Below are 72,089 nucleotides of genomic sequence, written 5' to 3' on the forward strand. Positions count from 1 at the left end.
TAGCACACAAAAGTGCATTATTTTAAGCAAAGTAACTCTGCCAAAATGTGTCAAAATTGCATACAAGCTTGTTTTAGGATAAATTCAAACTAAAATGTTGGTGAATTTTCATGAGGACGTTTTCTTTTTTTAAAAAAAAAATGCAATTTGATGTGAAAGTGTGGTGAACTGAACTTAAGATTAGAAAGAATGAGAAGCCAAAATTGATAGATCCACCCATCCCTCCTTAATGGGCAAGGCATGTGTAAATGCATCATAAATCAGAACCCAAAAGTATTATTGGTATTACATTTCTTTCCCAAACTTGACAATGGAGCCTCAGTTAAGTCTTCTCAGAACAAGGCAAGTGTGGATATAATAATAAATAATAATAATAATAATAATAATAATAATAATAATAATAATAATAATAAATACTCCGCCCATCTGGTTTCCCCCAGGCACTCTCGGCGGCTCCCAACAGAATATTAAAAACACAATAAAACATGAAACATTAAAAACTTCCCTAGACAGGGCTGCCTTCAGATGTCTTTTAAAAGTCAGATAGTTGCTTATTTGCTTGACATTTGATGGGAGGGCGTTCCACAGGGCGGGCGCCACTACCGAAAAGACCCTCTGCCTGGTTCCCTGTAACCTCACTTTTTGAAGTGAGGGAACTTCCAGAAGGCCCTCAGAGCTGGACCTCAGTGTCCGGACTGAATGATGGGGCTGAGGCCGTTTAGGGAGAACAGATAAGAGCTGTAGTTCATTGGCATCTGGAGGCTGGAGGGTCAAAGATTCCCCAACTCTGACAGGTGGGATTTAGTCACTGCTACATGTTCACTGGTGGGACACGGGTGACCACAGAGCATAGGACTTGCCGATCAGAAGGTCGGCGGTTTGAATCCTCGCGATGGGGTGAGCTCCCGTTGCTCGGTCCCAGCTCCTGCCAACCTTGCAGTTCGAAAGCACGTCAAAGTGCAAGTAGATAAATAGGTACCGCTCTGGCGGGAAGGTAAACGGTGTTTCCATGCACTGCTCTGGTTCGCCAGAAGCGGCTTAGTCATGCTGGCCACATGACCAGGAAGCTGTATGCCAGCTCCCTCGGCCAATAAAGCGAGATGAGCGCCGCAACCCCAGAGTCGGCCACGACTGGACCTAATGGTCAGGGGTCCCTTTACCTTTACCTTTTACATGTTCACAGACTTTTAGCTAGGATATTGACGTGAGCAATGGAATGGGAGGGACAGTATAAGAAGGAAGATCAGGGTGGATGCTGCCTATGACACACACCTACCCCTTAAATATAGCTCTGTTGTCCCAGCTGATGAATGAATGACTTCAGGCATTTTCGAACACATCTGTTCTCATGAGCACAGTGACTTCAACTGTGCAGCCATTCATGCCCCAGCACACACCATCCCAAATTCCTTCAGCTGTATGTGTTTCAAAATGAGCATAGCAATAGCACAAAACTTCTCCCAGACTCATGCTAAGTGTTGTAACAGTGCTGGGATACCAGCTCCTTAGCCCTACTGCAATTGAGAAGTGTGCTGTTGATGCTGAACTGATTTTATCAGTAGCAATGGGGAAAGGCAAGTGATTATGTTAGCTATGGGGAAATATTTAGCAGAGCCACAGTTACCTGAGGGTAAGGTTGCTCTCTGGAGGGGAGTTTTATCCAGCACCAGAACTGTACTTTTGAATTTATTTTTAAGTTTCTTTTGATGTAAACTATTATGGGAGCTCTAATAGAAGAACGAAGGGATGCGGGTGGTGCTGTGGGTAAAACCTCAGCGCCTAGGACTTGCCGATCGTCAGGTCAGCGGTTCGAATCCCCGCGGCGGGGTGAGCTCCCGTTGCTCGGTCCCAGCACCTGCCAACCTAGCAGTTCGAAAGCACCCCCGGGTGCAAGTAGATAAATAGGGACCGCTTACTAGCGGGAAGGTAAACGGCGTTTCCATGTGCTGCGCTGGCTCGCTAGATGCAGCTTGTCACACTGGCCACATGACCCAGAAGTGTCTTCGGACAGCGCTGGCCCCCGGCCTCTTAAGCGAGATGGGTGCACAACCCTAGAGTCGGACACGACTGGCCCATACGGGCAGGGGTACCTTTACCTTTTAATAGAAGAACAGCTAATACAATATCTGAGGAAACAGGGCACAGAACGCATGCAAACAGGGCTGGAAGCTGGGAGTGCTGGGATGGTGTAATGCAAAGTCGTTTCCCGTGTGAAAAGTTCCCTCCTCCTCTGTATCTCCACCACTTCCCTGAAAGTAATCTAAGAGTTCTGCACTCCCACAGTTCCCCTAAGCTACTGACCCAGCACCTGACTTCAGGCAAAGAGTAAGGAATGTTCTCTCTTACTGGCAAAGCCCACTCCTCTCCAGCAGGAGTGTGGAGCCTTTTGTGAACTACAGCATCCATCATCCCTATCAAGCATGGCCAATGTGGTTCATCAAGATCTGGAGAACCAACGGTTCCTCACATCTGCTTTCCAAACTTTCCTGCAGCACATCACCAACTCTGGCATTGCGTACTAAAAGTGAGTGGATAAAGACTAACATTCCAGTGTAAATACCTAGTATAGAAGTACCCTAGAAAAACGTGGATCTATATCACACACCAAGTCAGGCCACAGGTCCATCAAGTTCAGTATTGTCTTATGTGGTTGGTAGTGGATCTTCAGGGTTTCAGACAGGAGACATTCCCAGCCCTCTTAGGAGATGTGAGGATTTGAATCTGCGACCACTGAGCTAGGTTCTTTCTCATGATAAGACACAGGAAAGTTGTGATTTGGGAGTAATTGGGTCGTGGAACATCGTTCTAGAGTTCTTGAGCAATCTTCAGCTAACATACCACTAGCATTGTCCCATGCTGATTTTACACATCAGGCTGGGGGCGGGGGGGATCTATTGATTTCTTGTCCATGTCATTTTCTGAAGTAAAACAAATATGTCACTGAGCTTGGTTTTTATTTCTTTTTAATGAAGAACCACATGTGTGAAACTCCTTTTTTTAAGTCAATACATATTTTCATAATAAATAAAATGGACATGATCAACTTTGACAGGGCATCATTATGACATAAAAGCTGCCATTAAGCTTAACTCATAAACATTTCCTAGAATGGTACAGAATATTAAATCATATAAATAAATCTCCACTCATATAAATTATGTGATACAATTTTAAATAAATTATAATTAAATAGTACTATCTGCTAAAATGCTTTTTAAATAAGGCAATACACTTTGTCCTCTGGAGAGAAGTAAACAGAAAAGGGACAGATTCTTCAGATACCTGTTAACTCAATGTAATTAAGCAAGTTTGCTATCAGAAGATCCAATTTTATGTGTTAAAAAGGAACTTAACTTTCAGTCAGAGAGCTTGGCATGTTTTCCCTAGATTTCAATTGACTTGAAAATGAATTCCATTGAAACAATTGGCCTTTTTCAAGAAAAGATCCCAAAGCAAGCATATCAATGGATGCAGGACCACCAGGCTCATAAAGAGGTCCAGATTAAAGAGATGCTTCCATGTGGCTTATCTGTATCAGACTTCCCTAACCTGGTACCTGCTGGATGTTTTGAAATACAACTCCCACCAGATCCAGCCAGTATGGTCAATGTCTGCTATGACACGAGTTGTAGACCAAAGCATCTGAAGGGTTCTGGGTTGTGGGAAGGCTGATCTAAACATTAACATCCTAATTCCCATGATGGTGGTGGCTCAAGAAGTTCTTCTGCTGGCACCAAAACTGGAGTCTTTGTTACAGAGGCACCAAGTAACAAAATAGATGCTCCATCTGAGCCCAGCAGAGTCATAAGTTGAGTAGTGGCCTCATTTTTAAAGGCCTTCTTAATCTCCCATTCTTCCCTCAATACCCCCCCCCCTTAATCAAGACTAAATCGCTCCGTTTCACAATACTTCTAAACTCTGACAGGCGTGAGTTGTATTTTATGGACAGGTCCAGAGGAGTTTCCAATCACATGTCTGAGCTGGCCCTTCCTTTCAAGTAAATTTGTTTTGCATTAGGCTAACTTGCCGGCCCTCGATTCACTCTGTAGAGATGTTCTGTCAAAGTTTGCCACTAATCCAGATAAAGCAGTTTGAGAACTGCTGGATCGATACTTTAAAATGGGTCTCATGAAAGCATACATCCGTTGAGTTTTGTATGGGTAAAAACATTTGTGTCTACTGCCTTTAAAAGCGAACCATTGCATTTGTCTTTGATCCACAGAGGCCACCACCGAAGGAAGCTACAATGATCCTGATTGCCCACTCAGTTGTTCTTCTTCTTGCCGTTGTGGCTCTTGTTGGGGGCTTTGAGCGCTACAGTGCAGGCATCCTCCAGGTAGTCAAACAGCAAATCAAGCTCACCGACTGCTTTGTTTTTCCCATTTTCTCCCAACTGTAAAATCAAAGCAAAAACAAATTCTTCATCAGAATGGACAATATAGATTATAAAAGATGTTGTGTCAATTTTTTGGGAGGGGGACACACAGGGGGAAATGGGGCTACTCTAAGAATTAGAGCACAACTCCTCAAGAGGTTTTTCTACATAAGCCTCACTCAATTTACCAAGATCTGCAGAAGGATACAGCAGTGTGAGAAACAGAGTAGAACAGGATCTGTGCAATAGGCAACAGAGTTCTTACATAAGAGTTAAACAGGAAATATTCACAATGGAGGGTTCCCTCCCTACGTTCGTTTTGTGCAGGATTCAGTGAATGGAGGAACACAAAGACATGAGATCAGCTTCTGCTCAGGTGTGCCTTTCCTAGAGTTGCCTTCTGTGAGTCACAGTGGCCAAATGGGAATTAATATGACAATTCACCTTAGCGGAATGAGACTAAGACCCAGGGGCCCACTGCAAGAATGTTCATTGAACAGCCTGAACATTTTCTCTCTATAGTACTATTGATCCAATTTGGGTCATTTTGGATCTTCCATTGAATTCTGTTAGATTCTGATAAGAATGAATTACTTCATTTATATTTTGCATAATTATTTATTTAAAGGGATTGGGTGAAGGGGATAGTAGGCAATACCTCAATTTAGCACACATTTAAAGGCAAATCTGCCTAAAAGCAAATCTACCTAATTTGCACCATATTTGCAAACAATATGTGAACCAAAACACAGCCATCCTTTACCAAGATAAAGCATGGATATAAATGCATATATTGGTGAAAATAGCATACAAAAATACATTATATTAGGGAAAATATGAATATAAGGGGAATATGCTTTACAAAAGTGCACATATGAGACAGAATTGCATGCAATTGTATGTATTTTTGATGAAATCAGCACTAAACTGCTGGTTAATTTTCAGGAGCACTTTTTGAAAGTGGAAATGTCACTCATGTGGAACCTGAACTTAAGTTTGTTTAAAAAAATTAGAAACTGAGAGAAACCAAAACTGACAGATTTCTCCTTATCAAACCTCAATGGATTCACTACTGGACTAAACATACAACAACAACAACAACAACAACAACAACAACAACAACAACAACAACAACAACAATTCCACCGCTGAATGAAATGCAAAAGGCTTGCATTTTTTTTTTATTCCACCTTCAGGCGGCAAAACATTTTGTACTGGATAAAAGTTCAAAGGGAACAGATATGAATGTGAGCTAAGCAAATGCAGCTACAATGCAAGGCTGGCTGACATGGAGGGGTTTCTAACCATTGGCCTTGCTGGCTAGAGCTGATGAGATTTGCCATCCACAGATAGACCATCCCTCCGCTTTATGCTACAGCTCTCCCTACAATGCAGCTTTCATTTAACATGGATCATATTCAAACCTTATTCCCCTGCGTGTATTCTGAGGGACTACAGTCTGTGAAGGCTGTATAAAACATGCCTTTTCTAACCATTTGAATTAGCACTCAGCTATGAACAAAAAAGGGAGATTAATATTTTTATTTTTAAAAAAATCTTTTTCATAAACTGGTTTAAGGGTTGCTGGTTTTTTTTTCATTCAAGTGGTACATAAATAAAATAGAACAAATTTTAAAAAGCAACATACCTGTTGTAATTTGTCTTTCATTTGCTGCAGGTTCCTTTCAATGTGTTCTTTATCTCCCAGTGGTTTCTGAAAAGGAAGGAATGCAGCTAAGTCACAATGTGGTTTTTCATTTCACACCTTTCCCTTGTCTTGCACTTGACTGCAGAAAGATTGGATGTTTTGATTTGAGGTTTCCTCCTTTACCTTCGGCGCTGGTGATTTGCTACCTTGCCTTGTCTAGAAATATATTGCCAACTACCAGCCACAGACGCAAGTTGAATACCCTGCTCCCCCACCTCCCTAGAGGAAAAGCATCCAAGCAGGTGAAATATCAAGGAAGAAGAGGATCAGGGGTGGGAAACAGAGACAGACTACAGCTATAGGTGACACTTACACAGCCATTCAGTTTCCTATTCAAATCGGCCAAGAAACTTGCAACTTCCTGGGCGCTGGGATATTTGTCCCCAGAGAGGGTCATGAGGACGTCTGTCACCACAATATCTGTTAATCTCTTCATTAGGTAGCAGCGATCATTCACCTGCAAAGACAAGATAATGAAATTATGTACCTCGAACAACAAGAGAATAGGAAGGTACAAAGAGAGAATAGAAACATTGTTTAATGCACATGGGAATCTCACCTTGATGTTGGTGTACAGATGCTGCCCAACAAATCTGTTATCTGTGTCCTTATCAAAGTGTCTTCCCTATTTAAAAAAGAGAGAGAGACAGAATGAGAGTGTGGCAGAAAGATGAGGCTCTACTTTTTTAAAAGCTCAGCACTGTGGCACACCAGCTCCCTGAGTCTATATAGCTCTCCAGTTCCACAACTGAGTTGGAGGAGATTGCTGCTCATGACATGGAACTATAGAAAAGGATGCCAAGGTATTATAATGTTAGTGTTGACCTGGTGAGTGTGAAAGCTGCAGAAGGTAAGCAGGCCCAATGAGCTACCTAACAGATCGGAAGCGAAAAGCAGAACTAACTGAGAGCATCAACAAAACGTTAAAAGCCCCACACTTGCCAGTCCCACAGGTAGAAGATAACCATGAGTGGGTTGTGTAGCTAATTGTTTATAAAACGAGCTCTAGAAGGTTACACTTCATAGGCAGCTGAATATAATCTTGTGGGTTGTGGTTTCCCAAAGCGGCATACATACTTAAAGTATGCACATACCTGAAGGCAGGTTAGCATCCTTTCAGGATGGAAGGATGTCAAGGAGCAAAAGTGGGGAAATCACAAGACAGTACAAAGCATGTGAGAGCTGTGCAGATAAAACTGCAGCAGGCAGACCAATTGCTTTACCTGGCTGGCTAAAGTATATGTACGATTCCTGAAGTAGGTTTTCTGGAAGTTGTTTCTCGTGAGTTCGCAGGAGTGGTTAGTATGAATAACTGCGTCCTTCAAGGGCACGGGGCTTGCCAAGAAGATGAGAGGGAGGCAAGCGCAGCAGAACACCCAGACCAGGAAGCATCTGGTCCCATTCTCAAGTGGATTCATGGCTCTCCAAGAAAGGTGGCAAGTTCAGCCAAGTCACAGCTGCAGTCTTTGAACCTTCTAGAGACACACAGAAGGAGAATTTCCCAATGAAGACAGACAAAGATCTATTAACGTTATGGTGAAAAATAACAATTTTGCTTTATAAATTATGCATCTAACTTACATTTCAACATGCAGCAATATTACTTATATAAGCACTTGGAATTATTACTTACTTGTGATGTTTTTGCTGTGCTGTGAAGGAGTTGAGGGTTCCCCTATATATACCCATTGCCACCTTGTTCGAGAGATAGGTAGCGATGAGTTAAAATGACATCATCGAGTCTCTTACTTTCCACCATCGCTTCTGAGAATTTACTAACCACGACACCCAAAAAAAAAAAGCCACAAGACACAACCTCACTGGTTTTTTACTGTGTAATTTTTATGAGGTGCCCCTGTTGATGAGGCTGGGGGCAGAAAGATAGGTTTGTTCCCGACACAGCTGCAACTTAGGGTCAAACTAAATGTGACAGCATTCACACAATTGGCCAATGTGTGACTGGTGTGTAAAAAGTAGGCATTGGTGGTGTGTGTCTGTGTGTTGATATGGGTCATCATGACAATGGCAAGAATAAAGTCCTTCCTCCTCCTCCACCAGGGTCCCAATCCATACAGCTATCCCCACACCAGCTATTTACCATTAAGTATCCTGTGATGGCCTGGGACTCAGGCTCGGACTCTGTACCAGAGGAGTCTCCGTCTGCACCGGATCCTTTGCCTCAGGCATCATCTGAACCAAGTCTGGGCCTTGATCCTGAAGTATCCCAGTCTGCACAGGTTCCCCTGCAACAAACACCAGCTGGGCCAAGTCAGGGGCCTGAGCCTGCCCGGGCTCCAGATGTGGGGATTACCTCGTTGCCTTCAGCTGGGTCATCACTTACAGCTGCTCCACTACTGGTTTGGAGGCTGAGGCAGTCCCTGGGTCTAGTAACCCACCGACGTCTCCCGAGCTGCAGAGACTAAGGTCTGAGAGAAGGAGAGACCTGAGTACTCGTAGGAGGAGTGCTCACCTTCGGGCGAAACAGGGAGGTGAGTCGCCAGGGGGTGAGGACCGGCCGCTACCCCGACAAAGATAAAAGGCTGTTGGATCCCGCCCCAGGTTGCGGGAGCAACATTGCTGTATGCTAGATCCTGCCTGAGACCTTGTACCTGTCCTTGCCTGTTTTCCTGCCTCATGTCCTGCCTTGGCCCTGTCGGACTGACTCCTAGCGGAACCTTTGGATTCTGGACTGATCCTGGACCACGTTTCACGGGTTACCCTCGGGCCCAGCACAAATCCATTCACTGAGTTTGATACATCAACAAAACTTTAAAAATATGAAATGTAACACTGCAACAACTAAATGTTGTGATTGACATGGGGCATGGGGTGTGGGAACTTAAGATCAGAGAATTGGAGGGGACTGACCTGGCGGAAGACCCAGCAGGCTGTAGGATGAGAATGCAGGATGGCAGGAGGAGACTAGCCTAAGGGGGACCCTAGGAGCTTGGGAGAAGGAGATCTGGAACCTAGCAAAGGCCTGAGCAGGTAGTGTGGAGAATGTACCACCTCTGTGTTATTGGATACCACTGGTGTAACTGTCATGGCCCATTAAGGAGGTTCATGCACCTTCCTCTGTCAGTGAAGAGTCTTTCTCTTTTGAGGAGGCACCTGGGGATAAGTTCAATGGTGAACCGGCTCTGTCAACTCCATCTCTGTTTCCAAGGGCATGGATGTGGCAGTGTTACATGAACGATCCTTACGTGCCCAGTCTCTACAGAGGAGCACCCATTTGCTTGTCCAGGTTCAAGCCTTAGGATATCAACCGTGTGAATAGCTTGCCCCACTCTTCCTAAGGAGAGTGTGAGGGACATGTAAATGATTGGAACAACATCTTAAGTGATGCCGAGCTGTGTACCATGCATTTGTAACCTGTAGACCCATGTTGGGGTGGTGTACTGACTTCCTAAACAAAACCTTTGAAAAATTGCGGTGACATTTAACTGTCAGTAGTCTTGCTAAGATGTATAAGACTGAATCAGATAAGTGCTGGAGATGCAAAGAGGTTGAGGAAAAGTTCTTTCATATGTGGTGGACTTGTAAAGGGGTAAAAGAGTATTGGGAAATGATCCATAATGAATTGAAAAAAATGTTTTATAAGTACTTTCCCCAAAGAACCAAAGTCCTTTCTGTTGGGGATAATTCAGACTGAAATTCCCAGGTGTCAAAAAAAGGTTATTTATGTATGCCACTACTGTGGCCCATGTTTTGTTAGCCCAAAAATGGAAAACAAGCCAGGTTCCAACTAAAGAAGAATGGCAACTTAAACCGATGGAATGTGCACAGCTTGCGGACCTAACATATAGAATAAGAGAACAAGAAGAACACACATTTAAAGAAGATTGGGAATCGTTTATTGAATATATGGGAAATAACTGTGTATAGCTGAAAATGCTGGCAGCATTAAGATAAATTCAACAGTGTAAATAAGTTTTGATGGATGTAATAATGGACTACTGAATGGTATAGTTTTTGTGAAATATGCAGGGATTTTTGATATGTAAAATGAACCATAGAAAGAGAAGGAGGGAAGTCACTGATATCTTAAGAGTGTAAAAATGAGTACTTAAATAAAACAGAAAATTATATATATGTGACAATTGTGGTGACAGTTCAAGAGTCAGATGATAACAGCCAGGGCTCTTACTTGTCTGGGGAAATGTTGCACACCATCATGGCCTGGTCATGACCCACAAGAGTACAAAGGTGGCCTGTTGCTCTGGAAGTCAATATTCTGCAGTTTCAATCCATTTCAACTTCAAAGTTCTTGACTGTGCCCTGAGGGCCATAGAGATCATGGTGCATGGAGCATGTTTTATTTAAATTATTCACTTTGTTAAAAGCTCAAATGTTCTTGGTACAGCTCTTGATAGACTTACCCTGCATGAATTTGCCTAACCCTCTTTCAAAGCCACCCAAGATGGTGTCAATCGCTGCCTTTTGTGGGGGCAAATTCTATAGTTCAACTATGCCACATGTGACAAAGTACTTTCTTTCGTCTCTGCTGAATCTACCAACATTCTGCTTCATTGCATGTCTACCAGTTACAGGTTTATGAGGGTGGGGGGACTTTTCTCTATCCACTTTTTCTATTCTGTGACCGTTTAAGTGGTATAATGCTGCTTTAAGTGTAAGGGGCAGATGTGGTCCTAGATGAAGATGAGTGAAATCATCTATTAGCCCCTTGTAGACCAATTTTCTATTATGATTATATTTTCATTTCTATACCACTTCATATTTTAAAAAGGGGGGACTCAGAGTGGTTTATAACACATTAAAATATCAAATAAAACAATCCAGAATAAAACTAATGCAAGCTTCAAGGAAAATATTTCAGAACCTTCTCTAAGTGACATTTTGCTTTCCCCATATTTATTTACCTACTTAATTTATAGAGCTGCCCCACAGTAGGACTATAGGAAGCCCTGGTGGTGTAGTGGTTAGGGTGTCGGACTGGGACCTGGGAGATCAGGGTTCAAATCCCCACACAGTCATGAAGCTCACTTGGTGACCTTGGAGTCAGTCACAGCCCCTTTACCTACCTCACAGGGTTGATGTAGGGATTAACTTATTCCATGTGCTGCTGATATAGTAGAACCAAATTCAGTTGATTCTGACAAGATGCTCTGAGAAGACAATTCAGCGATGTCTACTCCAGATTAGGATCCGGTCCTCAGCATTTACCCGTACAAGTACAGTACTACCTCAGGTTACATACGCTTCAGGTTACATATGCTTCAGGTTACAGACTCTGCTAACCCAGAAATATTACCTCGGGTTAAGAACTTTGCTTCAGGATGAGAACAGAAATCATGCAGCAGCGGCGCAGTGGCAGCGGGAGGCCCCATTAGCTAAAGTGGTGCTTCAGGTTAAGAACAGTTTCAGGTTAAGTACGGACATCCGGAACGAATTAAGTACTTAACCTGAGGTACCACTGTACTGTATATTATCCATTTGATTTCAGTGAATTTATAGATCAATGTGTTTGTGACTGAGCTCTATGTCTATGGCAGGTTCACTAGAACCTCCGAGTGCTAACCAAAGAAGAGGCTTTCTGTTAAATCTGATATTTTTTAGCTTAATCCCGTATTTTAAAAAACTCTACAATAAAACGTAGAGTTCATCAGTGAAGAAATAATATTGATTTCTCCTTGTTTCAATTTTATTTTATTTTATTTTACAGAGAGAGAAAGCACAGCACAGTAGTAAAAATCACGTAAGCAGTAAAGTGGTACTCAACCTCATTTTGGGTTTTCCTTTCCCCTTTTTTCTTTCCAGTAATGTCTCAGAAATCACCCTTTTCCCACTCACAGGCTCTGGGGTAATACTTCGAACCACAATTACACACTGAGTTTCCCTAGGTGACTAGTAAGTCAGAGTGGTTTGATATTCTCAACAACTGACCCATATAAAACACAGAGGATTCGAAGCAGAGGAATAGCATGTGCACCAGAAGCCACAAACATTTCCTCCTTGATTTCAACCTTCTGTCATCATGTAGACTAATCTTTGATTTCATCCTCCTAGGACTTGCAGAGACTTGTCTGTGCTTAACAACTTGCAGTGCTCCCTTTTTTCTAAAAAATATATTTAGGGGTACTCTCATTTTGACTCAAGAAAATCACCGTTTTATAGTTCAAATAAATACAGTGAATGGACAAAAGTACAAAGATTCACAAAATGTTTAGGGGTATGTGTATTCCTGCATCCCCCAGGAAAAAAAAGGCACTGACAACTTGATTTGTGTTTTTAGTTGTTACCTGGTAATAGTAGCATGAATTTGACACATTTTAAATTCTTGGATGTGATTTCCCAACAGTAAGCCTGCAATGTACGCAGCGGTTACTTTCCAGAAATCACACCTGAAGGCAAAATCACGTACTGTATAAACACACTGGATGTCAGAGTCCAATCCTAAGCCTGGCCACCACCCAGCGGGGCTTAAAAGAGAACCACCAATACACCCATAGAGCTGTAGCCCAGGGCAGAAGGTGAGGAGCTGGCATAATTATAAGGCCCACATTGAGCCATATGGCACCACGCTGGGCTCTGTCACTCTTATTCTGCACCCACAGAGCTTGCCACTGGCTGCCTCTGCAAATGGAGGGAACAGGGCTCAGTAGTGGGACACCTCTGCCCAGTATATCTGAAGGAGCGTCTCCACCCCCATCGTTCAGCCTGGACACTGAGGTCCAGCGCCGAGGGCCTTCTGGCTGTTCCCGCACTATGAGAAGCAAAGTTACAGGGAACCAGGCAGAGGGCCTTTTCGGTAGTGGCACCCGCCCTGTGGAATGCCCTCCCATCAGATGTCAAAGAAATAAACAACTACCTGACTTTTAGAAGACATCTGAAGGCAGCCCTGTTTAGGGAAGTTTTTAATGTGTGATGTTTTATCGTGTTTTTAATATTCTGTTGGGAGCTGCCCAGAGTGGCTGGGGAAACCCAGTTAGATTGGGGGGGGGGATAAATAATAAATTATTATTATTATTATTATTATTAATAAATTTTATTTATATCCCGCCCTCCCCAGCTGAGGCTGGGCTCAGGGCGGCTAACAACAATCAAAATAATCCAACGTTCTAAAAACATTTCATTATAAAACTTAATTAAAATCAAATTGATGGCAACCATTAAGCAAAATTCTGTGCAGGTTGCCAGAGGAGGGGGTCAGGCTGCGCCCTGACCAAAGGCCTGGTGGAACAGCTCTGTCTTACAGGCCCTGCGGAAAGATGTCAGGTCCCGCAGGACTACTACTACTACTACCCAACCCACCACCCCATCCAGTGCAAAGGGGTTTTGGGTTGCTCTGTAAGATGGTATATAAAATATCCTGTCATTTATTCACAGAGAGGTAGACACTCCCATTCACCCACCTGGGAGCTTACTTCTTCTCCCAGTCTCTCACCCTGGGAGACCCTTTCTACCCTGCCTTTCATGCAGTGACTGCCCCCCCCTCCAACTGTCTCCTTCCTGTTTGTGTCCTCCTCAGCCCAAGGCTAAGGACTTCTCTCACCCACCCCAAGTTTTTATAAATGTTTCCAATACAAAATAGTAAACATACACAGAGAAAACAAGAGAAAGAGAAAATAGAGAAAGAAAACAAACAGAACACTGGTTAAGAAGATAAAAGGAGGAGGAAAAACAAATAACACAAAGAGATAACACTGTTTTCTTTGAAATGTTCATTTACTCACACACAAATATGTGATCAATTTGATCATTTGTCAGTAAAAACTAAAATTTGTTTAATCAGATGACAGTCATAGGACTAAGATACTTTGATGCTGGTATTTTGATTTCTTCTTCTGCACAATATTTCATTTTTTATTTATTTATTTATTTATTTATTTATTTATTATTATTATTATTATTATTATTATTATTATTATTATTATTATTATTTGCCATCAGTCCTGGGCACCAAAATGCCATGCATTCACCCTGCTTGCATAATCAGCCAGGAACAAAGACGTGCCAAATGCGGAAGCTCAATACAGCAGGATATTGACTTCGCTTTGCCACAGAGCACATGCCCAAAATATGCTCCTAGCTAAGGCCAAGTTGAGGAGTCAGGTCAATATGAACGTATAATAAATCAAGTATAATGGCTGCTGGGCTCTGGGAAGGGACTTCTTCTTCGCCCAGGGCAGCAGATCAAACCTAGGCAGCAGCTTCTTCCATAGTTCTGAGTACAAGGGAAGTGGCACTGGCTTCCCTTAGCCCTGCACAAAACAGGCACTCCTTTGCAAACCACAGCAGCACTCCTAGGCAGCAGGCTTTTTCAGTTTCAGCCACAAGGGAGGCATTGCTGCTCAGCTGCTCTCACTCAGTATGAGACAAAAAAAATCATAACTTATAGGGATATACAGGGTGGATTTGTATGCAAGACCACATTCACACCGTGCATTTAAAGCACTACAACAACAATTTAAACAGTGATGTCTTTCTCCAAAGAATTCTGGGAGCTGTTGTTTGTCGAAGGTGCTGAGAGTTGTTGGTAGACACACACACACCCCAATTCTGTGAAGGAAGATGGACTGTGGGTTGCCGTATTTTGAAGCGAGAGAGAAAGAGGATGCCATGACAGCCATTCAAAGCAAATAAATGTGATTTGTCTCAAATTTTCTACCTGAAGAAGAGGCCATGTCCTGGAAAAAGAGGCAAACCAGTTAAACCACTTGGAGAACTGCATCTCTGACAGGCACACTGCCAGCATGGTGGTGTCCTCAAAGTATAACGTAAGTGGAAGCAAACAGTAGTACCCTCATACAGGCAGAAGAAACCTAGTACCCACAAAGGACCTCTAACCATCTACTAACTCACAACCCTCCCCCCTCCACTTCTTCCATCTGTTCCCAATTGCTCCTTTTGCATCTACACACACACATACACACACCACACCACCCTCTCCTTATCTGAGTGCAGGCACAAGTTGTAAGCTTTTGCAAGCTCTGTGGGCTTCTCCACAATCCATTCAATACCAATAAACTGCCAGCTATCTTCCTACCAGAAACTGCTGGGGCTGGTTGGAACCTAGCTCTGCATGGTGAGCTATCGGAACTGCGGGCTACAGCATCGTCCTGGCAGTAAAACGGTCTCATTCCCCACCCAGACTGGAAATTACAAAAGCCCTTTCCTGCCTTGGAAGGCCCAGTGGTCACACTGCCCGATTCCGCCTCTGCTTAGTGTCATTCTAGAGCCCATGATTTTGCTCAGCTAGGGTTCTCTTGCTCTCCTTCCTTGGAAAGGAACCGCCCGCTACTCCTGCCTCCCTCCTTTATTCCCTCCTCCCAGTACACAGGGAGAAGCTTCCCCATGGGAACAAAGAATCAGAATGTAATAGGATTTTATGCGTATTTGATATCATTCCACTTTGTTGTGGGAATGAGCCATAGTTCAAAGTAAAGGAAGTTCTAGGTATTGCTACAAAAAAAACACCTCCCGTCTGAAACCCTGGGAAGTCACTGCCTCAGTATAGAGCAGATGATAGACATGGTGACTCTAAAAGTTGGTTTCAAACCTCCTAGCACTCTGACCCGTAATGGCCAATGGTCATGGATGATGGGAGTTGTAGCCCAACATGTGGAGAATATTACATCAGCTGTCCCAGTTCAGACAATATCAAGGTAGATGACCAATGGATAATCTGTGAAACATTTAGAAACCTGTAAAAATCCATTTTCACGTACAGTGGTACCTCAGTCAAAACAAAACAAAATTTTCCTTCCAGTAGCACCTTAAAGACCAACTAAGTTAGTTCTTGGTATGAGCTTTCGTGTGCATGCACACTTCTTCAGATACACTTGAAACAGAAGTTGCCAGATCCCTCTATATAGTGAGAAGGTGGGGAGGGGTATTACTCAGAAGGGTGGTGGGAATGGGTGATTGGCAGATAGCTGTGATGAGCCTGTTGATGACTCTTAACGACTGCAATAGGTCTTACAGGAAAAAGCAAGGGGTGAGAAGGTGAAAAATGGCTTTGTCATGTATAATGAGATAAGAATCCAATGTCTTTGTTCAGACCAGGTCTCTCCATGGTTTTAAGTTTGGTAATGAGTTGCAATTCAGCAGCTTCTCTTTCCAGTCTATTTCTGAAATTCCTTTGTAGTAAAACAGCTACTTTGAGATCTTGTATAGAATGTCCTGGGAGATTGAAGTGTTCTCCTACTGGTTTCTCTGTCTTGTGATTCTTGATGTCCGATTTATGTCCGTTTATTCTTTGGCGTAAGGTTTGGCCTGTTTGTCCAATATAGAGAGCTGAAGGACACTGTTGGCATTTGATGGCATATACAATGTTAGACGATGAGCAATTAAATAGTCCCGAGATGGTATGTGTGATGTTGTTGGGGCCAGTAATGGTGTTGTCCGGGTGTATGTGGCAGCAAAGTTGGCATCTGGGTTTATTGCAGGCTCTGGTGCCAGTGTCCGTGTTACGTCTGGTTGTAGTATTATTGTGGGTTAGGAGTTGTTTAAGATTGGGTGGCTGTCTGTACGCAATGAAAGGTCTTCCTCCCAGAGCTTGAGAAAGAGAACTATCATTGTCCAGGAGAGGTTGTAGATCTCTGATGATGCGTTGTACTGTTTTAACTTGGGTACCTCAGGTTACATACGTTTCAGGATACATACGCTTCAGGTGACAGACTCCACTAACCCAGAAATAGTGCTTCAGGTTAAGAACTTTGCTTCAGGATGAGAACAGAAATTGTGCTCCGGCAGCACAGCGGCAGTAGGAGGCCCCCGTTAGCTAAAGTGGGGCTTCAGGTTAAGAACAGTTTCAGGTTAAGAACGGACCTCCGGAACGAATTAAGTACTTAACCTGAGGTACCACTGTAGAAGCAAGTACGAACAGGAAGAAAAAAGTAAATGCTAATATGTGAAGTGTTCTCATTTTTACCGGGGTGATTCATGGACCACATTGCTCCAGTGGTCATATCAAAGTCTATTCTATACCTCATGCAATGCATTTCGCTTATGACAATCAAGCAGATTTCATGCTGTTGTACCATGCCATTTAATGACCTACTTATTCAACTATTGAGAAAAGCCGCTTCAGTTGTAGTGACATTTCTGTACTTACTTCCTGCTTTATTTTGGCATCTTATTCACTGAACTTGGTCCACATAATGAAGCTGAACACACAGTAGCACACAACAAAACAAAGCCAGTTAAAATTCAGAGATCTTGTCCTCTTGGGTGGTATAAATCTGTGAAGAAAGAGGCTTCGTTGTTTGGAGGCAGTGAAGCCAAGTCCCCAAAAGACAAAGGTGTTGTGTGTTATTTATTCAAATGTATTTAATCACCCAAAAATTGGAAAAAGTCACTTAAATGAACCAAGACCCTATACACACACACCATCTGTTAGGAAGAAACACTCTATATAGCCTGTTTTATGAGAGTCTTTTAATTTCAAATGCTTCTATATACAGGTGGGCAATCTCTAGGGCACTACAGTAGCCTCCATGGATACTCCTTTCAAGAAAGAGAAATAGTTCTTCCATAATGGAATCTCTGCAAAGATAAAGTGAAACATTTGGATGGATTCCTATTTTCTTATTTTCCCAAGGAAGTGGTTTCATGTGCATAGTGTCAGGGCTGGAGTCCTGCAACAAAGGAAGCAGATCTCCGTTGTCAGCGAAGTTAACTCTTTATTCAAGAAAACAAGCCTACAACTCAGCCCAGTGGTGTCAGCAGCTCTTCCTGGTAGGTCCTGCCCAGTTGCAAGGTGAAAGATCCCAGCCTAAGGCTCCTCCTCTCCCCGATGTTTCCCAGTCTCAAATTGCTTTTTCTGTGCAGTAATGTGCTAACTCAGAGGCCCCAGTACTAAGTTTTCACTCTAGTAAAATTTGAAACCTATTCTCAATCATAGCTGCAGCAACCCTTATGGCAACCCCATAGCTCCACACCCAGTGTAACCAAACCAGTCACACTCCCCTAAATCTGCCTCTACTGTTGGCAGCCTTCTTTATGGTCCAGCTCTCACTTCCATACATCACTACTGGGAAAACCATGGCTTTAACTATACGGACCTTTGTTGGCAACACGAATAGGTACAGTCAATTAAAAGTTGGTTTTATTCCAGAAAAAAACATGCCACTTGTCCAGAGCTCTCTGCCCCCGTCACTTATGGCTACCCTGATGATGACTCAACTAAATCCTCAGCGTTGTTCCTTTACCTCCGGAAACAACGTGTGAAAATGCATCTCTTCCATGACTTCTGTGATGTCCATTTCCGCTTTTCTTGTACCCCTCCTCTCCTGCGTTCCTGCATGCTGAGAGGCTTGGAAACTGTCGCAGACAAGCTATTGTCTGATAACTCCTGTGTTTCTCTGGGCTGTGAACTCCCCCCCGTACTTCCCTCTGGTCATCCTAACAATTCTCCCTTCATGCCCTGGGCTGCTGTCCAAGTCTGGCAGCTGCTGTTGCTCATTTGCTGGCTCCAGCCTGACAATGTAGCTCTTTTTAGAGAAAATACTAATTTAAATATTATGGCATGGATTTTGAGAGGTACCTTTCACAATTAGTGTGGAAATAAAACAGAATTATGGGTAAAAGCATGCAAAAGTGAAATCTCCAGTTATAACAGGGTTATTTCTAATTAAGGACCTGACGTACACAAATATACAACTTGATTTTTATTTTAAAACACATAAAAAGCAATTTTTTTAATCATAAAAATCTAACATTAAAAATAATAATGAAAGTTCTATCACTTCTTTATAAACAGTGCTGTTGAATGTTAAAATGCTGTGGGCTAATCTGTGAAAGAATAAACCCATTTTAGCTTTAAAAATCTTTCTACGATGCCAATAATTCTGAAACAGCACAGCAAGACAACATTGCATTGTCATCAAGTTCAGTTCTTTCCAATCCCTGAGTCTTGAGAAGAATCCACTGTGGTGATCGAAATACAACATTTAAAACTCAATATGGCTAACAGTGATCACGTGTACAAACCTGAAAATTATCTTGACAGAGAAACACAACTGTGATTTAAATACAACTAGGGCCAAACTAGGCATTATTCTATTCACACAATTAGCAATGATATGAATCATTTTAAAAAGTAAGTTGCAGGTGTGGGAGCCCTGATCCGGACTGGGACATTGGTGTGGGGCAGCACAGCTTTAACTCTTTGTCCCCAATGACAATCCCAATCCAATTGAGAGGCCTGTTTAAAATTTACTTTTAAACAACTACTCAAACAACCACTAGTTGAATGGGCGGCAACAAGTCTTTGTCTGGCTCATAGACTGCCAATAACATTTCCTTCTGTGAAATGTTGAAGAACGCTTCGGTTCAGATACTGCTCATGGGCTTCATTACCTGGAGTATTATGGACTGAGATTTAGCTTTGTCTTTATGATAAAAATGCTAACAGGTGAAGGGGAGTGACACTGAAATGTATATTGAGGACAGAACCAAAGTAACAGGATGCTGTGGTGTTGGGTCATGAGAGTAACTTTTGTGGTTGTCTCTTACTTGGTACTCTCATAATGAAAACTGACTCAGGTTGGCATTGCCAAGGCAGCCACAGAAGCTACATTGATTCCTGCTGGAACCTGCACAGACATGACCAAATCAAAAATCATGTTGGGTCCATAATAGCTTTGGGTAAATGCCAAGACTGCATTGGAGCATAAAAATCAGTGCTGATGAATCTGACACGAGGAATCTGATTTATTTATATGAATATGCTGGGTGGGATTAAAGGATTTTGGGGCTCAGTGAGTGCCAGAAGAGATGAAGAAAAGCTGAGATCAGGAATCAATGCTGGCAACCTACACCTGGGTTCATCCTTCATGTTATTTACTCTTACTTCACTGGGAATACTTGACAATCTCCTCTTTGTGATGGATGATGAAGATGAACACATTGTAGCATGACAACACTTCTCTGCTATAATGCCATTTGAACAAAACTGACACTGCTCTAGCTAAAAACATTTGTGACCAAATGAGGTAGAGCTCAAATCTAAGACAGGTTGTGCATTCCCAGAACCCATGCCAGCAGGAACCTTGCCTGTGACCTCTAGATGTTGCTAGACTCTAAGCTCTCATCAGTCCCAGTCAGGGCGGCCAATGACCAGAGTGGAGCTGTCACGCAAAAACTCCCAAAGGATCACAGGTCATCTATCCCTGTCCCATCCAAGATAAAGGGATGTGAATATCCAGCATTTCCTATATGGGACCCTTTTACCAAAGTGGTAAGTGCAAACAACCAGAATTCAGCCTCAAATAATTTCCACAAATTGGTGTTAAAATACCAAAACTATTCAGGAGTATAGCTGAAGGCAATCACATTTTGCCCCAGAAGTTCTCCTTTCTCCTCTGCGCTCGTTCTAGAACCTGAGATGCCAGTGAACTAGAAGCAGCAGATCGAGCAGATAGCTGGGACAATCGGTCATCATCATCTGTAAACATAACAAAGGGGGGGGGGAACCAATCAGAGCCATGGTAACAAGCAAAATATGCTTAGGGGCTTGCTAAAATGGACATTGTCCTCTTTAGCAGCTGTAAGGTTAACACAAACTTACCAACAAACATATAATTATTTGGGAGTTAGGAGTATATATGGATAGTGAAGCCAGATTTAGATTGGTTTTTAAAATTATGACGCAAGGCATACCTTCAAAGCTTCCTGAACTGTATGGTACTTTAAAAATCAACAACACAATTATACTTTTTAAGAGCAACCTATTAATATTGAAACTAGAGGTGCTGTGTTTTATTTCTGAAAGGACCAAAAGCATAAATGAACACATGTGATTCCAATGTATGCTTTCTTGTACTGGTGCAAACTCAGTCCAGTGGAAATACCATTTTACTTTCATTGACAGTTAACATGGGCCACACTTTTGACCGTACTGCGTGGGGTGAACTTAGCTGTAAGAAGATACAGATGTAGCAACAGCACACACAAGGGGATTGAAGCTACGGAAAACTCTACGGTGGAAAATATTGCTTGCACCCCAGTTCCAGGAAATCAAAGCATGAGCCAAGAGGCATGCCACAGCATCTTCTGCAACACTGCAAAGAATTCTGAGGTACACTCTTGATTCATGCATCGCTTCCAATGTGCACTCTGAGTAGCCTCTGGCTACCATGTAACTTATGCGCTGCACATAAGGAGAGCAAAGCAATCCTGCTGCATGGAGCATGAACTGATAGATGGACATACTTACCCATGAACCATACGTTGCTCAAATCCACACAAAATTAAGAGTTTCTACCAAGTCACTATTTTTGTAATACAACATCGTCAAGAGTCTTGCCTGCCATAATCGCAAGAGACCAAACCGGAAAGCTCTTGAAAGAGCAGCTGCCTGGTTTGTCTTTATATGCTAGTTTTGTGGTACTAAGTTGCACTGTTTCTGAAAGAGCTTGCCTGAGAAATGTTCAAAAACACTGTATGCAAGAAAAATTACAGACTACCTCCATCACTAGAGTTCCTTTCCTGAAACTACCATTAAAGAGGTGCCAAGACTCAGCACCTAAGCATTGCACGGTAAATGTGTGCATTTAAAATTAGATAAAATTTCAGATACTAGTTTTTCTGCTGCTAATCGTTTGTTTTCAGTTGCAGAGCGACTGTTTGGCAACGATCTGTCATCTCAAGAAGTGTGATGAGACTGCAGGGCATTGCTGAAGACCTGGTTGACTTTAGAGGCTTTCTGTAAACATTTATAGTTGCTTTGCTGAGCAATCTGCACAGCCCACACACTTTTCAGTCTTAGCTATTACTGAAAGCTGCTAAAAGGGCCAAGTATCAGGTGGACCTTACTCAGAAGGTGCAGCATTTTCTATGATATTTGCATATGCAGCCCTTAATTCTGAGCAAGTACTTCCAAGCATCTCCCGTCTCAATCTGTGCAATGGGGCATTGCAAGCTAAACAATTCCTCTTTAATGGCAAGTGTTAGAGATGATTCACACATTAATTCAGAGGTGCAAAAACCAATGAACACAGATTTTTCCGCCTCGGGGTTGTTGTTTTTGTGTGTGTGCAAGTCATGACCCTACACCAAAAGCTGCCACGCTACAGAGATGGAAAGAAAACTGTGAGTATTTCTTTTTATGTGGTTGTGAGGGCCGTTTGTCACCAACAGTTCCCCATTTGAAACCTATGTAGCATCGTTATTTTGTACAGGTTTCACTGTCTCAGAAATAATTGTGTGATTTAGCCTGTGGTCTCCTCTTTTTATCCACTTTTTGTTTGCCTGCAATTGATATACAGTGGTACCTCGGGTTACATACACTTCAGGTTACATACGCTTCAGGTTACACACTCCACTAACCTAGAAATAGTACCTCGGGTTAAGAACTTTGCTTCAGGATGAGAACAGAAATTGTGCAGCGGTGGCACGGCGGCAGCAGGAGGCCCCATTAGCTAATGTGGTGCTTCAGGTTAAGAACAGTTTCAGGTTAAGTACGGACCTCTGGAACGAATTAAGTTCTTAACCTGAGGTACCACTGTATATCAATTGCAGGCAAAAGAGCCTTAAGAATTTCAGTGGAGACCTGAATGACCCTACTCTCTCCTTGTCCTAGGCCCTTGATGGTAGTTAGCATCATAATTCCAGTCAAACACTCCCTTGATCTTATTTGCAGTTCAAATCTAAAAGGTGCATTTAGGGAGGTCGTAGAGTTTGAAAATATTTGATCAAATATGTGCTTTGTCGTCCCAAGAGAACAATGCAATGAAGAAGAATGGTTAGAGGCAAAACAGAAACCAAATCTAAGATGCTATGCACAGACAAGGGATGGTAAGGCTGCTACAGGTAGCAGACATGGTGCTAAGTTTTGTAGTCTTCAAGTTCCAATGGAGTTAATAAATCAGGGCATACTAAAATTCTTTCCCCACGTACTTATGATCTTGGAATGGTATAGCTACAGAGGTCTACACAACAGCTTTATTCAGATGTAACACTTAACTGTGGTGAATACTGAATACTGTGCATTGAAACAAGCCAACTTCAAACCATACTTAATGAAGCTGGCTTGTTTCTACTGATTAAGGTTAACCTCAGTTTAGGGTCTGTATGGCATGTTTCTGACCTCCTCCACCATGAGGAGAGTTCACAAAGCTAAGGCTCACTCAGGACTGCTCTTGTAGCTCTCAACCACAGCTAACACTACATCCAAACATAGTGGGAAGACATACAGTGGAACCTTGATTGTCGAACACTTTGGAAGTTGAATGTTTCAGCTTTAGAACGCCAACAACCCGGAAGTGAATGCTTCTGTTTTCAAACACACCTCAGAAGTCAAACAGCTTCTGAGGCGCGTTTCTCCATTTTTTCAATGGATTTTGCCTACCAGTAATTGCACCTCAGTTGCTGAACATTTCAGAAGTCGAACGCTCTTCCGGAACAGATTATGTTCGACAACCAAGGTTCCACTGAACTAAGCCATGGGATTCTATAATCGTCACAAACAGAACAGTTCACTGCATAACACATGCATATACATTCTCATATTCATACACGTGTGTGTGTGTGTGTGTGTGTGTGAGAGAGAGAGAGAGAGAGAGAGAGAGAGAGAGAGAGAGAGAGACTGGTTATATATTTATACACACTTTTTAAGTTTCCATTAGCATGAATTAGTATGAAATATCTATTTTTACAACAGCTTTAATAGTTCCTACTGAGGAAAAAAAAAGGAGGGGAAACTGAAATACTGTACAGAATTATGTGTTGTTATTATTAATGACTACATTAATAATAAATGCCTAAAAAATATTAACGGCTCTAGTTATATTTAACATGGATAAAAGAGGGGAAATACCTTCATCATTATAGTTTCTCTCCTGAAGTGGTAATTGCATCCAGCTCCTTTTAGGGCTTGCAACACCGCCTAAAAAGAAACAGCACACAACATTGCATTTCTCCAGTCCACAAATACTTTACCTCCTCATGGGAAAGCCAATATACTATATTTTTCTGTGTATAAGACGACGCTTTAAAAAATGCTAAAAAAAAAAGGCACAAATTGGGTGTCATCTTATACATGGATCGTGAATGCAGAGGGGGAATGTGTGATTAGTGGCAGCAGCAGGCAAGAGATTGGCAGCAGCGATTGGGCGGATGATTGGTGGCTGCGGCAAGGCCTGCTGGCGATTGGCTGTGGCTGCGGCAACTGGGCAGGCAACTGGTGGCTGTGGAGAGGCGGGCAAGCGATGGCGGCTGCGGCAAGTGGGTGGGTGGGCTGTTGGTGGCGGCGAGCGGGCAGACAGTTGGCGGCTGTGGAGAGGTATGCTGTGGCAAGTGATTGGCACTGGCAGGCAGGCGGGTGAGCAATTGGCAGAAGTGAACTCCCCCCCCCCCAAAAAAAAAGCTAAACAACTTAATTTCATAATTTTGGGTTTAAAAAAATAGGGGTCGTCTTATACATGGGGGCGTCTTATACACAGAAAAATACGGCACTAATGTACAGTCAACGTTCTTCAACAATGTTGGTCCACAAAGCATTCCCCCAACATATTAACTCCTTCAGATTAGTGTTGAGATGTAAAGAAAAATATCCATATTGTACATAAAATCATAGAATCATAGACATATGGAGTTGGTAGGGGTCATGTAGTCCAACTGTATTCTCTCAGTGTGAACTGTTTGAAAAGAAAGCTGCTACAGCAGTCTACTGAATCTCATAATCTATATTCATCCACGATTTGTCACTGCCTCCATTTCAATCCTATTTGTTTTAGTTAGCAAGTATCCCTGTAGCTACCCTTCCAACATCTCTTTTTTACGACAACAGGCCTATTTGGTTGTTTCAAAAGTTTTTTAAGATGATCCAGTCATTTTTATGATTATTTTGCATTGTTTTATTGTATTTGTATAGGTCGAGGTGGTGCAAATTGAGTGGTGAGTGTGCATAACAGCCAGCCATCATCTGCATTCATCAGGCTTCAAGAATCAACTGTACACATTTCCAAGTAAATATACATAATCTCCAACAGGCCTTGGGGAATACGGGTCTCTCAACCAAATCTTTTCTACTTCCTGCTCAATATGCACATTCTCCACTCAGTATGCATAGTCTTCAAGAAACATGCTGTCAGAGGCTCAGGAGCAGAAGCACAGGGGAGAGAGCAAATAGAGAGCGGAGGAGAGGAATCCGAGGGGAGCGTAGGGGAATATGACAGTGACCCGAGAGATTCCATGAGCTTCTCCAGCGAATCAGAAGATTCCCAGAAGGAGGCGCCTGTGGTAAGGGCAAGGGGGGTCCCAGGGGGGACGCTCCAGAAACAGGGGGCCAGTGGGGACTCCCAAGGGAGCAGCGGAGGATCAGGACCAGTTCCCCCACCAGAGCACAGTGGGGGGGAAGAGTCACATGAGTCAGGACCAGCCTCTCCTCCAGCGGGGAGAGAAGATGAGTCAGGGATAACCACGCCCCCATCGGAAAGTGGGGAAACGGAGGGAAGGCCAGGTCCAGCTAGCCTCCCCGAAGGAGGGAGCAGTGACACAAGTGTAACGGTCAGAAGGAAAGTGGGAGGCTGCGCGCGCGCGCCAAGTTCAAATGTGCAGGAGCGCGGGACAGCAGAAGACCCGGATTGGGAGCCAGGTCCAAAAGCCCGAAGGAGGGAGGGGGAAGAGTCAGGGGACTCAGCGTCAGAGGAGTCTAGGAAGGGTGAGACTCCGACTAGCAGGCGGACCCAGAGAAGGAAGGAACAGAGGAAGAGGTGGAGTAAGGCTAGAATCTTAAACTGGTGTCGGGGGGAGGAGATTCAGATGGAGCTTCGGCGGTCTAAGGTACAGACGTAGCGTTGCACGCTGCGCGTGTGGAAGTAAAACTGAACTTCAATAAAGACTTTTATACTAAAGAAAGAAGCAGCGTTGGTCTTGTGTGAGCTGGGACCTTGGGCAGCGCTGACACATGCCTTTTTCTTTCTTTCTCTAGTTCAGAAGTGTGAAATCTGCACCCCTCGGACTGCTTCTGGCCCACTGCCTAATCCTTTGTGGCCCCCAACATACCCTCCTACTGATCAGTCAAGCAGAAGAGGAAGGGATAGGCCTCCAGGTAAAGATCAATTATTTTTCTGCAGCTCAGCCTCCTTTCACCTCTCAGCTGTTCCCTAGTCACATGAGCAGCAAAAGCGAGGATCGCAGGAAGAGGAAAGCTGTGAGCCACCCCTGTTCTTCCCACAATCCTGAATATAATAGCAACCATGGGGTCAATCATCATCAGAACTGTAGACGAGGGAAGAGTTAACCAGCTGAGGGTTACCCAGCAGGGAAAAGAGGGCTGGAACAGAAAGAGCGTGAACTATCTGTGGTCCCACCCCACTGCTGGCAGATCATCTCCAAGAGAATTCAGGTCCTGCTGGGGAAAAGGCTGCATGCTCCTGCTTCTATTCATATAGTCTTTTCAAGGCTCTAGGAACAGATGCTGGCAAGTCAGAAACACAGGCTACATGCGTAGTCCAAACCCTGGCCAGGGGGCATCACAGCCTAACAGCATAGTAGGGCCAGGGATGCATTTGCAGCCCTGCTGCTCAAACCAGATGGGGCAAAAGCTGGGAGGGGCCAGGCAAATCCCTGTGCCAGGCTTGAGCCCAAATTGGGCCCAATGCCATCAAGTGGTGTGTTGAGCATGCATGACAGCCAGTTGTTATGCACATTAGCCGTTCAGCTTGCATTACTCTCAACATATACACTGCTTTAATATTTTATATCAGTGGATGGTATATAAATAAGTTGAGAAACATATTTAATAGAAAGTTTCTGCATGCTTAAGGGAGCTGTCTACTTTTGGCTGTTTCAGTTTTTCAGTGTGGGGTCACATTGCAGAGTAATAGGAGATACTTGGGTATTTTTCAATGTACAGATTCACAGAAATGAAGAGTTTCTATTGCTGCTCCTGCCAAGACCCAGAAGCTCTTATTTAAAGCCATTCTACCTATCTAAAAAAGGTGCAAAATTGTGTAGAAAGTAAGCCAACCGTTATGCTGAAACTCAGGATCCCTAAGCATTCCTTGAATGCGGCACGATGGACTCCAATAGGGCAGAGAAGCATCCTTGGCTGATTTCAAGCCAGGAACTTTTGTTGTCTGCCCTGAATATGCTGAAGCTGGAGAGCTTCTTGCACCAGACGAATCTCGGCTGCACCATTGATCTTTCCTCAGAGGCAAAGGATCCACAGTTTTCAGCCCAGCAGCTGGGGAAGGACTCAGTGGCCTATCCTCTTCATCCTGAAAATACAGAGTTGAAAAAAGACCCTGTCACATTGTGAAAAACTGTGCCAATGCTGTTCACAGGAAATGAACAAGAATGTCCTTTTCCACTTAGTTAGCTATGTCTGGCTGAAGACATTGAAGTTACTTTAAATGAATGTCACATTTAACTGATCACTTCTGCACACACTAGTCCCTCAAACTAGTTTCATGAGTGCATAAATGCAGGTTAATAGCTGTGTACGGAGGAGTTTTGGGCCAGTGAAAATAGAGGGGGGAAAGAGCTGAAGGGACTGCTTTTGAGATCATCTAGTTAGTCATTTTTAGAGGGACGCGGGTGGCGCTGTGGGTTAAACCACAGTGCCTAGGACTTGCCGATCAGAAGGTCGGCGGTTCGAATCCCCACGACGGGGTGAGCTCCTGTTGCTCGGTCCCTGCTCCTGCCAACCTAGCAGTTCAAAAGCACGTCAAAGTGCAAGTAGATAAATACCGTATTTTTCGCTCTATAACACGCACCTGACCATAACACGCACGTAGTTTTTAGAGGAGGAAAATCCGTAGGCATGCCACCCGTAGGCATTTCCTCCATAACACGCACAGACATTTCCCCTTACTTTTTAGGAGGAAAAAAGTGAGTGTTATGGTGCAAAAAATACGGTAGGTACCACTCCGGTGGGAAGGTAAACGGCGTTTTCATGCGCTGCTCTGGCCACATGGCTTAGTCATGCTGGCCACATGACCCGGAAGCTGTACGCTGGCTCCCTCGGCCAATAAAGCGAGATGAGCGCCGCATCCCCAGAGTCAGTCACAACTGGACCTAATGGTCAGGGGTCCCTTTACCTTTACCTTTACTTAGTCATTTTAGAAATGATCAAAGATTGAATCGCATAAGTGGAGGTAGGAGCCTCATTCCAAGCATCCATCTCCAACCATCAAGTGATAGGGGTGGTTTACTATGACTTAATTTCACCAGAGGGAGGTACCAGTGGTGAATTAGTTTCAGATAGGCTTGCTTCACTGAGGCTGAGCTTGCCCTGTTTAGCACATAAACTTTGGAAACTGCATTCAATAGCATCTAATACAAATCTCAGACTGGCCCATTCCTGCAGATAATGTATCACTGGCACTCATTTTCAAAGGCTGTCAATTAATGGTCTAGGGAATGCCATTTGCCTTGCATAGCTACAGGCCTGTAGAACTGTTAGTCAATGGTTTTTTAGGATCAGGAACAGCGTCATAAGCTGATTTGGGGGATTTGGGGGCCTCGGGGGCTCCCTCTCAAATAGATCCCCCTCTTTTGAGTTACCAGCCTCCTCCAACATATGAAATTGGTTATAATGTCCCAGGCAGGTAGACCCTGGGTGATCTAGGAAAGGGTGTAGTAGAGATGGCTGGGAAGCCAAGGACCCCTGACTCCTCTTCCACACCTCAAGCATAGTGGAAAGAAAAGGGTTCTCCAAATCTCAGCGCGTCTGATAGGAAGTGCTTTCAGTCTAAAGCCTGCAGTAAAACACTCCATCAGGGGTTAGTGCATGTCTGTGCAATGTTTAGCAACTGGAATACATAGTCTGTTATTTCCCCCATTACTTCCATGACATTTGTTTGATAAAACTGTAACTGCTTCACGGTCTTCAACAGATAACACTAATTTGTCATTTTTATTCAGTAAACGTGAAAACAAAGAAAATGAAAGCAAATGGTAATTCTAAGCAAATTTTAAGCAAAACGTACCACCCTGTTAGATTTTCTTTTCAAGTCTTCCCTTGAGATTTGACTTGCCAAGGCATGCTTTTCTGAAGACCCCTGCCTCACATGCAGCGAGGATGAAGACTTCACTTTTGGAGGAGATACTAAAACAGCACCTCGTACAGGAATAAAAGAACACACTATTGTTAATGATGAATTTCTAGAAATAAATTGCTTTGCATTCTTTTTATATTTAAGGTGTGTGTGTGTGTGTCTATATATCTATATGTCTCTGTCTCTATACTGTATCTATATCTATGAATCATTAAATTGTTACCAGCAGTTGGTGTTGTAAGGTCATGATGGGTTCTTTGGGCTCCACCAAGTGCCCTTAGCTGTGGAGTAGGAAGCCGGCCACCCTCTTGTGAGGATACCAAAGAAGACTCTGCCATATCACCTGGAGAATTCATGTTTTCTTCTCTGAAAAATATGACAAAACATACAAATATACACATGGTAAAAAATGTATCCTCTAATTTGTTGGTGGCCATAATTAATAAATTGAAAAGTCTTATTTTGTTCTATGTCTTATATAGGCCATGAACAAGAGAGAATGGAAACCACAAGAGATCCTTCAAAATATACAGTTATATCTTCATTTATTCTAGGTAGACTGCTTACAAATTTTACACGTTCAGTCCAATAGACAGAATCATTCTTTTTATCCAATCTAAATTATTAATGGCTGTCTTACACCCATTATTCACTGGCCTCACAGATATCTAAATTACCGCCCAGTCAGTCTGACATCAATACCAGGGAAGATTCTGGAGTAGATCATTAAGCAAACAGTCTGTGAGCACCTAGAAAGGAATGCTGTGATCACCAATAGTCAGCATGGATTTCTGAAAAATAAGTCATGTCAGACTAACCTGATCTCATTTTTTGACAGAATTACAAGCCTGGTAGATGAAGGGAACGCAGTGGATGTAGCCTACCTTGATTTCAGCAAAGCATTTGACAAGGTGCCCCATGATATTCTTGTAAAAGAGCTGGTAAAATGCGGTCTTGACTATGCTACCACTCAGTGGATTTGTAACTGGCTGACTGACCGAACCCAAAGGGTGCTCATCAATGGTTCCTCTTCATCCTGGAGAAGAGTGACTAGTGGGGTGCCACAGGGTTCTGTCTTGGGCCCGGTCTTATTCAACATCTTTATCAACGACTTGGATGATGGACTCAAGGGCATCCTGATCAAATTTGCAGATGACACCAAACTGGGAGGGGTGGCTAACACCCCAGAAGACAGGATCACACTTCAAAACGACCTTGACAGATTAGAGAACTGGGCCAAAACAAACAAGATGAATTTTAACAGGGAGAAATGTAAAGTATTGCACTTGGGCAAAAAAAAATGAGAGGCACAAATACAAGATGGGTGACACCTGGCTTGAGAGCACTACATGTGAAAAGGATCTAGGAGTCTTGGTTGACCACAAACTTGACATGAGCCAACAGTGTGACGCAGCAGCTAAGAAAGCCAATACAATTCGGGGCTGCATCAATAGGAGTATAGCATCTAGATCAAGGGAAGTAATAGTGCCACTGTATTCTGCTCTGGTCAGACCTCACCTGGAGTACTGTGTCCAGTTCTGGGCACCACAGTTCAAGAAGGACACTGACAAACTGGAACGTGTCCAGAGGAGGGCAACCAAAATGGTCAAAGGCCTGGAAATGATGCCTTATGAGGAACGGCTAAGGGAGCTGGGCATGTTTAGCCTGGAGAAGAGGAGGTTAAGGGGTGATATGATAGCCATGTTCAAATATATAAAAGGATGTCACATAGAGGAGGGAGAAAGGTTGTTTTCTGCTGCTCCAGAGAAGCGGACACGGAGCAATGGATCCAAACTACAAGAAAGAAGATTCCACCTAAACATTAGGAAGAACTTCCTGACAGTAAGAGCTGTTCGACAGTGGAATTTGCTGCCAAGGAGTGTGGTGGAGTCTCCTTCTTTGGAGGTCTTTAAGCAGAGGCTTGACAACCATATGTCAGGAGTGCTCTGATGGTGTTTCCTGCTTGGCAGGGGGTTGGACTCGATGGCCCTTGTGGTCTCTTCCAACTCTATGATTCTATGATTCTATGATATCCAAAAAGCCTCCTCCCTTTCACCATTATGGCCCCCATAGTGTTATCTTTAGTGCAACTTCAACCCCCAGTAATACTGGTTTTCTACCTAGTTTTCCTGTTCTTCTCTATCTTAAGAAAGTGTCCTGTCTTAGTATCACCACAAAACAGTCATTATGCTCCGAGTTATATTTGTATACCAAAACTGGTCTGGGACCATAATAAATTTCATTTCATTTCGTATTTGTACACCAGCAAATGAAGTTGGATCTACCTTGTCAACTTTTCCCATTTGTGATCTTTATCAATATCAAAGAGTGAACACATACTTTTTTAAAAAAAAAAATGATGTTTTCATATTTAATATGCTTTGAAGAATGTCACCAGCTGTATCTCTAAGCCATTATCTCATGATTCTCATGTTACCAAGTCATGCGTTGTCAGCCATTTTCCAGCTGCTTCCCATAAGGAGGGAAAAAAACTAATATGAAAGTAATTTTCAGCATGGTTTTTAGAGCAATTCCCAATTCGCAATATGAGTAAAATAATCCATGTGTGTATGGCAGCAGGGGGTTAATCATTCTTTCTTGATACAACTTCAAAACATGGTATGGCATTACATGAACAAGCCTTGTACTCATGTGCTCCCACCACAATGTCCCCTGGCGTACTATGCTTAATTAGCTCATCACTGCATCCAAACAGGAAAACCATGGTTTATTGCAAGTCGTGCAATTCAGGATTAGCAACAAGTGGCAACCAACAGTTTCTGAATGAATAGTGATGCTTGAAATGTCTCCTGTGGCTAATTAGTAAGACCAAAAAAAAACCTAGTTCAAACTGAAATAGTAATTTCTAACCTCATTCATGTACATCGATTTGATTTCTCCATTACATAGTGAAACTGTCACTGCCCTACTTAACAGACATTGCGTGTAATTGTCATAACTGAATGACGTTGGTTTGAAACATAATTTTAGATACTTACACTTGCTGGGCGTCTGTATTGGCATCCTTATCGTTTTCTTCCAGTTCTTCGATCTCTTCCGGTTCCGGCTTATGTTTCGCCCCCTCTTCTTCTTCTAATGCTGGTGACTGATTTTCCAGTTGCTCATCATTGCCTGGTTTGTCCCAAACCAAACGCTGTTTGACTGGAACAGTGGCAGCGTCTGACATGCCTAATTTCCCAGTGTTGTTCAGCTGGAACTGTTTTGGCAATTCAGGATGTGGCAAGAGCTTTCTCTCACGGACGCTGTATAAAGAGGAAGCAAGCAGTGCAGTGAATTCAGGATGTTCCCTTAGGTATTCAGAAATATACTGATCGGACTCAAACATATGATTAAAAGCAAAACTATCATATAAACTCTGATAAGTTTTATACTTCATACCAACATACACGTAGTTCAGCTTGTAAGGAATCCGCTAGGGTTTTAAACTTGTAAACTAAAGCCTTTGCAGCCAGTATTCAAAAAATTGCATAACCAGTTCTGTAAGATCAAAGGTGCTCTGGGTGGCTTCAGGTCACACGAAAAACGCTTGAAACTGAGATAACTTTCAAGGCAAGTTTGAAAAATGGCACTGAGGATTATTGGTTAAATAAAAAAGCCAAAAGCTCATTGGACATGCCTGAGCCTAAAGTAAGTCTTTGAATTCCAACTCCTGTGTATGTACTGTAATGCAGAATTTTAAACTTAGACATAGAAGAGTTGGATATGACTGCGGCTTCCTACTGAACCTCCTAATGAATAGGGCCAGAAGGGAAGTCTTCCCCAACCTGGTGCCTTTTCAGATGTTTTCAGCTAGAATTCCCATAATGTTGTTGTTGCTGTTTAGTCGTTTAGTCGTGTCCGACTCTTTGTGACCCCATGGACCAGAGCACGCCAGGCACTCCTGTCTTCCACTGCCTCCCGCAGTTTGGTCAAACTCATGCTGGTAGCTTCAAGAACACTGTCCAACCAGCAAAGACACTCATCATGTCTTTGCTGGCTGAAAGACTGGGTCAAGTTAGTGAACAATGAATTGCTAGATCTGGAGGGTTTCGACAACAGGTTCGGTTGGCACACCTACTTGTGGCACGGAAAAAGGAAAGTACATAAGGGATTCGAAAACCACATCTTTCGAGGCCCACTAATTGAAATATGGGAAAGGTACAAAAACCTGTTGGAGCCTAAAGTTCCACACTGGTTATCACCTCTTGAAGTGTTAAGTGTGAAAAAGATTAATATGAGAAGTAACTGGGTAACATACAGCCAATTATTAATTAAAGAAGGTGGGAAATGGAGATTGAAACCTTATGGGCAGGTTAAAGAACTAGTATTTGATTGGCTACAGTATTTCCAAATAAATGCAATGTTTAAAAAAGACAACAAAGAAAGAGGATATGTGGATAAAGACTCTAAATTTCAGACGGAAATTATAGACAATGATGTGAAAACTTTATCTAAAATGTATAAGATGTTGTTAGATTGGAATTTAGTAGATGAGGAAGTCAAGTCCGTTATGATTCACTGGGCTAGAGATGTGGGCCATAGTATACAATTTGAAGATTGGGAAAAACTGTGGAAAGATGGATTAAACTTTACAGCATGTACGACAATAAAAGAAAATGTCATGAAGATGTTTTATAGGTGGTATATAACACCTATAAAATTATCGAAAATGTACAAGGTTTGTAATAAGTGCTGGAAATGCAAAGACAAGGAAGGCTCCTTTTACCACATGTGGTGGGAGTGTAGAAAAGTGAAAGAATTCTGGGAAAAAATATATATTGAACTCAAGAAGATCCTAAAATATACGTTTTTAAAGAAACCAGAAATCTTCCTATTGGGGATACTAGGGAACGAGATACAAAAGAAGGATTGTAAATTTGTGTACTACGCGGTTACAGCAGCAAGGGTAACGCTAGCCCAGAAGTGGAAACAGCAGGAAATACCAACGGTGGATGAGTGGAGAGCAAAATTATTAGACTACGCGGAGTTGGATAAATTGACAGGAAAGATTAGATATTTAAGAGACCAAAAGTTCATTAAGGATTGGGGAAAATATGTAGATTACCTGGAATATATAAGTGAGGGACAAACAACGTTAAGGGGATTTAAAGAAGCATTGTGAAAGACGAAGAGTTATTGACTAAAGGGAATAGAAGAGAGAGATATATATATTGTCAATATAAGCTAGGAAATGCGTAATCTTAATTATTACCACGAATGATTTACGGACAAGCTGAAGGAAGTCTTATAAGAGATGGAAATGTGAAATATCTGATGTGAAACATGTAACGTGTACTATTTTTTTTTCTTCTTTTCTTTTTATTTTCTTCTTATTTTTTGTTTATCTTTTATTTGTAAATCAATAAAAATTAAATATATATAAGAACACTGTCCAACCATCTCGTCCTCTGTCGTCCCCTTCTCCTTGTGCCCTCCATCTTTCCCAACATCAGGGTCTTTTCCAGGGAGTCTTCTCTTCTCATGAGGTGGCCAAAGTACTGGAGCCTCAGCTTCAGGACCTGTCCTTCCAGTGAGCACTCAGGGCTGATTTCCTTCAGAATGGATATGTTTGATCTTCTTGCAGTCCATGGGACTCTCAAGAGTCTCCTCCAGCACCATAATTCAAAAGCATCAATTCTTCGGTGATCAGCCTTCTTTATGGTCCAGCTCTCACTTCCATAATACTTCCCATAATACCTGAATATTAACCATGCTGGATTGGGTTAATAGGAGCTGACACCCAACAACAACTGGAGGGCACTATAGGATCACTCAGTTACTGGATTCATTTCCCCTCTTACCCCCATGTAGCATGTTCTTGGAAGCACAGATGTACAGCCTGCAAAAACCGGTCTTCACACACATACTTCCAACATGATCTAGAGATGCTGAGCACTTGAAATCAATTTTACATAGGCTACAGTCACGTAACAAATTTTCATGGAAGTATTTGTCATTAAAATCAAAGGGTTCTACTTCTGAATAAATGTTTAGGGTTGTGCTGCTAATAAAATAGCTATGCAATAAAGCCCACTGAACTTGATTTCACTTCTTGATTTAAAAAGTTTTCTGCCACAAAAAAATATTAATACACACACACACACACACAAACATTCATATGTTTCATAACTAACATTGTGGAAATGAAAAAAGGGAGAATTTCATGCCAAGAATGGCCATTTTAGCACGTTTTTTCTAGAGCAGTCCTAAATGAATTCAAGATCACTGCACAAAGCGATATAATTGGAATATTAGAGGCTGTAACCACAAATTGCACTCATTTAGTGAAATGAATATTCCATTTCTTAAACTATCATATTCCGGGTCGGCTTATTCCACACAGAATCCCTTACCCTGCAAGATCTAGAGCTCTGACATTGTTGCTAATGATTTCTTCAGCACTGGAATTCGAGGACAAATCCCAAAGCCTGTTGTTATCTGACAGAATCTGATTTAAATGATCTCTGGAAAAGTGGGTTCCCTGGACCCTTCGCCTGTAGGCCTCTGCTTTCTCCCGAAGTTCTTTCACCTGGGTATGAAGATTTCACAAAGTTGGATTTTTTTATTGTGGTCTGTAACATTTGTTTAAAACTATTAATTCATTTAATAGTCACAACTGACAGCACAGAGCAGCGTGTCACAGAATACATGTACATGACCAGCGGCAGCACCAACAAGGAGCAGCATATATAAGAGTGCAGATACAGTTTTTAAAGTAAGCAAGTGTTACAAGCGGCCAAGCCCAAGCACAGCTGTTAAATAAATTATGCAGCAAGCACAAAAAGCCTACCAGCTATACATTTGCTTAATGCCACATTGTATTTCATTTTGAATGTTCAGAAATGTTATAATTGCTCCAAGCAGGAAGAACTTAGATGCAACCAACCTCCATATACCACATGGTATTTAGGGTGTTTTGAGAACCCTAAAGAAAGTAACACAGAAATAAAATAGCATTTATTTACTTATTTGATTATGTTACAGTAAATGAGATTCAATCTCACATGAAAAACGATCCCTTTCCATCTGTTGGGATTGTGGTGTTATCCTGCCTCCTACAGTTCACTTTACAAAGAATGTGATCTACTCTCCTTATGACTTGTTTTGAATGGCATTCTTAATAAACATCCCTATTTAAAACTATGCGTTATCAGTAACCAATCTGACACTTGCAGGATTAAATATTTGCATGTGTATTTCATGTAGTTAATGTTAGCCATGAATATACAGAATTATACAGAGCCCTAATTTTTACTTGTGTATCATAATTTCTGCAACAACACCTCTACAATATCAAAGCATTCAAATTGTTAGCATTATGTTAATAGTTAGAAACAGTAAAAACATAGGGTTTTATGTTTTATGAGAGAAAACCCACTGATATTAACGCCTAACTTAGGTCTATTAATTATTATGGGTCTACTCCAAGTAGGATTTAGTTGGCTACAACCCATAGCTTTTACTTACAGCCACTGTACAGTCATGTTTATTATTATAAACCACTTCACAAAATCCAAGGAACGGAAAATCTTAGTATATTAACATATTCACCAAGCTAAGCAAGCTTCAAAATGCTTTTAAAATTACCTTTATATATTTCAGGGAATAGGATTGCTGGTATTTGCAGCACAATCTGACTAGATAGCAAAGATCAATGAGAAACTCACTCTGTGCTTAATTTAACACACACTGAGATCTCCAAATATCAAGAAATTTGAGAGCTTTCTGACATCTGTCTGTAAAGTTTCAGTACTCTTTTACTAAACACATTTTAAAGATCCATTTTTCTGCATGCAAAAATTGATTGAAAAGCAAAAAACTGTAGCAGAAGAGATGCATGCATGGTCAGAGCAACTGGGCACCTTGGGAGGAGATGGGAATGGATATTGAGAATGCCTGTGGTGAATTATGAAGAAACACAAAGAACACCTAAGTTTCACTATCCCAGCAGGTCATAGGCTCCAGAAATCCCTACTGTGATTATGAATTGCCCTGTATTAATATTTCAGAAGTCTAATTTGAGGTGAATTTATACCAAAAGTAAACATACACTTTTCAAAACACATTAGCAATTGCCTTCAGGCAACAGCTCCCTTGGAAAGGCTTTATAACTATATTTTCACGCTGTCACTCAGTAATTTGCAAAGAGTCTCTTTGGGGCCTGAAGCCCAGTGTTAGAGGGTGGAGAAAATTAAACAATGAAGCCCCACCTGAACTATTCATTTAAAGCAATACTGTACCACTTTAAACAAAAGGACACTATACCTGGCAGTGCAAAATGATAGTCAGGAACCTATGGGTTGTATCCAAGCAAGTCACTGTGCAAGCAAAACAACTTCCATGAGTGCAACAGGATTCCCCTTTCTCTCCTCCCCCACCCACCCCAAATATGCTGTGGGGTCCCTCCCAAGCCTCTCGAGCAGTTTTGGGAGTAGGGCAGGGGATACATGGGGAGAGGAGAGGGAGGGGAAGTTCCACTGAACTTGTGGAAGCAGCTTCCCTTGCAAAATGATTTAGTTGGATTCAGCCCTAAACCATTGCCATAGGTAATGAGAAACCCCATCTCACTGATGCTGTTGCACAAGTTCTCCTCCTGGAGAAATTCAGTGAAATGGTTCCCACCACCACCAATTTCTCTGCTCACAAGTAAGATGGAAATACTCAAAGTGACAACTCACCTGATCAGGTTTGTTTCCCCTGATACGTAGCCAGGCTCCATCTTTGTACATATACTGTGCTGGAGACAAGAAATTTGATCTGTATTCTGTGTTCATTTTCCTGGGAAAAGCAAGTTCACAGGGTGGGGAGAGAGATTTATTATTTTACAGTTATCTGATAAACTTTGTCATTGCTCCCTCCCCTTTAAATCTTTCATCCTAATACTAAAGAGAGAGAAAATGTTGTATGATATAGCTCCAGGCAAAACACTGGGAAATAAACATTACCTGTAGGAGAAGCGAGCTATTAGCAGCAGTTCATTTGTAAAAAGAGGCACACTCTGTCTCAAGTCCACCTTGAAGATATGGGGGGATTGGCTTCGCTCAGCATAACAAAAACCACTCAGCACATTCTAAGATGCACTGCTCTTTTATTATATTGTTTCATGTATTGAATTTGGTTCCTAAGATGAGCTGTTGTTACCTCTGGCTTAGTTCAGCCATGACCAAGATGGTTCAGGGCATAGTCAGCCACTAATGTCCTCTGTGTATCTGCAAATCTCTCACTTAGTTTAGTTTAGAGCTATTGAACTGCATCCTATTAAAATTATGATATCCTATTTAGCCACAATTTGGAGATAAATCTTTAGCTTCCTCCTACAAGATGCTAGATTAAATTAATTGGGCAAAAGATTCCTGCACTGCAGGGGTTTTGACTAGATGACCCTCATGATCCCTTCCAACTCTACAATTCTGATTTTAAAAGGTGCCACAAGACACTGTTGGTTTGCTGCACCAGACTAATGTGACTCCCCCTCTAAAACTGTCATATAATACTTACTTAATATTTCTATGTAATCCAAGTAACCTATGTTCTTGTTTATGTTGTTTCAGCTTTGTTTCCGATTTGCTTTGCTTTGATTGATCTTCTGCAGTCTTCAAAAATGTTTCCTTTTCCTTTTTCTGAAGCAAAAATTTCAGAAGCACATTATTAATTTTTCCAGAGGCCTCTACAAACTACATTTCTATCAGACATTATCTTAAGTCTGGACACTTCTCAATGTACCAGCAGTTTCAGGAAAATTTGAAATGTGAAAATGTTCAGATATCTTTAATTGAGGAAGAATGTTTAGTTGACATATTTTATAAACGGTAGTATCTCTCCAGGGTTTCAGACAGGGATATTTCCCAGCGTGACTTGAAGGCGCCAGAGATTGGACCTGGAACCATCAACACGCAAAGCCGTTGCTTTTACTCCTGAACTTTGGCCCATTACCATATGAGAAGCATCAAAATGAAATGAAATAAGAAGTAATATCAACCCCAGTGTTTTGTTTTGTTTTGTTTTAATAAAGTTCAGTTTTAGAGACTTACTTTTTTAAAAAAATATTTTTTTACTATGGAATTAAATTTAAAAATACAAGCAGCAAAAAGGAAGAACACACATAACAATACATGATAACTAATTAGGAAGAAAGTGAAATTCACTTTAGGATATCATGGGTAAACCTCTGGAATAATTAGGAGAATACAGCCTAAGGGGGAGCTTATTAAGAGACTTTGCATGTGTAAGTTATGCAGCCAAAACACAGGGGGCGAAACAGTATGTATCTGTACTTTACTGGAGCGTGATTAGAAGCTTGAACAGCTTCCACACAGTAGATAAATGAAAATCATAGTGCCATTACATCCTCCTTAACATTCGGGTTCCATGCTTCTTGTACTCGCTCAGTAACTTTGCACAGAAACATGGCATCCCAAATATTATCAATCCACTGCTAAAGGTTCAATAAAAAGATAAAATGCAACACTTTATAATTAAAAATTCCTTATCATTATTTTCTTTAAATACTTCTTTCCCCATATAATCAGAGTCACAAGCTGAGAATCTAATGTGAGCCTGATAATCTTCATATATACAACGTATTAACTTCAAAAGTTATTTGAAATCGTTTAAAATTACTTAAATATGAATCTGTAATACCTTTTCTCCAGATGAAATTTCTACAGGTTCAGATACAGGGCATTCTTTCTCCTCCAAACAGCATCTCTGTTTCAGTTCTTTCACAAGGGGTGAAGCTTTGAAACTCCTTTCATATTCAGTTTCAGGAATAATGACAGGAGACTTATATGGAGGGATGGATTTACTTGAACTGTGAATAAACTTTGGTTCAGAAAATATGTTAATTTGTTGATTTCTAAAGCTAAATTAACAGTGCAATCCTAACCACCGTTACTCAGAAGCAACTCCACTGAGTTAAAGAGGGCTTATATCCAGGTAAGGGGGCTAGGACTGCAGCCTAGATCTTGCACTGAAACCAGCGAGATTTAATAGTGCTTAAGTCTCCTAGATCACTCAACAAGGTTATAATGAATTGAGAGGTCTAAACTTCTCAGTTGTTATGGCCCTGATCCAGCTAAGTAAACACAACTCATGCTCTCCAATGATAACTGCTTACCTGTGGGATTCTACCTAGTAAAATACTGTACATAAGAGTGGTGCAACAATAAAACTGCTAGCACATTTGCAAAGAGAAGAAGGGTCTAGTATGGTTTCAAACTTGATGGGGGTGGTTTGTTGAGATTCCTGCATTGCAGGGGGTGGACTAAATGACTCTTGGGGTTCCTTCCAACTCTACAATTCTATGATTCTATGAAACAGATTCCTCATATACTATTCATGTAACATTTTATGCACCATGGTTTGGTGTATCAAGGCAACAATCCTATGCACGTTTAACTGGGAGCAAGCTCAACTGAATACAGTGGAACTTATTTCCAAATAAACCTGAATATAATAGCAATGAAAGTACATCAATATTATTTTATGAAAACCTAACTCCTATACAAACCTAAGTTTGGAGAAATCCCCAGTGAATTCAGTGAGGCTTACATTTAAGAAAACTTCCAGGTACAGGATGATACTTTACAATAAGAACCCTACTTTTTATATGCTTGAAAGTTACCTGGTCTGCTGCAAGCACTGGAGACAACTTTTGAGGAGTTTTCCAAATAAATTGCCGTTGATACTCAGAGCTTCTAGGGAAGCTGCTTGACCATGGAATATTCAGGCCTGCTTTCCTCTGCAAAACTCTGTTAAACTGTCAACAAGTTTTGGCAATGAACTCAGGGAAAATATACGGTAACTTCCTTTCCTCTAACAGTGTTTGAACCTTAAATGAACTGTTTAAAATTAGTGTAAATATTTTCTTGGATAAAGATGAAGGCAATGTCATACCATCATATTGTATAAACATCTCTGAAACATATACATTTCAAAGACAAATCTTGCTTCCATTCATATCAATGACAAAATGTGCTTCAACAGTACCATAACCAAACCCCTTAATGTGTTATAATTATGACAGACCTACAATTTTTAAAAGAGCAATTTTTAAACATTTCGCACAGAAATTCACTTCAACTGCTGCTCTTATGTCTTACCTTCTAACATCAAAGCAAAAAGAAATTTCAGTAGTCTCACCTCACCATCTTTTTCTCCCAATTCCTTTTTGGTGGATAGTGGTTTTTTGTTTATATGTCCTATTGTTTTGGGTGGTGACATCTTGCTTTCTGCAAGAGCTATAGTTGATTCAGATCTAGAACTTGCGGGGCTGGAATGCACCTTTTCAGGAAGCCTGGGTGCATCAGGTGTTTTAATATTTTCCTGATTTACATCATCTTTGCTGTCTTTTGTGCGCAACTCCAATGGCCGGTGGATTTCATATTCTGATGACGTATCTTTCTCCGAATTATTGTCCCCAATCCATTCAAAGGACTTTGAAATCTGTGTGTTGTGATAAGGCACTCTTCTCTTAGAAATAAAACTGGGTTCTCTTGCAATTCCTGCAAAACAGGAAACGTCAAATCTGTGCATTTTGAAAATCCTACACAGGTATCCACTTCTCAAAGCATTATGTTATTTCTAAGCAGCAGTTAGAAAAAGGAGAGAAAGGGAAATGCAAATGGACGTCATAAATAAGTACCAGTTTTATTTAGAAGATCCTGCAAAAACACCTACGTGATTTTTTTGTAGTGGTTGAAACCATCTGGCACACAACTGGTGGTGACAGGATCAAAGCCAAAAGTGAGCAGGGCATCCGTATCTCTCCCTCTGCTACCCACTTCCGACCCCCCCCTTGCTACCCACATAAAACTGGGCTCAAGGCAACAGGTTGCCCAGCCTTGCAATACATAAATAGGTGCATCCAACCATGTCTCCCTGCTACAGAAGGCATCATCATTTATGTCCATTCTCCCATAGTCACTGAATTTAAACATGCAACTTTGTGCCTCCATATTTTCTGGGGAAAGGTTTTGTTTTGTTTTTTGTTCTCTTCTTAGAAAATAATACTGCTGTCATGCAGGATGTCAGGGGGGGTTATCTCTATACTATGGTAAACTTTATAAAATCAACACACACAAAGCAGTAATTATACAGCCATAGAAGGACAGAAGGCCTAATTTGGCTTACCGAGCTCATCCGATCGAAGTCCAGCCCATCGGCATTTTTGCTCAGGTGCAGAGCTACAAAGCCTAGACTGAGGCGATTTCCTCCATTTGAAGTTCCTCTTGTACTCACTCAATCCCTACAGCAAGACAAAAATGTGGAAACCACTGATTTGATGCCATACTATTTCAACAGCTTCCATCGAACCTAACTCTACTGCAAAGATTCCTGTGAGTACACTTGCACTCTCTTTATGAGATCTTTTTTCTTGAGGGACAGGACATATTGGGGGTCATCTGCATGGGAGTTTAATACATATCCGAACCTATTTGTGTCTCATGTTGTTGTTGTTGTTGTTTTCGCAAGCTCTGCAACCTTTAAGTTTTAAGCATTGCATCACCGGCATGAAACCCCCAGGTAAAAGTTTCCCTATCAATGAACCCACCTCCACGCCAGGCAGAAATGAATTTCCACCGGGCACACAACCACGGAAGATGCCAGAGCCGTGAATGCGAGATGAGCGGCGGCCCTAAAGGTTTTCCATGCCAACCCAGCCCAGCTGGTGCCCACATACTAACCCATTCAGAGCTCCAGTGGGAGCGGACTCACTCCCACCCCTGTGCTCACTCGGGGGCACCCCTCCTGCATGCTCCAACCCCAGGCTGGGGTTAGGGCAGGTATAAGGCTTTGAGTAACAGCCGGGAGCAGCAGGAGGAGAAGGAGGAGCCTGGTTGCCCGCCTGCAGGATGGAACCCCACGGGGGCCACAAACGGCCCTTAAAACTGACGGGAGGGCACAATAGGGGCAGAAGCCCTTGGGGGCAAATGGATAAAAGCCCCCGATAGACGAAAAGGTGGCGGCCCCAGAAACAGCCGCGTCTCACCTTCCAGCGCACAGGCATGGCTTTAAAACGGAGCAGAGGACGGAGCTGGGCGGCTGAGGCGCTCCGGGACGGTTACGGGGCGGGGTGACAACGGGGGCAGAGGGAGGACGCGGCCGCTTGTAAACACGGCCGTCGCCTTGACGAAGCGCCGCGGCCTGGCCCACCAGGCCCGCTCGGCGCCTGCGCGAGGAGCCGACCAATCACAGCGCCCGGCTTGGCTGGCCTACATCATCTCCCCGCTTGAAGATGCTCTCGGAGGGATGGTCTCTGCTGCGCCTGGTCCTGCAGCTGCTGCTGCCTCCGCGCACGAAGAAGGACCAAAGTTGCCCCGAGAGAGGAAGCGGGCGCTGGTGTCTCCGCGCGCAGTTGCCCGTGCATCTTGGCAAGAGAGGGGAGGAGTAGTTGTTGCTCTTCTTCGTCGCTCGCGCTGCGGGGTTGCTTGAAAACCCCTCTGCGCTTCTTGCCGGAGTGGGGGGTGTTGTGTAACTATCGTATCTAGAGAGGATGCATTTTGTAACTAGATCGGTTTTGGGGTCTGGACATTTGTCTCCTTCCTTTCCACCTTTTCCTGTGATGGAAGTCGAGCTGAAAAGAACTTGCGGGTGAAAGACAGCAGAATTAAAGACAAAATCCTAGCAATAAAACGGGTCCTTGCGAGGTAGGTTAGGGTTAGGATGTATTTTGAATTTTACACACACACACACACACACACACACACCCTAAATGAAGGGTGCTAAAAAGTTGAAACATGACTTGGGCAGTCAAAAGATATTTTGGTTAAGTTAGGTTTGCTCTGGTAAGTGAAATGTGTGTAAAATTGCATAGAAATAATAAAAAAAGATTGCCAAGTACTTGTAGTTATATTTGTTGTTGGCATCCATCTGTCTCAGAAGCAATGGAGTTCGCCTTTGTGGCTGAAGTGAAACTGCTGCATAGCACCGAAGTGACGTCCCGGGCGCAAGTCTGGGCAGTGTTTTTGGAGGTCCTGGGCTGCTCAGATGACAAAATACCCCACCCCCAGGCCTTGCTGATGTGGTCCAAAGGAAAACAGAGCTATACGTTTGGCAGCAGCTTGGCTGCATGAGTTACTGAAAGGAGGCGTACAAGGTGCCATCTTAGGGACTCCAGGATTTGTGTAGGGTCTACTCCTTAGCCTTTCCTTCTCCCAAATATATCCTGGAAGGCAGTGGAGGTTTAGGAGCAGAGTTTTCCTTCTCCTTGATGGGCTACCTTTCCAGGTTGACAAGCCCCATGTGCCCCTCACTTCCCTCTGCAGCATGTGCAAAAACTGCCTTCTTGACCTTTGGACCCACTATTGGTATCATCTGCTCAATCTGCCTGAGCCAGTCTTCACATGCAGGGGAAGCAGTTATATATTAATTTTATTTATTTATTTTAGTATTATTAGTATTAGTTTTATTTAGTTACCTGTCATTTTCAGAAGATAAAATTAAGGACCCATTTTATTGCTAGGATTCTGTGGAAGCTGTTTATGTGCTTCTTCATCAAACATGGACTTACCAAGCTAAATGTTGTCCAATCACAAAAATAATAGCCAATTTGAATTCCTCATGCCCCAAAACATTTTTTAATACCTCACACTGAATAAATTTGCAAATATTAACCCCCTAAAATGACACACACTGCTGTGATATGGTAACTGACCTAAAGTGACCTAGGCTGCATACACAAACCTGGGACTGTAGTTGGTGCTGGGAACTGCAGCTATGTTAGGGGTAAACTACAGTTCCCAAGATTCAGGGGGCTGATTTAAATGCACAAGGTGTACACAGTTCGAGTGAACATGGATTTAAACCTAGCTCTCCCCAGCTACACAACATTGGCTTTATCAATGGTGCTTACTCCTATGTAAGTCTGTATAGTATTGCAGCCTTCATCTGCAGTTCTAAGAATATTTATGGCACAATATTCTGCATCTTTACTCAGAAGTTAGACTTATGTAAGAGTAAATAAGCTTAGTCTGTAACCCAACCCCAAAACAGGCTGTTTGTTAAAAGGAGTAAATCACATATGTCATATTTGTTGGTATTCTTTGTAAATACTATATTGGCTGTTCATTCTTCTCTCTGCATTCTGTAACCTCTGCTACCACTTCCTAGAAATAGCAAAAATTAAATTATATCTATTGATCATCTGTTTAGGCATCAACTCAAAAAGAACACAGCTTTAGATATACAGCAAACTGAAAATATGAAAGACACCTATATATTTTGCTGTTTTACTTTGCCACTTCTTTTTAAGAATTATGATCTCTTGCTGTTATTCAGTAATGCATCAGTAAAATTTACCGTACGGTACATCTCAATGGAAAAGAGGCAGAGGGTGACTGCATTGCAAATTACTCAAGAGGAGAAGGAAAATTGAGCAGAACATAAATGATGTGCCATTTATTGTACTAATGTTTAGTTTTGGCTGCAGCAAAACAGCAGCTGCTTGCCCTTCATTAAATAAGTATATGTTCAATTTGTAGTGGTAAATATGCAATCATTCTTCGGTCAGGGGCCGGGTTATTAAATTGTGCTATTCACACAGCCCTGCATGCTCTCCCAGTACCTATTCACAGGATGCCTCATAATGTAATTACAATTTTTTTATACAAGTAAGTGGAATTTACCCATAACAATGGTAAAATTACACAGGGTAGCTACAAATAACAGGTTACAATAAGCTTCTGGAGCGTAAGTGATGTTGGCAATGTGCATAGTCTTTTGCTTTATTCAAATCAGCTTCCATTATTTTTAAAGCATTAAAGGGAAACCAGGCAGAATGACATGATTAAGCCCTACACTCTTGTGAAAAATGAAAAAAATATTCTCAAAGGACTCAGCACTATGACCTCTCTCCTCTCCCCTGGTTCACCAAGATGGTAAACCTGGGCTTGGGCTGTATCAATTTTTAAAACATAGGTGGGAGCTCACTATCACTATAGTTAAATATTTCTTTTTCACTCACATATCAGTAAATAGCCTGGGTAGCTTAAAAGGGGGGGACTATATATTAATAATGATTGTCTCTCCTTACAAAACAAAAACAACCCTTCATGTAGCTGGCATTTCAGTGAGCAGGTTATAGCCTTCATTGTTTACTCTGCTAGCAAGGATTAATCTAACCATTTCTAGTGCAATCCTGTGCATGCCTTCACAGAAGTAAACCCCATTTAGTTCAGAAGGATTTACCGTATTTTTTGCTCTATAAGACTCACTTTTTCCCTCCTAAAAGTAAGGGGAAATGTGTGTGCGTCTTATGGAGCGAATGCAGGCTGCACAGCTATCCCAGAAGCCAGAACAGCAAGAGGGATTGCTGCTTTCACTGCTCAGCAATCCCTCTTGCTGTCCTAGCTTCTGAGATTCAGAATATTTTTTTTCCTGTTTTCCTCCACAAAAAACTAGGTGCGTCTTGTGGTCTGGTGCGTCTTATAGAGCGAAAAATACGGTACTTCCATGCAACTGTGTATAGAATTACAGCCTGAATTTTGCAACTTAGACCTTGAACAGCACTAAGTAATCAAAAGGAATTATCCACTTCTGATAAATGGTGACAATCAAAAGTGGTAAAATTTTGAATTTTAAACTAGATTTACTACCTATATTGTTGTTGCTGTGAAAGTTTTAAGTATGGTAAATACAATGGCTGTAGTCCACAAAGTGCTTGTCTCTGTGGAATATGGAATATTATGGAACACAAATTAAAAACAGGGCTGCAATGTTTAATACACTAATTGGTTGTAATCATAGATTTAGAACTTTTGTTCAACTATATATGGCCCCTCTTTCTTCAAAAGCTCAACTGAGCAACAGGCAATTAGCCAATTTAAATCAGCGAGATGAACAAAATATGAACTATTGCCAGTAGGTGGCAGGCCATTAATGCAATACAATTCTATTCTTAAACCTTTAATGGCATATAGACAAGATTCTGGTAAGGTTCAGTACAATAAAATCACTCAGCAAAATCTACATCTAAAGTTAAGATAAGGTTGTATAACATTCATGTGTCCTCATTGCATGTTTCAGAAACCTGGCTATTATCTCCATCTTATATTAATGCAATACATTGTGCTTCGTGCCAGTAAATGTATTTGGTACCAGCTTTAAAATAGACCAGAATAAGTTCAGAAAATATTGCATCAAGGTTCAATGTTTCCGGTGCCTGATTTGTGTTTCTGCATAGCAAAACTCATACAGCACAATTCAGTGTAGCATATTTTGTCTCTTGGCTTGAATTATATGGCCTTCTGAAATTTGCACCATAACTCACATACGATTATTTTAATTAGCTGAGTTTTCTCTCCATGACAGAAGTATACACATTTCATGTCCAGCAGCAAACATGTACATCTTCAGCATCACAAGTTGAAGACTATCTGACTTGTATAATTAGATATTTAACTATGCTCAATAGAATTCACTAGCTGTTAGGAAAAATTTTCTGCCACATATATTGATACCAAGAAGGAGTTCATGTATGCATGTCTATCGGTCAATGAGCTGCCGCATCAAGTGATGATCTGTTAAGAGCCACCACCCATCACAGACAGAGCTTTTGTCTTACCTGGCCTCATCTCAAATACAATGCTTTTCAATGGAAGCTTTCAGGTTATCAAGTAATGTTCATATATGTGTGAATCAGCTGTAAGTTACCACCAGAATATGGAAGTGAATGTTGGTATTGCACAGTAGATTTTAAAATTTAATTTTCCCCATGAACCACCTGAAAATTGCTAAGGGTCTTGGCAGACCATTTAATATTTTTTTCCTGCCTGCTGTAGCTATTGTAATGTTCTGTGGTGGGTGATTTTTAATTGTATTTTCAATTGCTTCTTTTATTTATTAGATACCGTGTTTTATTGTATTACAATCTGAATTTCATAAAACTCAATACAATAAAATGCAATATAAGAAAAGAAGCAATAAAAATACAATTAAAAACCAATATGAATATTGAATGTGATGGATGTGCTGTCTCCTGGCTTCAACCATAAATCCACAGACAATGCCACAAAGGACCTGAATGAAGTTCTTGTACTACAGGTGGTCCATAGATCACAGTGTGGGAACATAAAGTACGGTAATAGTTACCTTTGCATGAAATGTTAAAGAACAGTGAGCAAAATAGACATCATTTATTAATTTACAATTTACATACCACAATATAAAAAGTAGTATCTAAGCAATTTACAAAACAAATAGAACAAAACTAAAAGCCCAACAAACGTATATATCATGGTACCATGCATATTTGACAAAAGCAATTTTCTGTTGTAAATTAATACAATGAAAACCCAGCAAATATATAAACAAAGCAACTGAGATTAAAGATCTGAAGATCCATTTCTAACAGTGCAATGATTGTGTACATTTGGCACAGTTAAATGAACCTCATCCTGAACTGGATATTTCCACACATGGTCATTAAGACCTTACTTCTACCATCTCACTACTCGTCTAGGAAACCAGAAGGGCATCCTTAATATGTCTTGATGGTGGTAAGTCAACCAGCTAGTTGACCCCTGCAAGAGTTCAAAGGCACATTTCCCCCCCCCCTCTCTTTTTTTTTAGTCTTTGAGAATCTTGGTCCCAGGCCTTCAGCCATGGTGAGAACAAAAACAGTGGACAGTTACTCTGTTCTGTAACCAGAAACAAAGCAATGTCAGCTTGTGAATATCTCTGCAAGATAAGTCTGCCCATAATAAATGCTAGATTATTTGTTTTTATAACCACCTTGTTCTCATTAAGGCAATACATTTCCGCTGACCTTGAAAATTTGCCACAGAAGCCAGATTATGTATTAATAATTGCAAACAGCCTTATCAAAACTCCGGCTTCATGGATTACAATCAAGCAGAATGTTATATTGTGTTTTCGCCAATCAACACATTGACTTGAGATATACATTAAGATATCACTATTCTCTTACATTAAAATAAATATGGTATTTCTAGTAGCACAGATGTAGCTGCAGCGGGCATGTGTGTGGCCTTCCATCTCCACAGAGAAATCAGTCGGTTGATTCCAGCCTCCTCCATAAACATTTCCAATGGACTTCCTTGACCTCCAGCCATGTAGGAAGTAGGCAGTCAAAAACAGCTTGATGGAATACTTTGGGGAAAACTGCAGCAGACTGCCCTACAGCACAAAATAATACTGTAATCACATGTGCGTTTACTCAAATCAAAGTCCCATTGTATGATTAAATAATAAAACATACTGTGTATATAAAAAACAAAACAAAAAGAAATATGGGGTCTACCATAACATGAGGGGTGACCTTCTTAGATTATTTTTTTGCCATCGTGAAATCTAACCACAAAGCTTTCTCCCGTAGTGCATTATAGGAACATTTGGCTATTAAATTGGTTTGGCTCTGCCAAATTTTTTTACTTAGAGTCTATTCCGCACCCCTTTAGAGATTTTCCAGACTCAGCCTTTTGATAAATCTAGCCCAACCCATGAGGTGGCGCAGCCATCAAAAACATATTTAAGATGAACAAGAGGAAGCCTTGCCAAAAAAAAAAAAAAAAAGTACTATTACCCAGAGTTGGATGTAGGGTGGTGCAGGTGGCCCCACCCCCACAGGGCACTAAACCAAGGGGGTGCAAAATAAGGTGGCTGGCATCCAACTGTCTCAGGAGACTATGGAAGAGTGTGCCATTGGGAGTAAAGTCAAACTGTTGGAAAGTTACAGTGCCTGCTATGGCTGCAGAGACCAATATGGGAGAGACGTGTTTTGTTGAAGGTGGGGCAAATGATTGTGCTGATGCAGGTGTACCATGGCAAAATAGTAGTAGTAGTAGTAGTAGTAGTAATACCTATATTTATACAGGTACCTACTCAGTCTGTGTCCAGATTTTTACCTCTTGAAAGATGGACTTAACTATGCCTGTTGTCTTTGTCCATGGAGTTTTCTTGGCAGGGATACTGGAGTGGCTTGCCAGTTCCTGCTCCAGGTGGATCACGTTTGGTCAAAACTCTCCACTATGACCTGTCCATCTTGGGTGGCCCTGCACGGCATAGCTCATAGCTTCTCTGAGTTATTCAAGCCCCTTCGCCACGGCAAGGCAGCGATCCATGAAGGGGTAAGGCAGTGATCCATGAAGGGGCATCTTAAAAAGCAGAGACATCACCTTGCCAGCATCTTAAAAAGCAGAGACATCATCTTGCCAACAAAGGTCCATATAAGTTAAAGCTATGGTTTTCCCAGTAGTGATGTATGGAGGTGAGAGCTGGACCATAAAGAAGGCTGATCACCGAAGAATTGATGCTTTTGAATTATGGTGCTGCAGGAGACTCTTGAGAGTCCCGTGTACTGCAAGAAGATCAAACCTATCCATTCTGAAGGAAATCAGCTCTGAGTGCTCACTTGAAGGACAGATCGTGAAGCTGAGGCTCCAATACTTTGGCCACCTCATGAGAAGAGAAAACTCCCTGGAAAAGACCCTGATGTTGGGAAAGATGGAGGGCACAAGGAGAAAGGGGACGACAGAGGATGAGATGGTTGGACAGTGTTCTCAAAGCTACCAGCATGAGTCTGACCAGACTGTGGGAGGCAGTAGAAGACAGGAGTGCCTGGCGTGCTCTGGTCCATGGGGTCACGAAGAGTCGGACACGACTAAACGAATAATCAACAACAACAAACTATGTCTACTGCTTTCTTCAAGGAAAGGCTACCAGTTTGTTTCTGAGCCAAGTTCATGGTAGTGTTTTTTACCTTCCAAGTGCCAAATGGTCTAGGACAGATCTCCGAGAGAGCTCCCTTTCCAAGATATACATTCCTCTTTATTGGGCCAACTGTTGCTTCCCTACACATCCCTCAGAGTAAGATGAGCCTCTTGTCCCATTTAGTTGCTCTCTTTTCAGACAGGGTTTGAATATACACTTTACAGTGGTACCTCGGGTTAAGTACTTAACTCATTCCGGACATCCGGACTTAACCTGAAACTGTTCTTAACCTGAAGCACCACTTTAGCTAATGGGGCCTCCTGCTGCTGCCGTGCCGCCGGAGCACAATTTCTGTTCTCATCCTGAAGCAAAGTTCTTAACCTGAAGCACTATTTCTGGGTTAGTAGAGTCTGTAACCTGAAGCATCTGTAACCCGAGGTACCACTGTACTGGGATTCAAATGTGGAAGTTTTACTAGCTATCCTACTGGTCAAAATAAAACACAGATTGTTATTGTTACTGTTATTGCTATTCAGTAGTTTTCTTTAAAAAAAATGAATCTAGATGTTGTTAACTGCAACTCCCAGTCCAGATTATGAACCACAAAGTGTGTGGGGTTTATGACTGCTGTTCTAGTTTACTTAAATTGAAAAGCATATTATCAATTTCCAAATTAAATAAATAAACTCTGGCTGCTCTTAATATGTGTAGGTAACTTGGAGAAAAGCTGTTGCCTTAGCAGCGAGAGTTTGTTGTTATTTTTATTTTCCCTAAGGAAAAAAAAAATCCCCTGTCAAAACACTTCACAATAGCCATGCCTGAGGTGCTGTGTGAAACAGCTCTGCTCACTGTTGCTTTTCTTAGCCGCTAAGGTGTTGGCTCAATATAAAAGAAACGTACCGACTGTGATGTGCAAGAAGTCTTTCCAAATTTGAGGCTTCTGGGTGGTTAATGTCAAGCAGGCATTCTTAAAGACACGATCCACTAGCCCACCCATGATTATAAATCTGAACATAAGGGAAGTGTTTTATCAAGGTCAGCTCCAGTGAAAGCTATTCCCTAGCCCACTATCATTAATCTCCAACAAAATTGCTTTGTGTGCATCATTCCACATATGGAAGTCTGCTTATCGGTGGCCTGCAGTCGCTTCCCTGCCCACGCATTACTCTCACCTGTGCCTACAACTTCTATTAATGAATGCGCCCAGTTCAAGTCACATTGAATACAGCGCAACTGCTTTCCTGCTTTTCACAAAGCAGCAGTCTCTTCTTATCCATTTCAGGGCCATTTCAGGGCCAGGGCCAAAAGAACAGAGGAGGACTGCCTGCACCTAGGATCAAATCTGCCCCTTATTTCTACTGGTAAAGGTACAGATCGGTAGGGCAGTGTCTCCAAAGGAGGGGATGAGATGCTGAGACCCAGGGAACGGCCATCAGAGTTGTAGAAGGCAGAGATTGCTGTGGAGGGAGGAGACAGCTCCATTATCATCAAAGGGGGCACTGCAATACTCTCCCCCATTCAAATAACCTGGATAGACTTCAAAATAGTGCCCCTGGGTTGAAAATGCTGCTGCTCAATGCCAAGCTGGTGAATGGCAAAACAGCACCTATCCAGGATGAGCATAATGACCTGGCTTGTATTACAAAGACCAGACTGGATGGCTGGGTGGGGAATCTCTCTTAGCTTTAGGTTTCTCTGTACTGTACAGCAGTAGTCTAGATCTGGGGACGAGGCAGGAGAGTTGCAGTGGCCTATCATGATTGCATCTTTCTGCCCAGGTGTCGTCTGTTGGGTTTGAGTGTGTGTATGAGACTGTGGTAGGGACTGATTATCTAGTTGCATTTCACTCTGGTTTCAGGCCTGGTTATGGGACAGAGATGGCTTTGGTCACCTTGATTTATGCTATGATCTGGACAGGGGGAGTGTGTCCCTGTTGGTTCTGCTGGACCTTTCGGCAGCTTTCAATATCACCTCTGGTTTTTGAATTACTACAACTTGCCCTCTGCCATTTGCCTTCCTAAGCTTTCTGCTAGTAAGCTCTGTTGAAATCCGTGAGATTTGCCTCCAAGTGAATATTTTTATTTTCATGCTTCCAGGAAAAAATGGGTTTAAGTCAGAAGGCCTTGACATAATGGAAGGCTGAATTTGCAGCCAAGTCTGAATCCATTAGGATCACCAGTCGTGTTTGGATTACTGCAGGGAGACACTCAAAAGGAAAACATTTAGCATATGGTAGGTACTTGTATCATCAAGGCCTTTCACTAATGGCAATGCTGCAGATAAAGAAAGCTGATGTTTAACAGTAATCAAAACACAAATATGTATCTATGCAACATTCTGTTTATTCATTAATCCTCCTGAAAGTAGTTTAAGACCAAGAGGCCAAGCAGGCATGTCATGGTTATGAAATTGTGCTCAGGCCATGTTATTCAAATATCTAATGAGCATTTCCCCCAAAACTGCTAAATGGATAAAGATCTTGAGGAGCTGAGTTTGAGGCTGCATGTTCAAGGTCTTGATGTTAATCTGTTTCTGCTTGTGAGTTTCCTACAGGCATCTGGCTGGTCACTGGGAGAACAGGATGCTGGACTAAATGGGCCATTGCCTGGTTCTGCAGGCTCTTCTTACCTACTGTGTCTGTCTGTCTGTCTGTCTGTCTGTCTGTCTGTCTGTTTGTTTGTTTGTTTGAATGTCTGGCTGGCTGGCTGGCTGGCTGGCTCTTTTCTCTCTGTTCGGATTCCTCTCAAGATATCATTCCCAGACTTGATACAAAGGTTTCCAAGGTGCTCTTTGTCAACATTTGGAAGCTGGTCGCTATTTTGAATCAGGTTGGCAGATCGAAATGTCACTTTGGCCTGACCTTGCCCATGGTTTGGCCACCTCTCAAGATACCTGCACCAAACTCAGCATGAGGCTTCCCAAGATGGCGGTGGGGATGTTCTTCACCACTGTTTGGATGCTGGGCACTATTCTGAATCAAGATGGTGGACCAAAATGTGACTTTGGCATGACTTTGCCCATTTGGGGGGCATAGGCTAGGCTGCCTCTTGAGATATCATTGCCAAACTTGGCATGAGGGTTCCCAAAGAGGGTACAGCAGTTTTCAGTGATATTTGGATGCCAGGCACTATTTTAAATCAAGATGCTGGACCAAAACATGAGTTTGGATTGAATTACTTCACCTGATTTTGGCTTGATGGGTCCAAAGTCACAAATTGCACTATCCAATTAAAAATCACATATTTTTGTTTCAGGTAGGTAGCCGTGTTGATCTGACACAGTCGAAATAAATAAAATTTAAAAATTGTCCAGTAGCACATTAGAGACCAACTAAGTTTGTTCTGGGTACAGTGGTACCTCAGGTTACATACGCTTCAGGTTACAGACTCCACAAACCCAGAAATAGTACCTCAGGTTAAGAACTTTGCTTCAGGATGAGAACAGAAATCAGGCTCCGATGGTGCGGCGGCAGCAGGAGGCCCCATTAGCTAAAGTGGTGCTTCAGGTTAAGAACAGTTTCAGGTTAAGAACGGACAAATTAAGTACTTAACCCAAGGTACCACTGTATAAGCTTTCATGTGCATGCATACTTCTTCAGATACTTTTTCAGGTATCTGAAGAAGTGTGCATGTACACAAAAGCTTATACCCAGAACAAACTTCGTTGGTCTTTAAGGTGCTACTGCACAATTTTTTAATTTTTTTAATATTTTTGTTTGTTTGCAAAAATGCCTGGGGAGTGCCAGGCACTCCCCAATACTGTTCTTCTATCATGCCCTTAACAACTAGGGACCAGGTTACCTGAAAAAACGCATGCATAGACCTGTAATATCATGTTGATAATCTAAGGCAGCGATAACTGATCTGGTGCCCTCCAGATGTAGTTGGACTACCATTCTGATCAGCCTTAGCCAGCATGGCTCATGATCAGGATGACAAGAGCTGTAGTCCAAGAATAGTTGGAAGGAACTACATTGCCTGCCCCTAAGCTGAGGAAATTCTTCCCCTGGCATTGCACCATACAGAATGTCATCGGGTGGTGACCAAAAAGAGGCATATCCCACTTTTGCCCTTGCACTATGGAATGCCCTGCCCTCTGTCATACATGAAGCAACCACCATCAATTGCTTCACACATCTTGTAAAGGCTTATTTTCCTTGACGGCATTTTGTGTGTTTGAATCCCCTGTATTCTTGCTTTTTTATATATATACTTTTATCTGCAGTTTTATTGGTTTTCTGCTGTATTGCTGTATTTTTCTTTTAATGGCATTGTCTTTCTCTTGCATGCTGTTTAGAAAATTGTCTGTCGATATATCATGCAAGCAGCACATAGATCAAATACAGCTGTAATGTCTGTGATCACGTAGCCGGGGTTGGGAAATCAAGAGCGTGCCACTGAAGGAAATAAAAAAAAGGTTTTATTGAACCAAGATATGACACAACTATGCTTGATGATGAAATATTATATCCTGAGCATTAATGCCAGCAGCTAAATTCAAATTAATAATTGACACATTGCTATAACTTTATTTCAGGGGTTATCATCACTCTAGAAAGCAATTGTCTCTGACACTGAAAAACCTTCAGGACTGGAAAGTGGACTGTTCCGTGATTGGCAACATTTATAAGTAATAATGCTGAATAATTCATTTTCAAGATATATGTGGATAATATATGGCTGCAGCTAATGGTGCCAAGTAGAGTTCCATTTACAAAGCCAGGGTCAAAGACTTTTTTGCATCCTGTATGTTGTTTGATAGACACATCTAGGAGAGCACAAGTCTTCAGTGGTAGTATTAAGAGCTAAGTAGCCTATTTCATACACAAGCGCACGCAGGGACTTTTAGAGGCATAGGATTTTGTTGCAAGTAAACGGAGGAGAGGGACATGAAGTTTGAAATACTGTGTTGAAATATTTCATTAAACTGGAACAACTCATGCGTGCTATAGCTTTGCTTGACGTTTTCTCCACCGAAAATAAAATTCATGGTGAATTAATCAACTCCCTAGTTTATTTTCTTCTGAGACTTTACTGTTCTAGGGCACAAGGTTACCTGATCCTGCCTCAGCCAATAGCTCATTATCAGCTCATGACAATCTGAGAGATGGAAAACACAAAGAATCTGGAACGCTCCCATTTTAAACTTTATGTGTTGCACTGATTAATGAGGTGTAGAGTCACCCAGAGTAAATGATTAGGCAATGGCACAGGCGTAGAATTCCTATGCTGCTTTACATGCCTTGGATCAGACTTTTAAAACAAGAGGCCAAAGGCCAAGTATTAACTGGAGTGTTAAAGAAACATGGGCCCTTGGAGCCAGCGCTTTGTTTTATTTTCCTGCACTCTAGTGACATGGCAGCAATACTTTATCATAGTTACTTGTTATGGCTTTCTTATCAGATTTCTGTAAACACGGCTGTCACTATGAGCTGCCTTCAGCCTTCCTGACCAGAGTTTTGGACTTGACAAAGCATGATTCTTGCAGATTACCACGTTCATGAGTATCCCTCCCTATTTTACAAAGTAAGCAGAGTAAATAAGCGCACTCGATTGGATTTGATGCACCTTCACTTCTTCGGATGAAAGGGATCTTTCCATCAGAAGACTCCATCTGTCAGAGGAAGGTAAAGTTTGGATCCAGCAAGCCGTACACTTGAAGATATTTGCACACTACATGTGCCCTCAGCTTGACACTGCAGCTAACAATTTGCATTGTGCTGCTTGTACTAGCAATGTGACTTGCAGGTGTCAGGTGCGCAAGACTGTCATATGCCTCTCTCACAGACAAACCTCTCTGCATGGACATCCCCTCAGCAGTTCATTTCTAAAAGCTGGTTTCATGCCCCCTGACCCGGGAGGACTTTTTACTTTTTTGTAAGATTTTGTTAAAGCTTTTTCATAAAACAATAAAACAATCTGCCTGGACACTGAGGTCCAGTCCTGAGGGCCTTCTGGTGGTTCCCTTGCTGTGAGAAGCCAAGTTATAGGGAACCAATCAGAGGGCCTTCTCAGTAGTAGCACCTGCCCTGTGGAACGCCCTCCCACCAGATGTCAAAGAGAAAAACAACTACCAGACTTTTAGAAGACATCTGAAAGCAGCCCTGTTTAGGGAAGCTTTTAATGTTTAATAGGTTATTGTATTTTAATATTCTGTTGGAAGCCACCCAGAATGGCTGGGGAAACCCAGCCAGATGAGCGGGGTATAAATAAATTATTATTATTATTATTATTATTATTATTATTATTATTATTATTTAAAAGAAACCAATCCAAATGGAAACATAAACAGAGAAAATTCAGATGCAGAGTCCTATTGACCTCAATGGCATCTGCTTTTATTTGGAGATTTCTCTGCATTGGGCAGCCTTTCTAATGACAGAGATATGTCATTTGGGCTGACTAAGAACATTTCATTATTTAGGGTTGCCATCTTTCAAAAGGTGAAAATCCGGACACAAAAGTTGTTGAGTTTTTTTGTGGATTTTTTAGTTACTTTAAGGAAAATTGCCCAAAATGACATTGCTGACATGGATACCGCAGTATTCCGGCTATGTCCAGGAAATTCTGAGTGTATGGCAACCCTACATTATTTATAACTCACGCCTATCTTATGATGGTTGACATTCTAGCAAATATTGTTTTGTAAAATAAGTACACCTCTGTGGTACAGATATTCCAAATGAATAGCAGCATCTTTATTATTTATTGCCATCATTTAAGCAAGCAAGATAATTAGCCATGAATCTGCGTTTCTGAACGTCCTGTCCATTTGCTTGGACCATCAAGTTGATCAAGAGCCTGAATTGTCCTAAACAAGAAGGAACTTGTCGCTGAAAGATAAGTCTGGTTTTGAAATAGACAACTCAAGATAATTGTGCAGTCCATATGGCAGAGAAGATGTGCCTTGTCATTTCCTTACAAGTTGCTTGGGCTGGATGTCATTATATTCCGCGTGTGGCTAGAGATTATGGCTGAGTCCCTCACTTGACACTTCCCTTAGAATTGCAAAGGACGTGGGTGAAATGACTTGCAAGGGCAGGAAAATTACTGATAGTGAATCATTGTTGGGCTCTGTGTATGACTTCCAGCACAAACATTTGACAAACATTAGGCAAAGACCTGCTATTGCTATTAAAATAGGAATCTGCTCTTAAAATTCATGGTGTAATCATATAGCATAGAAAATAAGCTCTCTGCTATATTTCAGATAAAATGTTTTTTTAGCAGATGGGGGTACAATTACATTTCATGTGACAGGGACTTTAAAGTCCTGATCCTACAATCCATGTAAATGACAATACAGTTTGTTGTAGAATTGGTTACAACTTTTATTGATGAATCCCTAAAGATTTACAAAGCACGAGAGCAAGATGTAAACATGCATACTTTTTCCCCTCTCCAAATTTATGCTAGGATGTTAATAATATAGTTTAGTCTGCAAATACTAAACTTACTTACTGAGGAGTAATGCTGTAATCCTATATACTCTTACCTGGGAATAAGCCCCATTATATGGGAGTAAGCCAAATTGGGTACTTCTGGATAGGCTTGTACTGTATAGGATTGCCTTGCCAGGCCCATGGAGTAAATCTACAAATGAATGTGCAATTGTGTTTATCATTCTAAGCTTGCCTAAAATCCTTTTGTCCTTAGCTCATGAGAGCTGCCACCAGTTCTAAATGACAAGTTTACAGTACGCAACTACACAGAAGTAAGCCCACCAAGTTAAATCACACATACCCCCAGGTAGGGATGTGGGAGAAATTTAATTCAAGGTGAACTTACTGAATTTGCACTTTTGAAATACTATATGAACCCGAAACACAGCCATCTTTCAAAATTCGTACTTCTCCAAATGTTGATGTTTGGCTCTCCAGACATGTAATGTGTACAAAAATGCATATGCTAGGGTAAAGTGTGCCTATAACTGCATGTATTAGTGAAAATAACATTTTAAAATGCTGTATATTAAAGGAAATTGCTTTGCAAGAAATATGTATATTAGGAGAAATTTGCAGTAAGTGCTAATGAATTTTCACTTTTTTGGAGAATCAAACTTAAGATTGGGAAAATAAGAAAACAAAAGAAACTGAAATTGACAGATTGGCCTATCCATATTCCCAGGTACGTGTGTATAGGATTTCAGCCTTGGAGGTTTCTCAGAAAACAAAGACCCTTGCCCATGCCTTCATTCTAGTTTACTGCTTAGCTCAATTCACATCCAATACTTTATGACTGGCTACTAACATTAAAAATAAAGCAAAGCGAATATTTTAAGAGCACAGCAGGAGTTCTAGCTTTGAATCATAATTTCCTGCAGCCCAGGCAAGCCTCTCTATGGGTACTTATGGTTTCAAATATTTATCTGTTGCTTTTTCACTAAGTCTTCAAAGCAACCAACAATAAAAAATAACCAAAACAGAACTGTAAGATTAAAATATGAAAACACTAAATATAAAGGTAGTTTATCCATTTAAAAAACATATAAAGGTAGTTTATCCACTTAAAACGGATAAGAAAAGAAAACAGAGCAGCAGTCAATAAAACCAACTGAGCAGTAAGAATATAAATCAAGGCAACCTGGTATAGGTATAAACAGAAATGAATTTTTTTAGTCTGAAATGTTAAAAAGACATTTTAACACATAACAGTGACCTAGGCAGATGAATTAGAAGCAGGAGAATGACAGCAGAGGAGATGGAAGCTCAATTTTACATTTCCTGTATCTCCAGCTATATAACTGGATAAAGTAGGAGTAAATACATCTACTGTAAAAATCTTGAAAACTTTTCAGTAAACAATAAATATCATAGAACTCTAAAACTGGAAGGGACCCTGAGGATCAACTAGTCCAGCACTTCCATACGGGGGGTAGAACCTGCAACCTTGGGGTTATCAGCACCACGCTCTAACCAACTGAGCTATTCTTCAAAACCTTTACCAGGCACCTAAATGACAATATTGTGGGTGCTTTATGAATCTGGGTGGGGTGCCACTGCTGAAAAGACTAGATTGTCCGGAGGATGTCTTCTGAAGTTGATCTTAAAGCCCTGGCAAGTTCACATGGCAGAAAATGTTGCTTTAAATAACCACGTCCCAAACCATTTGCCCTGACATGTAAATATAGCTGCAGATAAGCCTCACAGTTCCCAACTTCCAGTCATTTCCTGAGCATCTATTATTATATAACCACATTTGTGGCTAGTATTAATGTGCTCTCATGGTTGGCATATCTATTGTGCTTCATTATCACTTATTCTTTGCAAACTCATGGATCATTTGGCAAGATGGCAAGTCTTTTCTTAAAAGGCTGTTTTCCCTCCTTGCCCAGCTATTTTTATTCTGACTGCTTTGATGTTTTTTCTATGTGCTCTTCTCATATCTTCAAACACTGCCAATTCATTAAGGAATTTCTCTGCTGGTTGTGACACTACTTTGATTTAGCATCATGCATCAACAAATTAAAATGGAGCACGCCTCCTTTGGTTTCTAATAGACGTACCAAGTGTATGCAAATTTAACGCCACCTTTCTTTCTTTTTTTAAAAAAGTAATCATCTAAGGGTCCTCTGGCTGGGGGCTTCTAGTGCCCACCCCCTTCAGTTTGGAATTAGAGAGCTAGAATTAAAGTATATAAGGAATGCAATACAAAAAGAGCAGCGACATACTGCAGCTAGTACTTTTCCCCAACATTATAGAACAACAACAACAACAACAACAACAACAACAACAATAATAATTTTTTATTTATACCCCGCCCTTCCCGGTTCAAAAACCGGGCTTAGGGCGGCTAACAACAAATTTAAAACACTTAATTGATGCAACAAAAAAACAGCATAAAATACAGTATAAAACGTGAATAACAACAAATTCAGAATTCAAAAATCCATCCAATAAACATTAGATGATCATCAGGGCTAGCTGGCTAAATTAGTCCTATTTGGGCCAGCAAGGAGGCCAGGGGAGAATTAGCTGTGGGATCTCAGAGCAGATAATCTTCATAAAAAGGGGAGGGGGAAAGAAGGAAGGTGAATAAAAGATCACGCTAAGTTCCAGTTGAAAGCCAGGTGGAATAGCTCTGTCTTACAGGCCCTGCAGAAGGAAGTTAAATCCTGCAGGGCCCTAGTCTCACGGGAATAGCAGTAGAGTCATCAGGGGAGGAGTTTGGGGCAGAAGTCAAGGGTTTAGATTCACCAAATAGGAGGGAAGAGTAGATTACTTGAGTGCAATAAAATAATATTAAATCAAAGTACTCCAGATTAATTACCGTATTTTTCGCTCTATAACACGCACCCGACCATAACACGCACGTAGTTTTTAGAGGAGGAAAATCCGTAGGCATGCCTCCCGTAGGCATTCCCTCCATAACACGCACAGACATTTCCCCTTACTTTCTAGGAGGAAAAAAGTGAGTGTTATGGTGCAAAAAATATGGTATATTCTCGGGGGGGGTGAATTTCTTCATTGCTTCTTTACAATAGCACAAACACTATTCAGAATCATGAGCTGAAGAATGTCAGAAGCTGCCATATTAAAGTATTGCTACAAAAGTTGGATGCCACTTCCACTCTCTGCCAAGTGATAGCAAGATCTCAGGTGGTTCCAGGCACTCACTCGGGATCTGTGTTCCTTTGGAGAATTGAGACACGTCGGAGACCGTCATAGCTTTAAGAAATATGGTTTATTCGCCCATTGATACCTTCAGTCTGCATGGAGGGAGTCCAGATCTTACATTATTTCAAGAGGGGCTTGTTATCCCACCCCTAGTAGTGCAGCCATCGAGTCCAAGGTATCTTTCCCATCCAGCCTGCCCAAGATGGATCCCAGTCTTATTTCTCCTTTCTTCATCATCTTGCTCAAAAATTCCCTTTTCCTATCACTTCAAAGACACACCCTATCACTTTGGCAACATCTGTCTCCTCAGGCCAAAGGATTCCTGCAGATGGCCCATCAACACCTTTTGTCATGTTAACAGATTTGCTCTTCACTAGGCCAGCCAGGCTGGTTTGCATGAGCCAGCCCAGGGATTCCCTATCTTGCACAACTCTGCAGTTTATACTTTCATCCATATCCCAATTAATCAAAATCCAACCATTTATGAATTTCTAGGGTTTATGCCGCCGCCCCCCCCCCAATCTATAACAGTACTTTGGAACTTTGCTACTGTTATGGTCTTGCTCTTTAACCTCTGCATGCTTTTGTTTTGTTATAATTGCAACTTGTTCCATTTTGTATCCCAGGAAACGGATTGTTTAATGTTGTCAGTATTGATTAAACCTCTGCATTCTTTCTCAGGAGGCAGATTGGGGGTTAAGAATGGCAAACTGGTACAAACTTTTGGGGAAAAAACTAAACAAAACCACAAACTGAAAGCAGATTTATGATGGTTAACAGCTCTCCTTTTGAATGGACTCTTCCGCAAGTCTGCCATGCATCAAAGATTTGATTGCACTTTTCAAACTCATGCCGATTTCATCACCCATAAATGAAGCAAGTAGTTCTCTAAGACTGATTAACCCAGACCATCAGGGAACTTGCAGTTTACATGGCTTCCTTGTCTAATCTGCCATCATTACAATCATTTAGGTCATTGCTGCACTCGGTGACAACTCAAGGTACTACATATGCAGAAAGGAGTCGGGTGTGCAGCTGATGCTGCAGAATGTCCTATTTTCCCAGACTTCTGCATGAAAATAATCATCCATGAAGTTTTTTGCAGCTAGTTATTTGCATGCAATAATAATAATAATAATAATAAACCCTCCAGTAAAATAAATACAGAACAGTTGCTGAGTGAGGACTGGAATCAGTTGCATTACTTAATGATGGCAAAGGTGAAAAATATGCATGCAGCGCCAGCTCTACTATTGGGCAGATTGGGAAGGATTTCTCAGGTAGCTGATTTGGGGCGCGTCATGAAAGGGGAGCGAGTTTTTGGTTATTTATTTAATGGTTATAGGGTTGTACCCAAAGTTGTCCATGTGAGAGCAGAACCAACTTCCGGTCACACATGCGTGACTTTGCTTTCCTCTCCTCCCCCATGCAGATCCCCCCCATGCCCACAAAATCTGCTCAAGAGTTGTGGGCCCTCTGGAGCAATTTTGTGGGTGTATGGAGGAATGTAGAGAGGAGCAGAGAAAGGTGAAGTCCCACTGAGTGAGTGGAAGTCCCCTCGTGCAATGCGGGATTCCACCCATTGTATTTTTCTTTCTGGGGAGCAGGACAGGAACTTGTGACGATTTTCTTCCTCGGGTGTCAAAATAACCTGACTGGCTTTGGGCGCAATGGCACCTTGACTTGTAGGCCACCCACTGCTGCCCCACGGAACACTGGTTGAAAACCACTAGCCTAGCCACATCATAAGTGGTCAAAGTAAACCGGGGCAATTCAGGTAGGGCACAAAGGGTATTTTTTTTCGACATAGACTCTTTTGTCATCTGCTGTCATGGATGTAGAGTCTAGAGCCATCAGAGTACTGTGTTGAAAGAAAAAAATAATTACAGTGGTACCTCAGGTTAAGAACTTAATTTGTTCTGGAGGTCCGTTCTTAACCTGAAACTGTTCTTAACCTGAGGTACCACTTTAGCTAATGGGGCCTCCCACTGCCACCGTGCTGCCGCCACACAATTTCTGTTCTCGTCCTGAAGGAAAGTTCTTAACCTGAGGTACTATTTCTGGGTTAGTGGAGTTTGTAACCTGAAGCGTCTGTAACCCAAGGTACCACTGTATAAATGTTTTATTTGGGTTTATAATATGGGCCACATTCGGTTACAAATTGTGATGGTTTTTGCTTAGTAGTTTGAGAATGACTTGTGCACAAATCAGCACTTTTGTCTAGCACAAGCTTGCGATATTTAGCGTCTGTTGTAAAAGACATTTTAAATACCTTCCAACCGTGGTTACTACCTCCTGGCTTCATCAATAATAGATGCACCTTACATTAGAGCCTAGCAAGGCTGTAAAGCTTCCTTGCTGCTGCATGAGTTAGATGGGCAGAGGTATCCTATACACACATAACACTGGGGGTGGATATGCAATGCCACTGTGGGAGCAGAACATGCAGCCTAGCGAATGCATGTTTAACCTGGGTGGGGAGAAGGAAATCACACAAACAGATGTCCTTGGAAACCAGTGCCTACTGATCAGGGACTGTGCAGAAGCTGACAATCTGTCCAGGCACACAGGGAGCCAATGATTTCACAGCAATGGGAATGTGTCCCTAGCACACATGTCCCTTGACTGCAACATAAGCAACAATGTCATGGGCCCCCTCTCCACCAGCCTCAGTGTCACAGCCAGCAATGATCCCCAGGCATTCACACATATATCCAGGCAGAGGTGAAAATCCTTCCATGCTCCGTAAGGGACGACAGTAACTGTCAGTTTGGGTTCCTCCGAGTCCCTCATTTTTCCAATTTTAAATTCAGTTCTCCACATTTCCACAGCAGTTTGCAAAATAATAATAATAATAATAAAATCCTCCTGAAAATTCATCAGCATTGGAGTGTGAATTTCTCCTAACATGAACATATCTGCATGACATTTTACCAACTATAACAGATTTCTGCAAAGCAAATTCTCCTAATGTAAAGCATTTTTTTGTATGTTACCTTCACTAATGTAACATGCAGCTTTTTAGAAATACAAACTGAAGCAGTTGAGGAGACTGAGAATTAATGGGATCACAGCACGCTTTGAGCAGGATTTTAAACCTTCCTCTCTCTATTGTGGTTCCAGAAGAAAATACCTCCTCTGAACCTTGTATGGGGAGAACATTTCCCCACTGGTGCATTTCCAATTGGAACATTTCCCCTTTCCTCCCTTACCATGGTCCCCATGAAAAACAACTTCTCAGAAGCTGCTATTTGCATTGGGGGGGCGGGGAACCCCTCCATCTGTGCCAATGGGATATTTCCTCTCCCGCCACCAATGCAAATAACAGCTTCCGAGAAGCCATTTTTAAATTCGGACTACAGCAGCGGAGGAGTTACATTCTCAGCACATGCTCTTATCAGCTTAAAAGTCAACCCCCCACACCCCACCCAAGTCGATGCAATTTGCGTTTTGGATACAAAGGCACATTCAATATCACAAGTAGTTTGGCCCTAAATGTATGCAAAAGGAGTTGTGATATTAGAGCACTTTTGTAACGAAATGAGAGTTCAAGTGGATCAGACTAAATATTCATTCTCAATCATCAGTAGCCACAAGGAGGGAATAAGACCAAGAACCGTTCCAGCTTTCTGATAGTTTAACCATTATCCAGCACGCGTGCGCACACACTTCCACTTCCATATTTATTTCATCTTTCATTCAATTTTCCCCCATCAGGATTCAGAACATCTCAAAGTGCTTTTCAGTTAGCTGCTACTCCTCTTAAGATAAGCAGGAGATAGAGGAAGAGAGACAATTGTGGATGATTTCACGAGTCATAAAACAAGTGGCTGGCCAGATTCTATCAACAGCTGCTGAGGGGCTTGTCTAAAGGCCATTTTCTCTCTCTACCTGACTGTACATTTTTGCCATGCTTACAGCACAACGCTCTTATCTCTTTATTGCAGGGTGCTTTCCGACTCAACCAAAATCCCTCCCTACATCACTTAGGAGCTGCAGGAAACATGAGCTCCTGAAAGGAACCAATCCAGGCCCGCAAAATTATGGGATCTGTCACCTGTGTTTTGGAAACTGACTACACGGTGCACAATTGCATCACCCTGAGTTGCTTCTCAATGTCCCAGGTGTCTTGATGCATTATTGCAGTGCAGTGATGTACACGTGTTGCAGCGGTCCAGCAGATCTGGCATCCAAACATCTCTGCATCTCCCACTGCACAAGGGCCATCCCGCAAACGTGTTGTTTCTAACGGTCAAACTACATGTCGCATATGCTTTGTGAATACTTATCCGTTTCCCCAATGAGTGCATAACCCTGGTGTGATTGGGCATGTTTCTCTTTTGCTCTGGATCCTCATGTGCCGCACGATCTGCCCCCTTCTATATTTCTCTTGCTGCTTAACAAGTAAAAACTAGGAAAGCAACTAATGTCAAATGTTCCTTGACAAATGCAGCACTGTGAGAGCTTCTGTAGCCAAAACAGCATCATCTACACAAAAGAAGAAGGTATCAGCTGGCTCAGGGAAACCCACAAGTTTGCAACAATACAAAAAAATATACAGTGATACCTCGGGTTAAGTACTTAATTCATTCCAGAGGTCCGTTCTTAACCTGAAACTGTTCTTAACCTGAAGCACCACATTAGCTAATGGGGCCTCCTGCTGCTGTCGCACCGCTGGAGGACGATTTCTGTTCTCATCCTGAAGCAAAGTTCTTAACCCGAGGTACTATTTCTGGGTTAGCGGAGTCTGTAACCTGAAGCGTATGTAACCCGAGGTACCACTGTACATTTTTTTTGCAGGGTGGGGACCAAGACAGGGGTGGGGGAGAATCCAAACAGTCCAATAAGAACTTAGCTTGCTCAGCAGGCATGGAATGTTGAAGAACTGGCAGTGTGCAGGGCCGTCTTACCCATAGAGGCTAGTGGTGCAGGGCGCCAGGGCGCCAAGTTCTGGAGGGTGCCAGGGAAGAGGTGGAGGCTGGGAGTGGCACCTTCTGGCATCAGCTCGCTGCCCTCACCCACCTCCTCCATTCCACGCCGAAGCAGCACCGCGCCCAGAGCCTCCGCTTGCCGTGGCCAGCTGAGCTGGGAGCCGCCGTGTCCAGCCTTCACCTCTTCCCCGCTGGAGGAGCTGCCCTCCAGCCGCTGCCCGCCTCCTCCAGCCCCGCAAAGCTGGGCACATCACCAGCAGCGCTGTCTTCCCTAAAAAAGGTTGGCAACTCTGGGAGACACGGGGGGGGGTGTCGGAGGGTTCTTTGCACCATGGCGCCTGATATACTTAAGATGGCCCTGGAAGTGTGGACAAGGAAACTGAGGCAGAGAGGAAAGGGAATGAGGTATCCTAGAAAAGGTGGTGGCTGGCTGGCTGGAACCCTGAACAGGAGCATTCCTTATGGCAACCTTTTACAGCAAGCCCCACTCATTATTTTTTTATTTTCCCAACTGAGCTACAGAGCAATATTACCACCGCACCTATCTCCATTGTCTTGAAGTTTAAAAACTCTGGGGTTTGTGAAAAATTGCAGGTAACATAAGGTGCAATCCTATGCACGCTCACAAAGTAGTAAGCCTCAAATTTAATTATAAATAATATTACAATGTTAAAAATATTATATTAAAATATTTATATGACGCCCTCTGGAGGGGGTAATGGTCAGGGGTCCCTTTACCTTTACCTTAATCATCATCCCACTTTTGTCCTTGCTTCTGCATGTCAAACATCAAGCCCCAACCCCCAGGTCTTACCTCCAACACAACTGGGCTCTGGCTGAAGTAGCTGACCTCAGGGATCATGGTTTGAAGGATGAACAATCATGATCTGACCTGAGCAGAGGAAGGCTCAGACTCAGCCAGCATTATCAGGGATGAAGGACATATGGAGGGCCATCAGGTTCCCCATCTCTGGAACCAAATAATGGGTGTAAAAAGCTCTATCGTCTCTCCCATGAACAGATTGCCCTCCCTTGATCAGGATTATTAACTCTCTCTTTTTTCTAGTAAAGTTCTAGACAACTTTCTATATTTACACCTCCAAGAACTAAAACAGTACGTATGGCTATAATTGGCAGTAACATTACAAATGCCATATCTGATATTCCAGCTATTAACATTCCATATCACTTTCCAAGTAATTCGAACTATTAAATTACACTTCAAATATAACTTGGTGCTTACACTGTCTTCAGTATTAGGGTTCCCATGGCAACCGTAACTCTGTTCCTCTGTCTCGGTTATAGTTTACATCAGAGTTTATTACATTCGTTATACTACGCGAACACTTAGGTGGCTGGGTTATAAATATTGCAGGAAATATATCTGAAATATTCTGACTTTGGAGCAAAGTTCCAGGGTTTTGCACTAACCAAGAAATCCTGCATATAATCCTAGGACTCGCTGTTCACATATCTAGGCATTTCAATCCACTTTTCACTACTTAGTATTCAGTTACGGTACTGATGTGAGCCATCTCTTTTGCAATGATGGCAAGGTGACACGTCAGCTCGGAATGCAACATCATTTATTTCGTCATTTCTCAAGGTGGTGCGTGATAAAGAAATATGGTAAATGGAACCATAAAATCTTTGCTGGCTGTTTCACATACAGAGGTTATGGTGGAAGTTGGGTCAGCTCTTCCCTGCTTGCCACAGGACCTGAAGCAATACGTTGCTGAATTAGTCATAACGATGTTGTTGGCTGCATACAGTATTTCATCCAGGATCAGAGACAGCATGGGAGATACAGCAGGAGATGGTAGCTACTGCTTTCAAGTCCTGCTTGTGGGTTTCTCAGAGGCAAATGGTTGGTCACTGTGGAAAACAGGATTCTAGTTGAGATAGGGCTCTTCTGACGTCTCTGTGGCAATTGCATTCTTTTACTGAGCCGGTCATTCAGTGCATCTTCCTCTGAACACTTCAGGGTTTTAAAGGTTCCAAAATCCCATCTACTAACAGCAAACACCTAACCTTGAAAAAAGTACTGGCTGCCAACTGAGGCCATATTGCTTGTCAGACGCTGCAGACAGCCACAGACAGTACTTATGAGAGGTGTGACCCACTTCATTTATCACTCCCAGCAACCTGCATGCTCTGCAGTTCACAGTTTATGGATGTGCGTCTCCCTCCTCATTCTCTGCTAAAGTAAGAGCTCAAGCAAGATGCAAGAAGCCACAGTCCCTAGAACCTGGTGTGTTCCTATTTCTGGCGCAAATGGAGCATAATCTCCATGTATTATTGAAAGACATGGCATTTGGGTCAGTACTTTACCTTTCCCCCATTTTTATGTTGTCATTTTCAAGGCGAGCGCAGAACAGGTCGTCAAGGACAAAGCCCCAAAGAATAAAGAAATGATACCTTTCAATCAATGGACCGACAATAAGACAACACCTGCAACTTATAAACGGATTGCTTACAGATGCAGACTTTGTTTCGACAAATATGACAACATTTGGAATGAGTTTATACAGAATGTAGAAGGCTGTTAACATCTACATATGTATTAGGATAATAACACTATATCAGTTTATATAAGAATGTATGGGAGTATATTGCATTAGATTTTTGTATCTTGTTTTGCCCCCCCCCCATCTTTCGTATACACATCTTTGCTTCCCCCCCTCACTTTCTCCCCTTTTCCCCCTTTGTATCACTTTATTTCTTTATAAATGAAATACTTGCTATAAAAAAAATAATATTAAACCAAAGGACAAAGCCCCAAAGAGAACAAGTCTGTGTCGCATGGTCTTATGCATACCAAAGTGTGCAATATCACACTTTCTCCTGAGAGGGGGGCGGGAAATGTGGTTGGACCAGATAGCAAGGCAGTAGCAAAAACAACAGTTGGCCAGGACTGTTTCAAAGTTTACAGCAAGGGTGGGGAACCTCAAGGGCTGGGAGCCAAATGTGAGCCTCCTAGCCTTTCTATGTGGCCCTCTGGGATCTCTCTAGAGACCACCCCCCAACCCCTCACCGGCCCTCCCTCATGCCCTCCTTGAATGCTTTTGTGTAATAATAATAATAATAGTAATTTATTATTTGTACCCCGCCCATCTGGCTGGGCTTCCCCAGCCACCCTTGGCAGCTTCCAACAAAGATTAAAAATACAGTAAAATGTCACACATTAAAAACTTCCCTGAACAGGGCTGTCTAGATGGGATATGCCTTTAACTGTAATAATGGCTCTTGCCTGGCTGACCGGATAGAGATGGGTAGATGTAGAAACCTCTGGCGTTCCTACGGCTGCATCTTAGCCTGCTGTACAAAGGTAACAGTTACATCCATCTACTTTGGCATCACCCATCAGCCCTCAGAAGGGTCTGCCCAAGATAATGTGGCCCTCCACCCCTGCCTCACAGCGTTAGATTCACGGACCAGGTGAGCCTGCCCACACTAATTGTGGTCTTCTTCCCCCACACGGCCACATGCGATCCTGTTTGCCCATTGCCACTTGTCCATCATCACTGGACCATTACAGTGGTACCTCGGGTTACATATGCTTCAGGTTACATACACTTCAGGTTACAGACTCCGCTAACCCAGAAATAGTGCTTCAGGTTAAGAACTTTGCTTCAGGATGAGAACAGAAATCGTGCTGCGGTGGCGCGGCGGCAGCAGGAGGCCCCATTAGCTAAAGTGGGGTTTCAGGTTAAGAACAGTTTCAGGTTAAGTACGGACCTCCAGAATGAATTAAGTACTTAACCTGAGGTACCACTGTATTGTAAAATGATCATCCCTTCATCTTACAGAAGTGAGAAATTCCACAGGGAGTTTTAGTTTTTACTGCTGTTTCATTGAAGGGCAGGAGTGAAAGTTGAGGTTTCTACTTACCTTGTAAAATGGGCTTTCTGGCAAATAACCAGATTAATGTTGCTATGGAATTTCGGGGTTGTTGCCATGGAAATATATCCCCTTGTACAGAGGAGTAATGAAGCTACTTTTTGTTTCCTTTTTTAAAAACCTAAGCCCACATTAAAGTCTGGAATCAGTTAATTCCTAAATTTCTGAATATTAAAATCTGGTTCTATATCTGACACTCTAGCTTCTCTTTATTCCAACCTAGTTATTTCCAACCGTCTGTTATAAGATTAAAAAAATTCACCAGTAGTACCTTTCTCCACATCCCCTCTTTTTAATTTCTAAAACTTCCATTTATACCACTTTAGTGTACCTGAGCTCTGTGTAGATTACTTCTCAAGCCAAGCTGGGTAAATAATTAAATCAATCAAGCATTTTAGCTATTTCAAATGAACTACGTGCATTAAACAAATTTTCATCGCACTGCCAGTTGCCATACCAGAGTGTCTCTCTCTCTCTCTCTCTCTCTCTCTCTCTCTCTCTCTCTCGCACACACACACACACACAAAAAGAGAGATTTACAGACACACTGGGGAGAAACACAGAAAATGGTTTAAAGGGAGGGGGTATAAAAAGTTGTGTACATGTTATTCATATTAAATGCCCACAACTATTCACTTGATAAAATGCACCCTTTCACGTACCATCTAAGATTAGGTATAATGAGAATTGCCTTCCTGTTAATTCTCCTGTTTGATCTTCCTCTTTTTATCTTCTTATATCTTTCCTGATTATAGTTTTGCATTTTCACATCTGCTGTTAAGTTTTCAATATGTCATTTAGGCATGCATAGTGGCAGAAGTTTTTTTTTGAGCAGGAACTTGGGTGAACTGAGTTCCCTTACCTTTTAAAAATCAAATAATTATTTTGTTGTTGTTGTTGTTGTTGGCCGGGTGTTGGGGGGGAGGGGCAGAGCAAGAATGGATACACACCCAATGCCTGAGCCAAAAATCCACCTATATCTATAATCAATAAAGCCGTGGCCATTTTTTAATCCAGATCATCGTCAGCTTGAGTTTATTAATCACATCTTACATTTAGCCACTGCCCAGGGTGGGCGGGTGTGGCACTGCAACTGGGACCACAATAAAGAAACAAACTCCGTGGTGAGTTCCCCCATCTTTTTTTCTGGAAAGAAAGCACTGCAGAGTGGGGAATCCACTTATTATTAAGCCAGGGAAGGGCTACAGCTCTGTGGTAGAACACCTGCTTTGCATGCAGAAGGTCCCAGGTTCAATCCTTGTAATCTACGGGGGGGGGGGGAGAGAGAAGAACCCTGCCTGAATCCCAGAGAGCTGCTGGCAGTCAGTGTAGGTTACACTGAGCTAGATGGCCAATGGTTTGACTCTGCTTCCTATGTTCCTATGTAATTTGAAAATGAGTAGTTTTGAGGCAGGCCAGGCTGGGCAACATGTTCCGGTTAATTGGGTGTTCTGGAGTGTATTTAGATGGATGAGGCACAAATTGCGGTGTACTGCCTGGGTTCCTGATACCGCCCTAATCATAAGTAGAGCCAGGTTGTTGGTGTCCTCCAATGATTCTTCAAACAGCTCTTGTTTATTCACAGGCCAGAACAGAACTGAACTGAAGGGTTCAGCCAGCCTGCTTATATAAAGCTCCACTAGAACGCAACAGTAACCATTTTCTGTAACTATCCAATCACTGAACGTCACTTTCGATCCCTTATTTGCATATGTGGACCTGAGTGAAAACTATCTACAGTATCTTCCCCCCCCCTGCTGGCCCAGGGTGAGAACTTCAGTACATAACACCCCGTATCAGAAGACAGGAACTATAGTGGCAGGAATGATGGGTGCAATCTGAAGACTTCTGGGACTCTCGCATTCAGCACTGTTGAAAACCCTCAGATCCACCTGGTAACTCACACAATTCACTTTGGGAA

At 42.1% G+C, this 72,089-nt stretch overlaps 2 protein-coding genes and 1 long non-coding RNA gene across 3 annotated transcripts; all 3 read right to left on the reverse strand.

The window, feature by feature from the left end:
* Window positions 1-4,264: 4,264 nt before the first annotated feature.
* On the reverse strand, window positions 4,265-7,501 carry IL22 (interleukin 22). Its single transcript, XM_053405260.1, has 5 exons — window positions 7,307-7,501; window positions 6,643-6,708; window positions 6,397-6,540; window positions 6,024-6,089; window positions 4,265-4,393 (listed from the first exon to the last, which is right to left on the reverse strand). The coding sequence occupies exons 1-5, from the start codon at window positions 7,499-7,501 to the stop codon at window positions 4,265-4,267; spliced, it is 600 nt and encodes a 199-aa protein (XP_053261235.1).
* An 11,201-nt stretch (window positions 7,502-18,702) lies between these two features.
* On the reverse strand, window positions 18,703-43,236 carry MDM1 (Mdm1 nuclear protein). Its single transcript, XM_053405273.1, has 15 exons — window positions 43,044-43,236; window positions 42,185-42,299; window positions 41,195-41,556; window positions 40,677-40,811; window positions 39,695-39,874; window positions 38,552-38,673; window positions 37,732-37,831; window positions 35,940-35,978; window positions 35,407-35,582; window positions 32,053-32,316; window positions 29,277-29,419; window positions 28,985-29,115; window positions 27,022-27,271; window positions 23,866-23,934; window positions 18,703-20,493 (listed from the first exon to the last, which is right to left on the reverse strand). The coding sequence occupies exons 1-15, from the start codon at window positions 43,059-43,061 to the stop codon at window positions 20,378-20,380; spliced, it is 2,220 nt and encodes a 739-aa protein (XP_053261248.1). The 5' UTR covers window positions 43,062-43,236; the 3' UTR covers window positions 18,703-20,377.
* Window positions 43,237-67,837: 24,601 nt separating this feature from the next.
* Window positions 67,838-69,613, reverse strand: LOC128422640 (uncharacterized). Its single transcript, XR_008332549.1, has 2 exons — window positions 69,528-69,613; window positions 67,838-68,143 (listed from the first exon to the last, which is right to left on the reverse strand). It is a non-coding gene; the product is annotated as an uncharacterized LOC128422640 (long non-coding RNA).
* Between the last annotated feature and the right edge of the window lie 2,476 nt (window positions 69,614-72,089).

This window comes from Podarcis raffonei, chromosome 10 (genome assembly GCF_027172205.1).
Source record: "Podarcis raffonei isolate rPodRaf1 chromosome 10, rPodRaf1.pri, whole genome shotgun sequence".
Classification (NCBI taxonomy): Eukaryota; Metazoa; Chordata; class Lepidosauria; order Squamata; family Lacertidae; genus Podarcis; species Podarcis raffonei.

What these genes read in the sequence shown, in the direction of transcription:
- IL22 (XM_053405260.1), bottom strand. Translation starts at nt 7,501, where the DNA reads ATGAATCCACTTGAGAATGGGACCAGATGCTTCCTGGTCTGGGTGTTC. An exon ending in CATATACTTTAGCCAGCCAG is followed by an intron (nt 6,709 to 7,306) that starts GTAAAGCAATTG and finishes TTTTTTAAATAG; the next exon opens with GGAAGACACTTTGATAAGGA. An exon ending in ATCTGTACACCAACATCAAG is followed by an intron (nt 6,541 to 6,642) that starts GTGAGATTCCCA and finishes TTGTCTTTGCAG; the next exon opens with GTGAATGATCGCTGCTACCT.
- MDM1 (XM_053405273.1), bottom strand. An exon ending in AGAGCTCTAGATCTTGCAGG is followed by an intron (nt 32,317 to 35,406) that starts GTAAGGGATTCT and finishes CTCTTTATACAG; the next exon opens with CGTCCGTGAGAGAAAGCTCT. An exon ending in GAGAAACTATAATGATGAAG is followed by an intron (nt 20,494 to 23,865) that starts GTATTTCCCCTC and finishes TTATGTTTACAG; the next exon opens with ATGATGATGACCGATTGTCC.